The sequence below is a fragment of the Triplophysa rosa genome, linkage group LG21 (genome assembly GCF_024868665.1).
Source record: "Triplophysa rosa linkage group LG21, Trosa_1v2, whole genome shotgun sequence".
NCBI lineage: Eukaryota > Metazoa > Chordata > Actinopteri > Cypriniformes > Nemacheilidae > Triplophysa > Triplophysa rosa.
Window position 1 is genome coordinate 19,310,629 of NC_079910.1, and position 70,032 is coordinate 19,380,660.

General features: G+C 40.0%; 1 protein-coding gene across 9 annotated transcripts; it reads right to left on the bottom strand.

Moving 5' to 3' along the window:
- Positions 1-32,019: 32,019 nt before the first annotated feature.
- On the bottom strand, positions 32,020-59,171 carry cc2d2a (coiled-coil and C2 domain containing 2A). 9 transcript variants are annotated; one of them, XM_057319209.1, is made up of 41 exons: positions 59,093-59,171; positions 58,737-58,885; positions 58,580-58,655; positions 58,075-58,131; positions 56,813-56,893; positions 56,571-56,691; positions 55,813-55,904; positions 55,616-55,690; positions 55,404-55,496; positions 53,748-53,969; positions 53,433-53,592; positions 53,222-53,358; positions 52,696-52,827; positions 48,834-49,043; positions 48,646-48,752; positions 47,681-47,821; positions 47,439-47,595; positions 46,960-47,204; positions 44,257-44,434; positions 44,009-44,162; positions 43,764-43,911; positions 43,535-43,673; positions 43,260-43,463; positions 41,723-41,815; positions 41,525-41,616; positions 40,966-40,980; positions 39,597-39,764; positions 39,347-39,452; positions 39,085-39,194; positions 37,358-37,454; positions 37,160-37,258; positions 36,801-36,977; positions 36,681-36,695; positions 35,808-36,011; positions 34,683-34,772; positions 34,480-34,593; positions 34,242-34,376; positions 34,022-34,144; positions 33,816-33,874; positions 33,536-33,713; positions 32,020-33,441 (listed from the first exon to the last, which is right to left on the bottom strand). In XM_057319209.1, exons 2-41 carry the CDS (start codon positions 58,760-58,762, stop codon positions 33,253-33,255), a joined length of 5,019 nt encoding a protein of 1,672 aa, XP_057175192.1. In that variant the 5' UTR covers positions 58,763-58,885; positions 59,093-59,171; the 3' UTR covers positions 32,020-33,252. The 9 variants fall into 9 exon arrangements, 8 of the variants coding, with proteins under 8 accessions (XP_057175192.1, XP_057175188.1, XP_057175189.1 ...); XM_057319205.1 differs by having other exon boundaries at positions 55,616-55,717; XM_057319206.1 differs by lacking the exon at positions 59,093-59,171 and adding an exon at positions 58,976-59,082 and having other exon boundaries at positions 55,616-55,717.
- Positions 59,172-70,032: the final 10,861 nt, after the last annotated feature.

Consider the following 70,032-nt stretch of genomic DNA (forward strand, 5'->3'; position numbering starts at 1 on the left):
GTGTATAACCTGACCTCGCAAGAAAATCAAGGAGCATGAAAAAGTAACAAGATAAAATCTTTGTGCATGACAAAGACATGGAGTCTGCCTCTTGTGTGTGTTGCATTCATAAAGGAACATTAATCTGATATCAGCCCCACCACCCACTGAACAATAATAGAGTTTATTGTGACAATGCACACCACTGATCTGAGATCAGTCATGTAGACCAATGACTGATCAGTCCACTGGGATCGGTCTTTATTCTCAGACTTTCCCCAGAATCTCCACTTACTGCCACTGAGAGTGATGTCATCCACAGCGAGGAGCAGTGAAGGGTGTGCATGTCAGCAAACTCACAGAGATAAACTAAAGCCACACCCCAAATGAGTTCACGTAGAAACTCAGATTCTCAGCTACGTTTAATAAAATAACAACTTTGCTTTAAATGCTTGTGTTATAAAACAGACACAATTGAGCACAGCATTTTGAAGAAAATATATAGTTTTGTATATTCTCATAGTAAGCATTGATAATTTTGATGTTTTGTCAAATCTGAGATATTATTAAGAAGCTTCAGAGGAAATGTAAGATTGCTCAGCTTGATATCACATGAATTTGTAATTATTTTACATGGTATCTAATGAATGAATCGGTGTTAAGGAATCTTTAACAATAGAAATGTATTTTTCATTTGAGAGAGACCATTCAGCTCTTATTAAAGATCTCTGTTTATATTCATCTTGGACACTGCGCAACCAAGAGAACAAAACAAATCTTTAGATCAGAACTCTGTGCCAAGCCAACTGACTTTTATCCAGGAATGTAGAAATTATTTGGAAAGTGGAATATTTTTGATGGCTCTAAACATACAGTATACTCCCTCTGTCTGCTATTGGCCAGACTAGGGACACTATCAGATTTTAACAATAATGATATTATCGTGGTATGTATGAGGTTAAATAAAGAAATGATGCCATCAGACAAACCCATCTTTTGTTTATTTTGTAATTTTTTTGGTCAATGAATCTCACTCAAAATGCAAGTGTAGAGAGCCAGAGGGAGACTTTGTATTCGTCCCCATTCATTTTATTCAAAGGGGTTAAAAATTATGTACCAAACCAACCAACTTCTGGATAAATCAGATTACACACATTGATATAAATGAAGAAAGTATATAAGAAAGTTCAATTTATGTTTATATTTATCATTTGCTGTCATTTATTATACAGTAAATTTCCCCATGGGTAAAATCAATGTGATGTTTACTCCTTGAACACGACTGTTGTGATTGATCTATTTGACATTTCTAATGGTGCAGAAAGACACACACTGCAGTTTTTACGTCATAGATTTCTGAGAAGTTATACCTGGGATATTCTGTATGTAGAAATATCACAAATGGCTTGGATGGACATGTCCCTTCCCCTTTGTTATAATGATCACTACGCCTGTGCATTTATTGTTCAGAATTGTTTTTGTGGCTCACTGATAATGATTTCCTGATTGTGGGATAAACACTTCCTTATGTGTTTGTGTGTGTATTTGTGGGGATGCTCAAAACTATAGCCAGTTGACTTGCTATCTATTGAGCCTCACTAAAATGTAATCTCATTGACTTTGCATCATGAGCGTGCCATCGAATTCGAGCTCGCTAGCTTTAGGAAAATGTCTACCAAAAAACGTGTGTGAAAGAGAAGGTATTTGGAATACCTTTACTTTGTCTTAAGTTTTATTTTTGGTTAGGGTTTTATTTTTAGCCAGTGGCCATAATTGTAGTGTGTAATGGGAATCAGGGGAATTAGTGTTGAGCACAGTCTAAATATTTTAGCATGTGAAAATCCTTTTCTCAAATATTTATAGTGGTTATGCTGTTTTAACTAACACCAGATGTATAAGAGAGGGCTGCTTGCAAATCATGAAATGTAAGTTTGTTTGGATTAATGACATCATGCAGAGATAAAGTTTTACATTGTAAAGTGTTTAAATGAAGCCACTAAAACAGGGAGAGAGACACTTAAATTACGTTCAGTGCCGATCGTAGATGTCGGGGGGTCCTATGCAAACCTTTGTGAGGGGCCCTTGCCATAGTAGTTAAAATGAGATAAACATAACTGTAAACTATAAGAAACAAAAATAATACATCACTTAACACACTTAAATGAATTAGAACAGAAAAACAAAGAACATTAAACTGACTACAGTAAGTCAGTTAAATTCACGTTTTGATTCACATGTAAAATAATCCTTCACCTAAAGTAACACGTGGTTCTGGAACCATCTAGCTGTCAAAAAAACATTAACGCAAATGCGGTGTGTTGTCAAACCAACTGTATGCCTGTGGACAAATCCTGAATTTGTAAATCTGAAACACACTGAAACCACTATAAGACCTTCATCACACTGAAAAGTAAACATTATAATGCTGTGTTGGTATCAAAACAGTGCTTTGTTTTGACCTGACCATTACGACAACAACATGGACTCAGGCAATGGTGAAAGTTTTGGCCAGTACTGTTTGCTCACCAGCAGCAGCTGGGGATAGTGTTTCAGAAATCCAGGATGGGGTTTGTGGTTGGTTAGTCAGTGGCCTGTATCACGAAACGAGGTGAACAAACACTGAGTTGCAGAGTAGACAAAGTTTTGAGTTGACAAAACCAGACAAACCCAACCTGGTTAAAATCAGGTTCAGCTGTAGCACAACGCTTGGTATAAACTTGGTGTCAACTCCGGTTTGATCCAGAGTTTGTGAGGCGCGTGCACCTGAAATTGTGACACGTGCGGCAAACAGCCAATCACACGGAACATGGAAAGCATCATGAGTGTGATTGACTTGTCGTGAGTATCAGCGCAATTCACTTTTCTGTGGAAGATGACGGGATCATTATGCAAAAATGTCATAAATTGAAACACATTTACAAGGCAGGAATAAACACGGCTGCAGTGAAAGTTTGAGAAGGCAGCTATTGACTAAATCAATACAGAATCAACTGAATTTAAATGATTTATATAGGTTTACAATCATATCAAAAGATAATATGTATGCTTCATTACTTTAAAATGCTTTATATATTGAAGTTTGTTTTTATACAAATATAGTCATATTAATTTAAATGGTAAGTTTAATATGAATAAATTAATATTAATTATCAACTCATATAATAATTATATGACTGTGTTCCAAATTATAATCAATAACTGTAAATATACAATACAAATAAACAGTTAGCATCAAAATATTTTCCCTCTAACATCTTATCACTTTAAAGTTTTCTTTTAATTTGGAGCAAGAGATACGAGGGGGGAGGCTTCATTGCGTCAGATATACGTCACTTTCTCACAGCTGATTGGTCCAGTTTTGGTTTGCGATCTCTAACCTTGAATAAAACCTGCTCCGGAGCAGGTTAGCCGTGTAGCCGTAGTTACCATGGTGATGAAACCCGCTCAAAACCAAGCCACCTTCTTGAGCCCGAAAACTCGGAGTATGCTCAAACTAAACGCGAACTTACCTGGGTAAAAAACGAAACTGGCTTTGTGATACAGGCCACAGATGGTCTGCTGGTAGTTAGCATAACAACACAACAATATTAGCAGAATTGTGAAACAACAGACAACCTGCATAAATGTGAGTCTCATAATCTGTGAGATAACAAGCATCAACATTTCAACTATTAATTTCAATTAATTAATTTCACAATTCAAAGTTTGACATTACATTACTCAGTCAATATTAAATATATCAAGATTACATTTCCACAGAATGTTCTTTACATTATGTAAGATGATTTTGTTAAAAATAAAAAATAAATCACAAAAAAATACTTTAGTTGGGTTTTCACAGGGTCACAAATGTTATTATGTTAGAGGTCCAGTGAGTAATTTTTTGGAGGATGTATTTACAGTGTGGCGAGTCGCCTAACTCCCAATCAGCGTCGCCATGGAAACACAGACAATCATCCCGCACACCTGCCGGTCATCACCAGCTGAACCTCATCGCGACCAGGCATAAAAGGAAGAGCCACAGTCAGACCGGTGAGCAACCACTCCACACGAGATGCTGAGACTGACTCTGCTTTGTTCTGTCTGTTTTCTCGAATCCAGATTACAGTGGTTGACGACCGGCCGCACGAACCTTCACCCGATTCCCCTCAGAACCGGCACGGCACCTTCGGACATCCTCACCTTTCCCACCACACGGACCTAGCACGAGTGGATCCCCGCACGCATGTTTTCTCACTGTTGGTACACGTATGACAATAAAACCCCTTCGGGCCTTTGTTTTACACAGCAATCGCGTTTGTCTCGTGCCTTCCCTGCTACAACAGAAATACAATATATAATACATAAATAAAATAAATAAGTCCTCAGAGGTGTATAAAGACATTACATAATGAAGCGTTATGTTTTTATTACCTTAGAATGAGCTATTTCTATCTACATCCCGGTTGGACCCCTTACATGGAATTCACCATGTTGTTTCTACAGTAGCCCTAAACGGACAAACTGCTCAACAGAGCATGTTTCATAAATCCATCATCTCCTTCGGCAAAGCAGTGAAAACGTGACGACATCTTAGTTCTGTGCAGCCACAGTAGTGCTTCGAGTGAGCCATTGGTTGCTATTTGCAACCTCACCTCTAGATGCCGCTAAACTCTCCACATTGCTCCTTTAAATTAGATGTTTTTCCAACATTTTAATGAGCTCAAATAAACATTTTACATGATAAACATTGACTAGACTTTACAAGTGACATTAGAAAACAACATACAATAATGTACTGTCAGCTGGAAATATACACATATTTTCCACTTGATAAATGTTACAAATACAAAAACTGAACACACACACACACAAATCTCTATATTCTTTATCAGTTTCATTGTGGGATTTTGTGTATGCAGACACTCCTCAGATGATAATAAGGAAACACACACACACACAAGAAATGGAGGAAATGCCACAGAGGGTGTGTAATGCCATCTCTGATGTCTTTTTATACACTGTCTGTTTATTGATAAGGGTGGGTATGGGGGGTGCTGTATAAGTAGAATGGAAGTAAAGTTACTTCTTTAAACATTTGTCATACATCACATAAAACCTAGAAACATTTTACATTTTGAGACTATTTTGAGAATATAAGCCGAGAAAACAATAATATCAGTAACAACATAAATTTATCAGCTTAGGAAGTAGTCCCACCATTGATAATGTTTTAGTTCAAAAACGCACATTTCTGTGTGAAAGATTAAACATAGACTTTATTTCTGCTTTTAAACACTTCACAATGTCTTGCCCCATAGACTTCCTTTAGTGCATTACTGTAGGTGTCAACGTCACACATGCTGTTGGTAGAGATGAACTTGTCTAGAAGCTAAAACATTCCTTTAAGATCTTGTCTGAAACAGGCTTGGAATGTTTTGAAAGCAAAAGACAGTGACCAATGAAAATTACAGGTCGAAACGGCCCCCATAATTCATAACCTACAAAAGCTTTTTTGAGCTTTTAATTGCATTTCACGTGTTAATTCACAAACGCTGCCAAGTCACGAATGACAATAAACACTGACATCACGGTTCAGTGATGTCAACGTCTCTGACATCACTCTCATTTTCTGTCTTTTGTGTACTGCAGGGCATTGAGTAGAGGCACTTTTCTGCACACAAAACCACTGTTTGATCACACCTTTATGTTATAAAACTGTAAAAAAGTCTAAACTGAGCCTACACATTAAGTTAACCCCTTATTTGGGGGAGTTTTAAGAAAGTGTAAAGACTGTCATTACCCTGTCATGTTCTTAATAGACCCTGAAGTCCATCACTCAAACGGAGGGTTTGTAAATGTCCTCTCATACTCGGAATGTGTGCTGTTTTACAGTTGATGACCATTATAGACTTATGAGGATCCATTTGGGATCGAGGGTGGTTATTTTTTATAACCCTAGTCTTTGAAGTTTGAACATAGAGGGTACATACACACCTGAGGGCAGGTTAACAGTGTGTGTGTGTGTGTGTGTGTGTGTGTGCGTGTGTGTGTGTGTGTGTGTGTGCGTGTGCGTGCGTGCGTGCGTGCGTGCGTGCGTGCGTGCGTGCGTGCGTGTGTGTGTGTGTGTGTGTGTGTGTGTGTGTTTGTATATGCAGCTGTAAAAAGAAAATGTTTTAACATCTGTTTGATCTTGAGACAATGCTCTCTTGCTCAGATGAGAGCCTCAATACTAATCCAGCCATATCACCTAATCCACAGTCTCAAACCATCTCCAGTCAGTGAGATAAACCTTAATCCAGTTACCCATCCTGGTTTTAGACACAAACGGCACACCCACAGACAGCTCAAGGACCAGCCGACACATAATACACAATAAAATGAAATCCAATCTGATTATGAAAGCTGCAAGCAGCGATGATCGGGCCCTCGCACAAGTGCCACCGCAACCCTGGTGCCACCACCACCTTTTGGCCTCAGGAAAAGCGAACGGTGGACGGACAATGTGCATATAGGTAGTTACATTATAGAAAGATTATAATTTATTTACATGTACCAGATTTTCTGCTGCCAGTTTGTGGCTCAATACTGTAGGTTAATATTGACATATTTAACACGTCTTTCAGGGCAGAACTCTTATAAAACATGTTAAGTTTGGGGCAGACTTGACAATGGGTCTCATTCATTAAGCATGCGCACGCACAAATTTGTGCGTGAAACCGGCATACGAACGTTTTCACAAACAAATCTTGATTCACTAAAACTTTCGTATTGAAATGTATTCTAAATAGAAGAAAAAGATAGGAACAGCTGAAAGCACTAGCACGCAAAAATCACCAGTTTCTCTGTCTCTCTCTCTGTATGTAAAAGGTATGTTTCATCTTAGGATAATAGTTATATACTTTAAATTATATATACACACACATACGTATATATATATATATATATATATATATATATATATATACTGTATATTTAATTACCCTTAGATGTATATTTCATTTTAAAATGATTTCATCATATACAGTGAGAGAGAAAGAAAAACTGCTTTAGACAATAGCTCGAGCTGCGATGTTTCTCTGAATAACAGCGCTTTTACAGCCGGCTAACGAGAACTCTGTAAACTGGGTGTCTGTTTAAAAGGTGTTTTGATTATTAACAATCTGGTTATTAACTCTTTCCATGCCTGTGATTTTTCAAAAACATTACTAGCCACATTGTGTTTTTGTCAAAGACTTATCCAGATTGGATTTAGAAAAGTGATCCAAACTGATTATTTACAACAGTTTCATTGTTTTCACCTTGTATTTCCAAACCTTTTCAGGAAATGGAAAAACAATGAAATGTGTTGCCAAAATTGACACACTGGTTAATACTGTATTTTTTAAACCCGCAGACAAACATGAAGCTTGACCAATAGTAATTTAAAATGAATGTAAAAATCATGTAAACATTGAAATTCAAGGTTTTCGTCGGATAGTCGGATAGTCTGCTTCTTAATCTTGTCCACCAAAATTGTGCTGATGCTAAGAGGATACACAGCTGGGGGATCTGTTAAACTTTCTCAACACTTGCGTGCATTTCCACTGACTTATAAACTGAACAATGATGGTTTTAATGTACCTACATAATTTACATCATCTGTCCACGAACAAACATAATGCATCACAGTTTTGTTAAGTCTTGTAGTTCTGACAGCACACTGCAACATCTAAAGTTATTTTATTCATTAAATCATTAATTGAGTCATTAAATATATACCAAAAAGATTAACGCACATGCTTTCCTGTGGCTCAGTGGTTAGAGCATGGCACTAGCAATGCCAAGGTCATGGGTTGGATCCCAGGGGATTGCACATATATAGTCAGAAACAGATGTATAATACAATGCAATGTAAGTCGCTTTGGATAAAAGCGTAAAAATGCATTAATGTATACCAGTGGCAAATTTGGCAGCAAATCGTCTTGGTTACGGATGTAACCTCAGTTCCCTGATGGAGGGAACGAGACGTTGTGTCGAGCCGACAGATGGGGTTCGCTCTTGAGAACCTATCAACTTCTGGCTAGTTTAGAAAAGGCCAATGAAATTGGCGAATGAAATTTGCATGCCGGACTCCGCCGCCGGATATATAAAAGGGAGACGGTGTGCTGCATTCATTCACCTTTTGGTCTGAGGAGCCTGAGCATCCCTCGACCGCTGCGGCGGGCAGCCAGCGTTGTGGCAAGAAGGACACAACGTCTCGTTCCCTCCATCAGGGAACTGAGGTTACATCCGTAACCAAGACGTTCCCTTTCTGTCGGTCTCTCGACGTTGTGTCGAGCCGACAGATGGGGTTCCTATGGAAAACGCCACAGCGCTGTGCCGCGTCACAATCTCTAGCGGAGCGACGCTGACTGGCCTGGGCGAGTCAGACGTGAGCGCTAGCGCGAAATTGTATCCGTCCAGTGGAGAGGTAGGGGGTCCCAGAGCTTTTTGGAAAAGGTGGGAAGCCCCTGCCACCGGCCGTCACGGGCGGAGGCCTTGATTCTCTAACAGCGAGAAGCCACCCGGCACCGTAAGGGCCACTGGGTAAGCATTATTCCCGCCTTTGGAAAACGCTACAGAGAGCACCATCCTACCATAGGGAGGAATTAGTGCAGACACTACATGGTCTCACCATCAGGGGAGAACTCATGGGAAAACGTGCGGACTGAAGGAGTTAACCGCAAGGTGGAGGTCCACCTAGGGAGATCATGGGTTGCCGAGGTGGGAACCATTCATGAGGATACATCAGACGGAACCGCCCACGGGGGTGGGGGGGGGGTTACCACGTCTGGAGCACTAGGTTTGGTTAGAGCTATGTGGTAGATAACTCAACTGTTCCCCGGCCTAAGGAGGCAGGGCTGCTCTGCCCAGCCTGCCCCCAGGAGGGTGCTTAGTGATGGATGGAATGCCTGTTCTTTACCCAGTGGGGAAAGAAGGGAGGCGTAATAGCCGCTGATCCCCCTAGAGGAAGGGAGAAGGGCTTTTGCAGGTGTACGCCCTACCGGCTGCCGGTCCTACACGTTGCCCTGCAGGACGCGGGCTGACACCGGTTCCACGCTAGGTATTAGAACCTCGCGAAGGTGTTGGGCGTAGCCCAACCCGCAGCTCTGCAGATGTCTGCCAGAGAGGCGCCTTGAGCCAGTGCCCATGAGGAGTGTGCCTCACTCCTAATGGGCAGGGGCGATCTTGAGATCGGTATGCCGTAGCACCGGCATCCACGATCCAGTGCGTCACCTCTGTTTGGAGACAGCCCTCCCCTTCTGCTGACCTCCAGAACAGACAAGAGCTGCTCAGAGCTTCTGAAGCTCTGCGTGCGGTCCAAGTAGAGGCGCAACGCACGTACTGGACACAACACGGATGGGGTTGGGTCTTCCTCCCCGGTGGGGAGCACCTGCAGGTTCACCACCTGGTCTCTAGGGGGAGTGGTGGAAACTTTGGGCACGTAGCCGGGCCGGGGTCTCAGGATAACGTGAGAATCACCGGGCCAGAGTTCTAGGCAATCTGTGGACACGGAGGGTGCTTGTAGGTCCCCTATCCTCTTGGAGGTAAGCGCCATCAGGAGAGCCGTCTTTATCGTGAGGTGAGAAAGAGCGGCAGCTCCGAGGGGCTCGAAGGGGGGGGGGGCTTTTGAGGCCCTCCACCTAGGTCGCAAGAGGGTACGGAGCGCGGATGAGGCGGTAGCCTTCTCGCGCCCCCTTAGGAACCTAATGACCAGGTTGTGCTGTCCCAGAGGCTCCCCAGCAACTGGGTCGTGATGAGCGGCCGTAGCGGCTACATACACTCCCAGAGTGGAGGGGGGAGAGGTTACTCTCCAGTCTCTCTTGAGGAAGGGACAGCACGTTCCCGATCGAGCAACTCCGTGGGTCTTCTCTTCAAGAAGAGCACCAGGACGAGAAGAGGCGCCACTTATGGGCGTATAGCCGCCTAGTGGCCGATGCCCTAGTCTGAGTGATGTCCCAACTGCCGGGGGTGGGCCACTCAGGGGATCTCCTCGTCCCGTCCAGACATGGAAGTTCCAGGGGTCTGCCTGGTATGCCGTAACGTGCCCCTTCCCCTGGGAAAGGGGGTCCATCGCCAGGGGGATCGGCCAGGGGGGAGTTGTTGTCAAGAGCCTTAGCTCCGAGAACCAAGTCCGGTTGGGCCAATAGGGCGCAACTAGTACCACTTGATGCTCCTCTTCCCTGGCCTTGCACAAGACCTGTGCAATGAGGCCAGAGGTGCACAGTAACGAAGTAAATTTACCTGAGTACTGTACTTAAGTACACTTTTTGAGTATCTGTACTTAACTTGAGTATTATTTTTTCTGAGTACTTGTACTTTAACTTCACTACATTTGAGAGACAAATATCACACTTTTTAATCCACTACATTTATAAAAAGGTCCAAAAGTAGAAAATGGTTTCTATGCAGCGGGTTTTCCTGTGTGCGCAATTTATCTGGCTTGCGATCTGCCAGGACCTTTTACTGTTGCCAAGTATTTCAGTTTTTCTAAGCTCGCGGTTGTCCGGCAAGCTTTGAATGGCCATTTGGCAGATTTTTTACGCAAATCTGGCAACTCTGGGATCTTCCCCGCTGAACTAATGTAAACGTAGGCGCTGCTACACCGTTGATAGCGCTCTAAAAAGACAAATCGAACAATAAAAGACGAAGCAGGCACATGTTAAAGTGTGGTGTAATCATCTGTGGGTTACGATCAGTCAAAGATCGTAGAAACATTGTCATGAAAATGATCGGCATAACGGCTAAATGGTAAATAAGCATCACATACACCTTGAGCTACGCGTGCGTGTTAACTTCTGATCTGCTGCTATATCATTTAAAGTGATTTGGAAAATGAATGATGTTTTTACTGAAGTAACTATAGTCGAAGTATTCCTGTTGAAATAAAAACAATAGAACCCTGCCCAAAATACAACAGAAAATGTAATGGATTTAATGGTTATAATGGGAATTGTACTATGGATACTTGTCGTCTACTTGTATGTGATGGATTCTATTGGTGGGATGGTAAATCCTATTGGAATAAAACCCAAAACAGGACACTACAAACAGGAATTCAATTTAAAAATCTCATTCTAATTAAAAAATCCATTGTTTTTTTCAGCGGGGATGGTATTTGCAGTAAAACCACAGTATCCACATATTTACCATTTTCTATATATAGGAACCATACTCCAATTAATAATCTTTAGTAAAACCACAGCAACTAAAAATACCATAGTTTCATTATACTAGCTATAGTTTATGTAGTTAAATTATGGTAATACAAATGGTAATAAATCCAACAAACACATGGCTTCTACACTTTACTATTTACAAGAACCTTACTACTTACTGGTAAATTGCTGCTAAAACTGGTAAAGGGAATATACAAAATAAAAGAACACTGCTCATAAATACATAAAGGCCTAGGGGGCTAATGAGGATAATTAGGCTAAATGATCATACAGGATTATATCTAAACTAAACATATATGTGCTAAACATATAAAGCTCTTAAAGGAGTTGCTCACTGCAAAATTTGCCCCCAATGACTTTCCATAGTATGAATAAAAATTACTATGTGAAGTCAATGGGGCAAATTTTGAAGTGAACTACTCCTTTAATACAACTGATACTGTGAGCTACTCTGTGTATTCAGTAGGTTGCTTCAGAGGCATAAGGTATACGACAATAAAATAATGCACAACTGACATAAAGGAAATTTACTTTTAATACTTGAGTACTTTTAAAAGCACGGACTTCTGTACTTTTACTAAGTAAGAATCTGTCTTTACAACCTTTACTTGTAGTGGAGTAATATTTGACCAGTAGTATCTGTACTTTCACTCAAGTAAGGAAGTTGTGCACTTCGTCCACCTCTGAATGAGGCTCACTGGGGGGAAGGCATATTTCCGCTTATCCCGCGGCCAGCTGTGCACTAAGGTATCCGTGCCGAGGGGTCCCTCGGTCAGGGAGTACCAAAGCGGGCAATGGGAGGAGTCCGGGGAGGCAACAGGTCCCCCTGTGCCTGGCCGAACTGCTCCCATATGAGCCGGACTGCGCGGGGATGGAGTCGCCACTCTCCGCGAGGCGTCAACTGATGAGAGAGCGCGTCAGCTGTCTGGTTCAGGTCGCCTGGGATATGTGTGACTTGCAGGGAACTGATCACCTGCTGACTCCACAGGAGGAGGCGTCGGGTGAGTTGTGTTAGCTGCTGTGAGCGAATGCCACCCTGTCGATTGATATACGCCACAGCAGTTGTGTTGTCTGACCAGACCAGCACATGCTCGCCCTGCACGAGAGGCTGCAGCCTCTTCAGTGCAAGTAGCACAGCCAACAACTCTAGGCAGTTGATATGCCAACGCAGGCGGGGGCTCGTCCACAGCCCCGACACTGCGTGCCCATTGCACACGACACCCCACCCCTGCAGGGAGGCAACCGTCGTCACACGACGTGCCTTGCTGCCCTAGGGGGATCCTGTCCACCAAAAAGGTCATTGAAGACCAGGGGGTTGGGGTGCGTCAGCAGAGAGGCATGATGACCATACACCTGCTGCCGGTGTGCCACGCTCTCCAGGGAACCTGACTCTGTTGCCAGTGTTGGGGCGGTCGCATGTGCATCAACCCGAGGGGGACCACCCCCACCGAGGATTCCATGTGCCCAGGAGCCTCTGAATTGTTTCAGGGGGACCGCTGACTGCCTGAAGTGCTTCAGGAAGTTCAACACTGACTGACCGCGCTCTGAGTCAGTCACGCTGTCATGGGGACGGAGTCGAGTTCCATACCGAGAAAGAAGATGCTCTGCACAGGGGAGAGCTTGCTCTTTTCTCAGCTGACCTGTGGTCCCAACCGATCTAGGTGCCAGAGCATTAGGTCCCTGTGTGTACACAACAGATCTCGTGAGTGTGCCCAGATGAGCCAGTCATCGAGATAGTTAGTACCCGCACACCTCTCTCCACGAGGGGAGTGAGGGCGGCTCCCCCGATCTTCGTGAAGACTCGTGGAGACAGGGACAGACCGAAAGGGAGGACTCTGTACTGATATGCCCGCCCTCGAAAGCGAGACATGAAAGTAAGCGTCCTTCAGGTCGATTGCCATGAACCAATCTTGGCATCTGCTAGACGCCAGGATGCGCTTCTGCGTGAGCATCCTGAACGGCAGCTTGAGTAGGTGCCTGTTAAGGGTACGCAGATCTAGCAACCCCCCTTTTGGGGACGATGAAGTACGGGCTGCAAAACCCGTTGAACATCTTGGCTAGAGGGACGAGCACGATTGCTTGCCAGATGGGTGGTGACCCTGGCCCAAAGCACAGGAGCATCCTAACCTCTGACTGAGGTTGAAAGGATGTCCTGAACTTGAGCGGGCATCTGGTAAGTTGTATCGCGTAGCCGAGACAGATCGTATCCCTAAGCCACCGTGATGGTTTGGGGGCTCTTGTCAGGCTCCCAGGGACCAAGACAGGGGCTAGGGGTATGATCTGCTTCATCGACCTCCCAGGGGGTGGTTCGATGGCGAGCATTGCGGATCCCTTGCCGTGGGGAGGCCCCCTGGCAATTATGTAGCACAACGCACTGTCGTTTGAGAGTGCTGAGGGCTACTGATTATCCTCGACATTGGGTCTCGCCGTGACGCAACGTCGAGTTGCCGAGCACCGTCGTGTAGAGGGTCCCGGATCGACCACCCAGCGATGGAATGGCTGGTGTCGGGCCCGATGGTATTCTCGATCTCCCTGGGGTCTTCCCATGAGGGCCGCTTCTGCTTTCGGCGCAGCTGCTGATGGGGCGATGGTCTCCTCTTCGATGTCCCTTCCGGGGGGCCGCCTGAGTGGGGGCCACCAGAGCCGGAGGGCGTAGAAGAGGACTATATGCTTGATATCCTCTGTCTGCTTCTTCACTGTCGAGAACTGCGGCTCAACAGTATCACCAAACAGCCCCCCCCCCCTTGCGAGATGGGTGCATCGAGAAGGCGGACCTTCTCGGCGTTACTCATCTGTGCAAGGTTCGGCCAAAGATGTCTCCCATGGACCACACGTGTGGACATCGCCCGACCCAGGGCCCGCGCATTCACCTTCGGTCGCCCATAGAGCGAGGTCGGTGGCGGCGTGGAGTTCCTGCATAAGTGCATGGTCGGTCTTACCCTCGTGGAGCTCTCTCACTGCCTTGGCCTGGCAGGAGCCATAGCGTGGAGAGAGGAGGCAGCTTGGCCCGCAGCAATGTAAGCTCTCGACACCGGAGATGCCAAGATCCTCCATGCTTTGGACGGGAGTCTAGGTCAAGCCCCCCAGGTGGCCGCCGCCTGCGGGCACAAGTGCACCGCGGCGGCATGCTTCACCTGGGGGACATTGACGTATCCGCTAGCTGCCTCACCCTCGAGGGAAGAGAGGGTGACAGAACTTGTTTGACGTGAACTTGCCAGAAAGGGGCGTTCCAGGTCTTACTAAGTTCTTCATGCACTTCCGGTAAACACAGCACTGGGGGCGGGCGCAGCCTGGAGCCACGCTCAAACCTGAGGCACCATGTAACCAGCCGTGAGCGCTGGGAGAGGCAGTCCGGGCACTGCAACCCAATGCTCACGGCGGTCCGGGAATGCATGGCTGACATTTCAACTTTCGCCTCTTCCTGGGCTCGACCCCCCGAGGGAGGGAGCCCGAGGAATCGTCGGAGTCGGATGGCAGTACATCACCCCCCGATGCTGCAAGAGACATCTCATCACCACGCATCGTGTCCGAATACTTGGTTGAGGAACAAGACGGTGGGACCGTCTCCTGGGGAACGGTCAGACGAGCTAGACGAGGTGCAAACGGTCCGTGAGCCAGTGGCTGGCGGATTAACACTCACAGTAATCCTCATATGACCCTCGCTGCGGGCGTAGCAGGGCCGTAGTATGCACCCATGAGAACAGCGGGACATGCCACGCTGGAGAAATTTGCTCTTTTAGAAAAAAACACTCGAACACTCCTGGCACTGCCGAGACGCCCAGGGGAAGTCGCTGCAGGAAGGGACCGTCCGTTGCACCACGTCGTAAGATTCCAGCAGTAATTCGGCGTAGAGTTTGAAGTCTCCAAGTCGATCAGTGTGAAGGCTTCGAAGAACAAAATGTGAATGAATGCAGCACGCTGTCTCCGTTTTATACCCGGATATCCGGGAGCGGAGTCCGGCATGCAAATTTCATTCGCCAATTTCATTCGCCTTTTCTAAATTAGTCAGAAGTTGATAGGTTCTCAAGAGCGAACGCCATCTGTCGGCTCGACACAACGTCGAGAGACCGACAGAAAGGGAACTTGATTTTGTTTAGTCAGAGCCTATTGACTAATGTAATTCAATTTAAGTAATATTTTAGTCTTCTCCATTTTTTAGTTTTTCTCTGGTTTTAGTTGACTAAATAGGTTTAGGTTTTAAACTTAAATGAATTGTACATTATTTGAACATTGTAAAAACTAGTCAAATGAACCGCTGACTGGATATCTGGTGTTTCGTTATGGAGATAGGATTGTTATTTTTATGGCAAACCTACAGTATATTGCCTATAGCATTATATAGAGCGGTTGGACCCGGAAACAGTGGTGCGTGATGTCAGGCTTAAGTGGATTTGAAGCTCCCAGCCTACATGCTGAAATTACAAGTTCTACTTTTTCTTGAAATTACGACATGGCGTGACCACACTCATGACCTTATCTCATGATCATTGCATTATTACCAACCCGGTCTCATGAATTGCGTATAAATAACACGCTGTTGCATTATCATGTAATACGTACGCCAAAGTTAGATTTTGCGTGCATATGATACGCCAATGTTTGCGTGCACCTCGCTGGAGAGCAGCCATTTTGAAACGTACATGAAGAGGAAACACTGAAATAATTAAAATAATACTGTTAGGTTTAGGGTTTGGGTTAGGGTAGAGGTTATAATATGCACGCACGCTAACATTAGGTTTAGGGTTTGGGTTAGGGGACAGGTTAATAAGACAAATTGCCGGTTAATATGCACGCACGCTAAATTGGCGTATCATATGCACGCAAAAATAGGCGTATCATATGCACGCAAAATCTAACTTTGGCGTACGTATTTCACGATAATGCAACACGCGTGTTATTTATACGCAATTCATGAGACTGGGCTTTATTACCTGATGCGCTGTTATCAGCTTTATTCTGCTGCGCTAGCTGTCTATAGTAAAAAATATTTTTATCACTTCTGTAACAAGTGCCTTTTGCTGTCCACCCTTAATATTATTTTCTAGTTACCAACCACTTACATACAATGCTTATTTTTTATAAAACTTGGCCCCAGCATCACAGCATTTATAATTAAGTAAAAAGAAAATGTCGTGGGGTGCAAAAAATGTAATGTACAAGAAATAACACTGCACATTGTAAATTACTGTATAGTCAATGAATCGTTAAATCTTTACATTTAAATTTGTAAGGCAACACGGACACAATGCAGAGGAGTTGGTGAGGCTGTTTGGTGGCCCGAATCCGCCCAGGCCCATATGCACCTGCACACCCTGAACACACAGACGCTATGCCGCTGGTTAGAAACATAAAGATGTTTGAGATCAACTGCTTAAAAGGGACTTTTGCTGCTGTGTCATTTTCTCTGGCATCAGAGGGTGAGAAAGACTTGTCCCTGAATGATGACATCACCCCATTCAACAGCAAGGAGGACTGAAACTGTCACAGAATCTGCTCCTATCATACATCAGGGTTTCCTCTAAAATTCCCCTCTGATCTCACTCCTCTTTTCTGTCATTTCAGTTTATGTTCTGTTTTTCTCATTATCGGATGGGGATTTCTCTCATTCTCTTTATTCATTGGGAGTTTCTGATACAGGTAGTCTGTTATCTCCATCAGTGCAGCTCTTGTCTTGCACACAGCCATTCACTTCCTGTAAGTCACAGAGCTCAACATTTAAACTTTCTCTCTGGCAACACAGACACATCCACACAACTCATTTGGTCACAAACTTCAGAGGTTACAAAGCCAATGCTGTACATTCAATTCTTGCTCTGCTCTTTATACAAAATGTACTATGATAGCACTGTGGTACATGAACATTATCAGATGGAAATTATTATGATTTTTTTAATTTTATGATTTTATAGTTGTATTTACTAAGGGTGCTTCAAATAAATCCATTGTACTACAATTTTTTATAATAATTTTGGCACTTTTCTTTTCACATTCTTACACATTCACAGTAGTTACAGTATCCCTCGCATAATATATCATTACACATACAAAAAATTGTAATATACAATCTCTACATTTGAGAACTTAAAATCTCTCTCTCTCTCTCTCTCTCTCTCTCTCTCTCTCTCTCTCTCTCTCTCTCTCTCTCTCTCTCTTGTTCTCTGTTCTGTGCATCCTCAGCGGGTTTAGTGCAGGTAATCTCTTTTATATATCTGCTATCAGTTACGTGTGACCTTAGGCGAGCAATGAGAAATGTGATCACATTCGACTTTGGTCTGTAGAGTATTTCTCTTTTGTTTATGCTGGCTCAGAGTAAAATTGTGAATGACATTTGATTATATTTGACTTCAAAATGACCTTTCATAATCTCACAAAACTCTATTAGTGAGGATATCTCATACACCTCCATTGTTTTTATACCAGGCTAATGATATTTTTTGTGTTAAACCTCCACCCACGCCTAACCCTCACATAATACTGCTGACACTGGTACATTTAAAGCAAAATAGGATTTGGAAATGTCATAAATATTTTTGCTATGTGCAAATTTGGGCTATACAGTACTTAACACACACAAGTAGGCTAAATCTTTACTCTCACAGACATTTTGGTTGCAATCATAGACAACATTCCAAAAGCAATGCTATCATTTTTTTACATTTTCTTACTATTAGGCTAATTTAATTTAAAGGGACTGTTCAAACAAAAATGAACATGTGTCTTTACAGAGGAAGTCAATGGGAACCCCAAGGTTTTGGGGGTACCAACGCTTTTCAAAATATCTTCTTATGTGCTCCGCAAAAGAAAGAAAATAATGTTTGAAATGACATAAGTATATAATGAAATAATTCTCATTTTCGGGTAAACTGTCCCTTTATAGGGCCAGTGTGTAGTTTTGTGGAGGATCTATTGACAGAAATGTAGTTGAATATACATAATAAAATAACTATGTGTTCAGAGGTGTATAAAGACCTTACATAATAAAGCGTTATTGTCATGATTCTGCAGCATCATGTCATGTTTCTAGTGGTCTAGTGGCAGGATCATGACTGAACCCCATGTTTCATGTGGAGAGGGGTAATTTTGGCCCTTATGGCCTTCTATACAGCCTCTCCGATCTCGTCTCTGTTCCCGCCCTCTCCTCTCCTCGTTATTGCTCGTTTATTGTTTCACGCCCTTCACCTGTTCCCCTCTTGATTTATCCCCTTTATAATGCCCTTGTGTTTTCTGTCCTGTGCTGGTTCATTGTTATGTGTGTGGTGAGTTCCTGTTCTGTGTCTAGTCTAGTCTAGTCTAGTCTAGTTAATGGTAGTCCTTGTTATTGTTATCTTTAGACTGGTTTCAGTGTAGTTAGTCTTAGTCCTGTATTGTGATGTTATGATTATTCCCTTGTTTTATTATGTTACCCCCTCGTGGGTTTTTTTTTGTCTTTTATTAAAATGTCTTGTTAACCTTCTGCGCCTGGGTCCTCTGTATCCCTGTATCTCACCTACCCCCGTTCGTGACAGTTATGTTTTTCTTACCTCAAAATGAGCTATTTCTATCTACATTCAGCGCGGAATGTGGTTGACATGTCACCATGTTGTTTCTACAGTAGCCCTAAACGGACAAACTGTTGTACACGCGTTTTGTAAATACGTTATTTCATTCGGGACAAGCGAAACTTGACGACATCTTAATCCTCTCTAAGCCTCAGTAGTGCTTCGAAAGGGAGGGCTGGAGAGAGTGGTTGGTTGCAATTGGCAACCTCACCGCTAGTTGCCACTAAAAATGACACAATGGTCCTTTAAAGCTTATTATATTGTCTACAAATAAAACCAACAAATACATTTTTCATAAATTTTTTCATGTCTCATTAGTGTTGGTGTTTGTCTTTGGGTTTTACAAATATTTATCCAATAAAAAGTAATGAAAGGAGCTTGTAAACTTTGACAACACACAATTTAAAAATGTTTAATTATTTAAAAAATGCTATGTTTTTTATTTCCTGTAAAGTGGCAATCTTGGGGATAAGAGCTTTCAGTCGAACAAAATACGTATTTGATTTATTTTATTTTTACATATATTTGAGTAATTTTACAATTTTGTCCCCAAACTACAGTCAAGTACCCACACATTTCTATAACACTTCAACTTTTTACTCACTTGACTTATGTATCATTATTTTTCTCTGCTCAGCAGTGTGTGTGTGTGTGTGTGTGTGTGTGTGTCCGCTGCAGCATCCCCTGGTGATAGATCTAGATCTTTTTAAACTCACACACCCGGGGACTGGCTGTCCTGCGGCCCGGCCCAGTTTAGACCCAATCTGCCGGCCTGCAGCGCTAAAGTTAGCACTGTAATTAGCACACAGCCTAATTAGCGAAGAGACATGAAGAGCACACACATGCACTTCAGATACCATCCCACATGCACGCTCACACACCACCTGTTTCCTCATGTTCACAGCACAGATCATCTGAAACAGGGCAAGACATCGCGAGACCCCCAAAAAGCTATCTTATGTGTGAAGGAAAAAAAAATAACTTACATTAATAACATTAAAACATTTCTATCCATAAAAAGATTATACGTCAATGCATGAGCTATAGGAGAAAATATAGTACAAAATTCCAATTCAGTATGTTTATAACAAGGTCCTTTATTAAGCTCTGGTTCTCTGGGCCTATAGAACCAAAAATGTGTGTTGATCAGATTCAGACAACCCACTTATTTAGAGACCACCGATTAACAAACAAGTATCCATAAAAACCAATGTCCTTTAACTTGTCTGTATTGACCTCTCTAATTTGTAATTTTCCACTATTAGTTGTTTGAGGCTGACTCTTCATTTGTGGTATCTCTCGCTCTCTCCTTGTGGAACCGAAATGTCCAAGTTCCCACATGCCCTGTTAAGAATGTCACTCAGTCGAAACATTTCTAAGAGGAAAACAAATTAATCGTAAATGTGTGCGATGGCAATCACGACCACAAGCCAAAGAATGCAGGGTGAAAAGCCTCAAACAATAAGCTTTTTGTTGATCAGCAGTAACTCAGGTGCAATCAGCTTTCATTCACACGTGTAACTGAACTCTTTGTTAGTGCACATACACACCGAGACGAGAGGTATCTCTCAGCATCAGAGTATCAAGTGATTGAATGAAAACATTTCTCTTTGCATCATTGTAAGTTATAAAGAACACAATTCAGGCATCAAGTAACAGAGCACTCTCAAACATGCACAAACACATGCTTCTGATTGGTCAGAGTTCTAGAAGTCAGTCAAGTAATGTTTATCCTATGCCGTAGTATCAGATCCTTGGGTTAATACAAGGTCCACACATAATTTGCTTTTCATTTACTTTTCTCACATTTCCTTCACAGACTGGATGGAAATTGATTTTTTTTTGGTAAATAAATAAATGGGGATGTAGAAAAGTCTGTGGAGATGAAACTTTCAAAAAAGACTTTCTAAAAAAACCTTCATACTGATGTATGACTTGAATGCACTGTAAGTCGCTTTGAATAAATGTGTCTGCTAAATGGGTTTTCAAACCGGGGTCCAGGTCCCCCAGGAGGACTCCAGAAGATTACAAGGGGTCCCAGAACATTTTTAAGCAAAGAAAGATCAAGCAAAAATAAAAAGTCTACGTAACATTATTGTTTAATTTCTAAATGTTTATATGCTTTTTGCAACATGTATAGTTTCCAGAATTGTTTACACATTATCTTTCTAGTGAGTTTTACTCACTGAAGTTCCTTTTTTTCACACTCAAAGTGAAAGTTGCTACATTACAAACTCTGAATTGAAAATGTCTCTTCAGGGTTTTATACATGAAATAAGTGACAAACAGTTTACATTTGGAAACATGTTGTTTTGAGAATGTCACATTTACTATTTATTCAAGTTTAAATGCATCTTTACACATAAAACATTATAGATGGATATGTATTCTAGAAAGGGGGTCACTCACAAAAGGTCCGTCTTATTTGGGGGTGCTTGACATCATAAAGTTTGAAAACTCCTGTGCTAAATGCATAGATGTAAATGTAACTTTCTATGAAAACTGGTTTGGTCATTCTTGCAACAGCCAAGATAAATGTAAAGATAAAAATTGTTTTCTTACAAAATCTCTTTATTAAAGAGATGAAGTTAATATTTTAACTCTATTTATAGTTCTGCATGCATGAAGATCAACCATTTAACTACAACATTACAACAGAAGATTCAATTTAGTTTGCAACCCTGTTATGCCTTATTCATATAAGTTTCAGTCCCTATACTTGCCACGTTATTATGGAAAGTGCAAGTCATAGATTCTGTGCCAGCCTATTTGTAGCTTTTATACTGGATATATATTTACAATCACATGGAAAGGATACAATCCAGTTCAGAACGTTTCTAGACACAAAACGTGTTATAAAACAGAAAAATGTGTAATTGTAATGAAAGCTCTTGCCTTTTCCACACATGGTACTGGTCCTAAATAGATGTTGCAAGAACAGATGGAGCTTCATAAATCACAGGCACAAAGATGAGTGTTGTGGCCTGTAAAGAGAGCAGTGATCTGGGGAGGAGCGGATAGGCGAGTCCCTGGCCTGCTCTACTAAACACCCAGGAGGCCACAGACCTCTAGAAAAACCGCAGATCACACTGACTGCATTGCGCTGATGCTTTTTGCCACCACTGAGTTTAGATCTATGAGATGAATGACTTTTATGCAAAATCATGTGGTAGCGTGAGTCCATGCTACATGTTTGAAAAAGTATCCTGCATAATGTTATAAGTATCATGATCTAAATTCCAATGGTAAACTTGCAAAAACCTAACTTCACAAGATGCAACAATATACTGCACATTACAATTCACATTCCAACATAGTCTCACAGGAATTTGTGACATTGTCATGAACTGTAATCTATTAATTCGTGTTTACTGACACGAATTCCCCCCTTTTTTCGTGTCAGTCAGCACGACTTTCAATCTAATGTATTTTAATATGCAATATCTTTCATATGTATAAATATATATCAAAGCAATCTGATGGGAATTCATACCTATTTTACAAGGTGGCTCATTCGCGTGAATTACTATTTCCTACGATCTCATTGGTATGTTTTGTTATGATTTGACTTTTCCCCAGTGACATTAGGTTAGGTCTAGGGGTGGGGTCAGGGGAACCATTTATCGTTTTTTGCCACCACATGAAACTCGCATTTTTAGCTAAATTAGCCTTTGCAGCTGAGATTTTAGGGTTTGGGGTGAAGTAAGGTGTTGGTTAGCCACATCCTAAAATATGTACAACTTCTTTTGATATCAGGTTATAAATATATAAATGTAAATACACACGCAGTCTGTGTATTGAAAGTCATGCTGAGTAATCATTAATATCCCAAGCTTTAAACTCGGTGTAATTTTCAGTCATCCTATCCTTTGATCAGATCTGAATTGAATGAGCTCACTCCATTAGCCAGAGGGACTTTCCAAACCCGGCACAACCGATCCACTATGCTGCATGTTCTTTATCGCTCGTCATGTTTGCTGTGGTGTAGAGTCCGGTCATGTCCTGCATGACCTGACTGTAAACACTCATAGACGTTCGGCTCTTCGGGGCAAGTTTGTTCCTCCTCGAACCCAGATTTAGGGTCCGAGTTTTAGGCTGGGCTCACACAATGCTGGCTTTCACTATTTCACTTCACGCATGGCCGCAAGATCTCAAGGAACGCCTTGCACAGGATAATCTACAACCTCACACACATCCACACTCGTCTCATAGAAAGACATTTACTAACATTCATGCAAACACAGCACCATTACATTAATTACTAACTGCTCTGCTGCACATTCAGGATAGAGTTTGTACCTGTAGCTCACTGCTGCCCACATTTGGTGGCTATAACTGAATGATTAAACTGCCAGTCTTAAGTCTAAGATATTATTTAAATGTGTCATTTTTAATAGGGATAAGTAATGAAACATCTTTTGACCTAGGCCCGAATGCAACCACCGTGGAAACATTCACCGAGCAACATACGAAAAAACCTTTTTGCACAGGGCTCTGTTTGCATCACCACATATATTTTCTTCAAAAATCTTTGTAAAAATCTTAATGGAATGCAAAAACAACATAAGAAATGTTGTCTTTATGACTACTGACTGTATGTGAATGTAACAGGATAAGTGGTGTGCGTATCTTCGGCATGCGCCGGTGTGAATCTTCTGATGAAATAAGGTCATTCTGATGAAAGTGTTATGAATAGTGTCTGAAAACAGTCAAAACAGTGGCGGGGGGTGTGTTTTTGCAATATTTGACCTAGATTAAGATCCAACCACACCCCAGTTCAACCTCAAACTTACACACTGACAGACGATGACAGACAGAAATCCACAGACCTACATATAAGGGCCCGTTTACACGAGACCGTTATCAACTGTAAACGCAAAAAAATGTATGCGTCTTGGCCGTTCGTTTAGACGGAAACGGCATTTTGGGGGACTGAAGACGCAAACTTTTGAAGACGGGTCTCAAAGTGCAACTTTTTGAAAACGCCGCCTTTTTCGTTTCCATGTAAACTGCAAGACGGAACTTTCTGAAAGCGATGACGTCACGCGCATGCGTATTACGCGTTCGGTCGCGCGAGTATAGACAAAACAATATGGCGGCTTCCCGTACTGTTTGAGCGCTGCTTGACAATGTATTAACGTTTCCCCAGCAAAATGTGGATTTGCTGCACCAATAAGACCAGCGGAGACACACTATTTACATTCGCCAGACTTTAAACACACATACTGTATACGTCGACGTTTAACGGTATTAAAAAGCACTTTTCTCTTATAACTGCATGTGCATGTGCCAAGGCACCTGTTTCTTTACACAACAACATCGCCATCCACTGGCCTGTCGTGGATACTATAGCGTGTTTATCCCTTTTCCTGGATCCGTGTAAATGCAGACAGTTTTGATAATGCTGTCATGTGTATCTGAAACCTTTCAAAGACGCAAAGGAAAAACTTTTCCATTTTTCATCGTGTAAACGTGGCCTAAAGCTTTGCCGATTTCTGTAGAATTTGAATACCCATCACCACCCAGAGTTTTAAAAAATAATGACTTTTGTAAAACGGGTTACCTAAACATTTCTCCATCTTCCACTGGTTGGCCAAATAGATAGTTCAAGCTCACTCTTACATTCATTTCATTACGTATACATAAGTGAACTACAAGTATATTTTAGGGACAGTTTATGTAGTGAGTATATTTATTTTCCTAGTCTACTTGTTAAATAGGTACTACTAATGCCTAAATTATCCCACTTTTTTGTCTTTAAAAGTACAGTGTACTTCTACATATAGCCTACTTTGAGTTGTAAACTTTAAGTTGTACGCTTTGAGTTTACAACTATGTTTTTCATTTGTCTTGCAACCATACAAGTAAACTTATAGGTATAATGTTGACTATAATTACTGTATAGCACTTTTTTGTTTATTGGAGTAAGTTTTTGATATTATTATTAAAGTAAGCTATACTTGTAAGATTTCTTTGTGATCTTTAAGGTCCTGTGTGAAATTTAGCGGCATCTAGTGGTGACATTTCAAAATGCAACCAGGTGCTCACTCCAGCCCTCTCTTTCGAAACACTAAGGTGGCTGACACAGAACTTCATCACGTTTTCGCTTCTTTGCCGAAGAAGATATATATTAACGAAACGTGCTCTGTACAGCAGTTTGTCCGTTTAGGGCAACTGTAAAAACAACATGGTGAATTCCAAGGTGTCCTGTGGTGTATGTAGATAGAAATAGCTCATTCAAAGGTGATAAAAACAAAACGCATCATAACGTAACATCTTTATACACCCCTGAAGACATATATATTTTATTATATTGCATTTTTTTCAATAGATTCTCCTAAACATTGCACCTACATATGTTTCCTATTTATGTATTATTTTTGCACTTCTAGTACCTATTTACGGTTAATATTTTTTATACTTAAAGTCCCCTTTCAAGTAGTACTTAAAATTTAAAATAAATCCAAGTTATCCCTGTCTACAAAGAAAACCAGGTTCAGTACTCTTAAGTGCTATTCAACACATTCAATAAATTTGGGCATGTCAGTGGCTTGCAAAAGTGTTCAACCCCCTTCATTTTATTCACATTTTGTTATGCTGCTGCCTTATCTTATACTACTTTAAATGATTATTTTTTTGCATTAATCTACACTCCATGCACAATAATGACAAAACAAAAAACTGATTTTTGACAGCTTTGCAAATTTATTAAAAATAAATAAATAAAAATAAGTACATAAGTACATAAAAAATAATCATTTAAAGTAGTTCAAGATAAGGCAGCAGCATAACAAAATGTGAATAAAATGAAGGGGGTTGAACACTTTTGCAAGCCACTGTAAGTTTATAAGACAGTGTCAAATTACGTATGTGAAAATTATTATATAGGCTACTGAATTAAGAGTAAACACGATTATAAGCCAAGTATACTTAGACAACTCAATCATGATTTAGTTACATCAATCAAAAGAAGTACAAGTCAGGGACAAACAGACTTCTGTCAGTTTAAGTCAAGTGCACTTAAAGGGACAGTTCACCCAAAAATGAAAATTCTGTCATCATTTACTCACCCTCATATCATTTCAAACCTGTATGACTGTTTTCCTTCCGCACAACACAAAATAAGGTATTTTGAAGAATGTTGTTAACTGGCCCCCATTTACTTGCATTGGTTTACAAAAGAAGTGAATGGGGGCCAGTGCTGTTCGGTTACCAACTTTCTTCAAAATATCTTCTTTTACATGTGTTCTGCGGAAGACAAGGGTGAGTAAATGATAACAGAATTTGCATTTTTGGGTGAACTATCACTACATCAAAAGTAATAGTTTTAAAGAAGCATTCAAATAGCACACTTGAATAAACTTTTTTAATTTTTTTGGAAAGGCAGGGCAAACAAAAGGTATTAATGAAAATGAGGATCGGTTCCTGTGTGCATAGCTGCCAGCGGTTTGTTTGTATCCCCACACCTCGCTGTAATATTAGTGTATTTTATTATTGTTACTTATCATTGTCGTTGCTAACTTATCCTGATATCTCAATAACCCTGCTTTTGTTATTTACTTGAAGATTCTAAACCAAAAGTGATAATTAACTTAACGTCATTAGCATAGCAATAGCGTGTTAGCTTGCTTTCTGTTTACACTGTGGAATATCATCTTGCCTCTGGTTTGTCTTGTGTGCTAACTGTTTCTCTTTTTAAGCGAGTATACTACTATTCACCGAGCAACCTTGGTAAATTGGAATTGCACTTCAAACCCGGTGAGTTATGGCTTCTATTCCTATTATTGTTACTTGCACCTCATGTCATAGTTTTAGCTAAACCTTCTCTGTCAGCTGCGAGGGTTTTATATGCAATAATTGCAGGGAAATAGTTAGGCTGACAGAGAAGATCTTAGAATTAGAGTCTCGCATCCAATCTTTATCTGAGGATAGTAAGAGTGTAAGGACTATAGAAATTATGTTTAATTAACAAACTTCAGGAGGAACCTAAGCATCTTCTCCCAAACATCACAAAATAGAGACTGTGTCTGTCCCCCGGATTAGCAAACATAAAATAATGAGTAAACCTCTTGAAAGTAATTTAATAAACGTTAAACAAAATAAACAAGAACAAAATACAGATAATCAACTATTACGACTCGGATTGCTAAATATTAGATCTCTCTCTAATAAAGCACTTTTTGTTAAAGATATGATAACAGATCATAAAATAGACATGCTCTGTCTGACAGAAACATGGCTAAAACCAGATGATTATATTACTTTAAATGAATCTGTCCCCCAAGATTATTATTATAAACATGAGCCTCGTCTAAAAGGCAGAGGGGGAGGTGTCGCAGCACTTTACAATAACTCTTTTAGCATTTCCCAGAAGTCTAACTCTAAATATAATTCTTTTGAAGTTATGGTACTTCATGTTTCAACACCTAATACTAAAGATAAAACATTTTTAAATTTGATTTTAGCTATTGTATATAGGCCTCCAGGGCACCACACAGATTTTATTAAAGAATTTGGTGGGTTCTTATCAGAACTAGTACTGGCTGCAGATAGAGTCCTTGTCGTGGTGACTTTAACATCCATGTAGATAACGATACAGATGCCTTAGGAATGGCTTTCAAAGACACTCTTAACTCCATGGGCGTTAGTCAACATGTGTCAGGACCCACTCAGCTTCGTAATTATACTTTAGATTTAATACTGTCTTACGGTATAAATGTAGACGACGTTAAAATCCTTCAGCAGAGTGAAGACATTTCGGATCATTATCTTGTATTATGTTTGCTTCACTGGCCTACGGCTGCAAATAAAACTCATTGTTACAAATATGGTAGAACAATAACTTCAACTACCAAAGATGCGTTTCTCGATAATCTGCCCAAATTGTCTCAAATCGCTAGCATGAGAAATAACGTTGAAGATCTTGACACTACCATTGAAAATTTTAATTCCACCTTCTCGGTAACGCTAGACACAGTTGCTCCTCTATGTTTAAAGAATATTAAAAACGTCAGTCCCACACTGTGGTATAATGAACACACTCAGGCTCTAAAGAAAGCTGCCCGAAAAATGGAGCGCAACTTTAAGAAAACTAAATTAGAGGTATTGTCATGGCTCTGCTTCCTTAGTCATGTTTTTCTTGGTCCTGTAGCAGAGCCAAGGCAAAGTCTTAGGTTATATGTGAGAAAGTCATGAGATGTTTGTTTTTTGACATCTCATGTGTTTTCTCAGGTCTTGTCATTGGCCCCGCCCCTCTCGTTTCCTGTATTGTCTCCCTCTTGTGTCTTATGTTCCACACCTGCCCTTGCTCGTTATCCCTAGTTTGTCTTCCCTATTTATACCCTCATGTTCCTTTGTCCTGTGCTGGTGTATTACGGTGTGTATTGATGTCGTGCTTCTGTGCTTGTTTGAGTGTCTGCCCTGCCTTTGCCAAGTCGTGTTTCTGTTCGATCAAGTGGATTTTCCTTACCCTGTGGAGATCTTGTTTCCTCAGTTCTGTCTGTAGCGTGAGTGTTAGTTTTGACCCTGTCCTTATGTTTTTGCCCCCATGTGGGAAGTCTTTGTTTTGAGTTTATATATTCTGGTTGTGCTCCTTGTTTGCTCCCCATCGTGGGTTTTTTGGTTTGTTATTAAAGTCTTGTTTGTTAACCCCGTCATTGCCTGCCTGCATTTGGGTTCTTCCACGCACGACTTCGTGACAGGTATTTCGTACAGCATGGAAGGATGGTATTCGAAAATACAGAAAAGCCCTAAAAACTTCTAGATCCGCCTACTTTTCATCACTAATAGAAGAAAACCAGCACAACCCAAGGTTTTTATTTAACACAGTGGCTAAATTAGCAAAAAATAAATCGTCAGTGACTTCTGATCCTGTATATCAGCATAGCAGTGATGAATTTATGAACTACTTCACATATAAAATCCAAGATATTAGAGAAAAAATTATAACAATGCAATCAGAAGTGAAACCCGCTGAACAAACTAACTACAGCGCCCCTAAGGAGATAATGCAATTATTTTATACCGTAGATCACGATGAGCTGTCTAAAATCATTAGATCATCTAAATCAACAACATGCATGCTAGACCCTATACCTACAAATCTACTGAAAGAGATGCTCCCAGAAATTATAGATCCTATTCTTGGTATTATTAACTCATCTCTGACATTAGGACATGTGCCTAAAGCATATAAGGTGGCTGTTATAAGGCCCCTTGTCAAAAAACCCCAACTCGACCCTAAAGAACTAGGGAACTATAGGCCTATATCGAATCTACCTTTCATATCTAAAGTTCTGGAAAAAGTAGTTTCAACTCAATTATGCTCCTTCCTCCAAAGGAATGACATCAATGAAGAATTCCAGTCTGGATTTAGAGCATGTCACAGTACAGAGACTGCTTTGATCAGAGTTACAAATGATCTGCTATTGGCGTCTGACCAAGGTTGTATCTCGTTATTGGTGCTGCTAGACCTTAGTGCTGCATTCGATACCATTGACCACAGCACACTCCTACATAGACTCGAAAATTACGTGGGCATTAAAGGAATAGCTTTGAAATGGTTTAAATCTTATTTATCAGAACGTTTTCAATTTGTAGCAATAAACAATGAGGTGTCACGCAAATCGCAAGTCCAGTACGGTGTACCACAGGGCTCAGTCTTAGGGCCTCTGCTCTTAGCATTATACATGCTACCTCTAGGAGATATAATAAAGAGACACGGAGTTAGCTTTCACTGTTATGCTGATGATACTCAACTTTATATTTCCTCGAAGCCTCATGAAACACAGCAGTTCCATCGAATAATGGAATGCATAGTCGATATAAAAAACTGCATGAGTAAAAACTTTTTATTACTGAACTCGGACAAAACGGAAGTGTTACTTATTGGACCGAAAACTGCTATAAGTAACAACCAAGAATACTGTTTAACTATTGACGGATGTTCCATAAAACCCTCGTCGTCAGCAAAGAATCTTGGCGTTCTATTCGATAGTAATCTATCATTTGAGAGCTACGTCGCCAACACCTGTAAAATTGCGTTTTTCCATTTTAAGAATATATCTAAACTACGTCATACGCTGTCAATGTCAGATGCAGAGAAGTTAATTCATGCATTCATGACATCGAGACTAGATTACTATAATGCACTGTTAGGTGGTTGCCCTGCAGGCTTATTACAAAAACTCCAACTGGTCCAAAATGCGGCAGCTCGAGTTCTTACACGTACAAAAAAGTATGAACATATTAGCCCGGTTCTGTCAACCTTGCACTGGTTACCTATAAAGCATCGCGTTAACTTTAAAATCTTGCTTATTACCTATAAAGCCCTACATGGTTTAGCTCCTCAGTACTAGAATGAACTCCTTTTGTATTACAGTCCTTCACGTGCATTACGCTCTCAGGCATCCTGTCAGTTGGTAATACCTAGAATTTCAAAATCAAGTGCAGGTGGTAGATCCTTCTCCTATCTAGCGCCTAAACTTTGTAATAGTCTTCCCTGCACTGTCCGGGAGGCAGACACACTCTGTCAGTTTAAATCTAGACTAAAGACGCATCTTTTTAATCTTGCATACACTAGACTTAAATAATATAAATCATCTGAGGGTTTAGGCTGCACTAGTTAGATCAACCGGAACCAAAAACACAACTGATGTACTTGTTGCATCAAAGAGTGCAGAACAGTACTTTACTCTCAGTCAGTCTTGTCTCATTGTTCCAAGGTTACCACAGCGAGCGGGATGCAGTTCATGGCCTGACCTGATGGTAGAGCAGAGAATGGGAAGCCGCGACCTGACAAGAGCTGAGATGATAGAGCTGGATAAAGAAGGACGCAGTCACCTGACACGTCCTCACCACAAAATTTCAAATGCTATAAGATTATTAATGATAATCTTAAACTATAATTTACTTTATTAGTAAGTTTATTTATTTTATTTAGCCTTGTGCAAGCTCTCTGGAGCTTGTGCAGAGGCAGCAGCTTTTGCCAGAGGGGAACTGGAATCCCCTGGTTGGGCCTGGGTTCTCCTGAGTTTTTTTTTCTCGATTAGAGTTTTGGGTTCCTCGCCACCGTTTGCATACTGCTTTGCATCTGCCTGGCCGGGGGGGGGCGCTGCTTTAGAATTTTAAAGTTTTACTTAATTAATATTGCATATAGGAATTTATAGTCTGTTATATTTGACCTGTGCTTCTCTCTCCTTTATCTTAAATGTGTGCTCTCACTGTGCGTGTGTGCATGCATGTCTTTGTGTGTGCGTGTACTTGTCTGTGTACGTGTGTGTGTGTGTGTGTGCGTGCGCATCCGTGTGTGTGTGTGTGTTAGTACATGTGCATATTGTGTGTGTGGAGTGTTTTGTATGTGGGTATGTCTGTCTTCTGTGTTTTCAACTTTTTCTTGTTTTTGCAGGTACATCTTTAATTGTTTTGCTTATAGTCAATATGTCTTATGTACAGCTTCTTTGTAACAATGAAAATTGTAAAAAGCGCTATATAAATAAAGTTGAGATGAGTTGAGAGTTGAGTTAATATCACAGATAAGACTCTTTTTAACATATTTGACCATGTTTGATCTCTTTACATAATTCTTTTGTACAATCACAACAGAAATTGCCCAAAGGAAAAGTCCACAGATTCTATATGGACCTGCATATGACTATTTGGTCATGATGTATACTCAGGTCAACACAGAAACACTTCACCCACGGGCTGTTTTTAACCACGGTTTCACTCTCCTCTCTCTGACACTGATGTCTAGATTCCTCTGGACTCGTTTGTCTGGTGTGTTTCTAAATAAGAAGACAATTCTGCACAGTGCTGCAGATGTCTGAATATCTTTGAAGTCTGCTGTCTGTATAAGGCCTGATCTAATACAGCTGTGATCAGATCGGTCAGATCGTAGCAGACATCGCCTGCAGACAAGGCCTTCATAATTTCAACAGTGGACAGATTAGATCCACATGATAAAGAGGAGCCATCTAGTGCTGAGTACTTGCATTACACTAATTCACAATGTAATGCTAAGACAACCATCACCAGTATTACTGTATATTGCTCATAGGGACGCTTAAAGATTTGAGTAATGCTCTTAAGATATTTTGTCAATAAAAGCTGCTTCAACAGGAAAACAACTGCTTGGCAACATCATATAAACCAAACTCAACCAATCTGGCTACCCACAATGTAGCAATGCAGTGCTTGAGCAGATGACAGCTTTCTTCAGAAAAAGTACATTTAGTTTAGTTTTTTTTTTTTTTTAGGAAATGTAAATCTGAAATACATAATAAAATCAGCATTATACCACAATACATGGGCATATTGTGTGAATTTTTTTATTTTATGTATTTAAATTAATATACTTCAATTAAATAGCATGTACTTCAATAGACCGATTTACAATTTCTAACAATCGAACATATTTATTTCAGTTAGGTTTCATCAATGTACATTGCATAGAGCAGTGGTTCTACAAGGCCCCCTTTGATTGCATAAAATCTATGATCAATTTCTATATTTCATAAAATGCCACAAAATCTGTGACCCCCTGGATCCATCTCGGGGGCCCCCAGTTTGAGAACTACTGGCATAGAGAAAAACATGCAATAATAGCATGTATTTCAATACACTATACCGTCTTTATTTTATTTATTCATTTATATATTTTATTTTTATAATGTATAATGTGTTGTGATGTATGTAAAGCTGCTTTGAAACAGTGAACATTGTGAAAAGCGCTACATAAATCAAATTTCATTGAATATTTATTGTATGTATATATTTGGTTACTTATTATTTCTTATTAAGAATTAACTACTAATTCTTCTCAAATATCCTCCTTTGTGTTTAGCAGAACAAAGAAATGTGTACAGATTTGGAACAGTTTACGGGTGGGGAAATGATGACAGAATTTTCATTTTTGAGTGAACTGTCCCTTTAAGGATGTTTGACCATTCCACTAGAGTAGACCAAAGTCAAAGGACAGCTGTCTAAAATCAACATATTGATATCAACAATGAAATAACACCTGCAAGACCCGACAAGTCCAACACAAGACCCAAAGCAAACAAGAGTTTACAGCTGCTGACAGATGTCTGATAGATTTGTTTCTGCCTGTCTGAGCCAGACAAACATATCAGTAAGACAGAGTGATAACATCTCTGTCTCTGTTGTGTGTTCAAGTCTCTCAGGACTGAGAGTCACTACTGTAATTCACATGCAAAACATATTTTATTGTCTAGCAATATTATTGTGAAAAACCGTTTGGTTTTAAGCTTAAACAATAACAGGTTTTCATTTATTTGTATGTATGGATCTACTTAAAAATAAAAGGAATTTCACAAAGCTACATTTACAAACATCAGTCATAATTCCTTTTCTTGCTCTCAATTTAGCACAATTAAAAAAAGACAACAAAATATCTAAAATATTCAAATTTATACAATCATAGAAAAGTACCATTAAAATGCACAAAAATGTATTTTAAATAAAAACCATTAAAAAAATAATACATTAAATGTACATAAAAAATGCTCAAACATTTTGAATTCATACATTTTGATCTAGTGTGCACAGACCAGAGAGGCGATGTACACCCAAACCGCCAGCACATTACTGGGGTACGGATGTACATAGACCGCCAGGGCAAACTCTGCATTTGGGGCTTCCACCTTATGGACCCCTGTACTGTGAACGGCTTCAATAATTGGCCGAATCTCTGAGAAAGGCAGATGCAGTGGAAACCCAGATATCTGAAATGGAACCAAAAAATAAACAGATGATGTTAAGATGCATGTCAGGTTGTTCACGTGGAGCGTAATTGGGATTTCTGTTTGGAGCACTTACCCTGTATTCTCCTAGAAGGCTTTGCAGCTCAAGACGATGTTCCTCAGCCACTTCCTGTCCTCCGCTCAGCTCCAGTTTAGGCAAAAACTGCCGCAGCGTAGAGATGCAATACCGGTTCCAGCGCGTGGGGTGACGCGGACGCCATTCCATGATCTTCTCCCTCAAAATCTTCTCTATCCTGCAGTACATCAGCCGAGACATGAATGTCTGTGAAGATCAATGTAAGCAGAGGCATATAAATCTTTACGTGACCTACTGGAAAGCACAAAAATATGCTAACCTGTCCTGTAACTCGACAGCAGCTGCCCTGTCTGTCCGTCTGTACACCAGAGACTCCGGCTGAAAACGCAACATTTAAAACGGAATTTGGCCCAAATGGAAAAAGCACTGTAGACAAGCCTTTATTTCAGAAAGTGAAGTTCAGTACCAGTGTGAAGGGTAATTCTGTACAATAAAAGAGCTGTCATTGGTTCGAGTAGTTCTCACCTGCACACTGGAAAGGCCGGGATCGGGGAACGCTCGTGAGAAAAATGGTTTCCAGAGTTTTGGCCTAGACACGTCAAAACTCATTCTTACTGGTGCAGCATATGGCTGCATATTAAACCAAACCTTTTTAGAGAGAAATAAATATACAACATCACATAATCATACAAAAAAAGGACTTTCTTCAGTCATGAATCTCAAGAGGCAGAGTGTGTTTACTAACATTATCTGTGTTGATGAGGCAGCCGATGGTCTGTAGGGGGCAGAATATGTCATATTGTCCATAGTGTTGACCAGTACTGGGATTCCAGATTAGATAGCGGCTCTGTTCATACGTCAACACATACACTGTAGGGCCCTAAACAACAGACACAAAACCAGGCACATATAAACCAACACACAAAACAAACACTAACGGAAAGAATAAAGCAGCTTTGCTTGTTTAAACACTGGTCACTCACCTCAGGAATGGCTGTGCCTATGATAAGCCACGCCTTCTTCCCCATAAACAGGAAGTAGTTGCAGAGTAATACAGCGTGCTCCTCCTCATCTCCTGCCAGCAGCGTCAGAAATTGCTGAAAACACCAAAAACAAAATATGAATCCAAATAAAATCTCACGGATCCATAGAAAGCAAAGGCCGGGAGAAAAGAATGTGTACTCGCATCGCATGTGCTCCATAAATCACAGACTCTGGCAAAAGACACGCTGTCTGGAAGAGAGGGGATGAGTGACACATAACGCGCGACTAACTCCTGAGGAGGGGGAGAGAGAGAGAGAGAGAGAGAGAGAGAGAGAGAGAGAGAGAGAGAGAGAGAGAGAGAGAGAGAGAGAGAGAGAGAGAGAGGAGAGAGAGAGAGAGAGAGAGAGAGAGAGAGAGAGAGAGAGAGAGAGAGAGATGAGCAGAATAACAACAATCAATAAGAGATCATGTGGATTTATTATTATTTATTATGTGGATTTATTATTTCTGTATTTCAAATCTTAAACAGCCCAATTCGTACGGCAACATTTTACTACTGTATTTGCACAAAGATTCCTTAAAAAATCCTACTTTTATCGAATTCTTACGTGAAGTTGAACATTTCATTAAATCACTTAAAATTATTAATAATATAAAAATAGCATGTAATTTTTTTCCTTTTTTCTTTTATTTATTTGTTCTTTTTTATGGTTATGTGTGTTTATGGTTTCTTTTTACTTTGTTTGAATGGGTTTGTAAAATTTTACAAAATAACAATGTCTTGTATATGTTCAAGTTACTTAACAGATGTCATGTTGTGCATTGTTCTTATAATAAAAAAAGAACTCAACCTGCATGTTGGTTCATTTAACACTTGTCCACACAAAAAGCAAAATATTTTGATATATATATATATATATATAGAGGAAATCTATTGTTTAATACAAAGCTATGTGCACCAGGATTTTAAACCAATGAGATTTTAGTGTGGGTTGGGCTACATGACAACTACAGAAACCAAACTACAGACAAATAAAATGGTCACTTCTGACTTTCTGAGCTGACTTCGACAGAAACTCTTATGTCATGTCATGCTCCACCTGTACTTAATTCTCACTGGTCCAAAATCCTTCCATTATTCTACTTTTAGCGTGAACTATTGCTTGATGCATCACTTTGTTGGGATACTTTCCTGGTGTATTTCCTTTTTATTTAAACTAAGCCGTTTGGTTTAGGTTGGTTTGAATAGAAACACTCTCTGTTACATGCATTGTTGTATACTGGGAATTTCCTGCCATGAGATTAAAAATTGAGCGTGTGGATGTACCATAGTATCCTGAGGGCTGTTTGGAAAAGCATCCAGCAGCTTCTGCGGAGGGTTCAGAGGTCGAATGAATCGCGTGACGAAGACGGTTTTGCCGTTCATGTCGATGACGGTGGTGAGACAGGGTCGGTCGGAGAAACAACGACCGGCCTCTTTTTCAAAGACCTCACAAGCCGTCAGCAAGCGCTCCAACTCCTGACTGTCAAACTAATGGAGACGGTCAGAGGTTAAAGGTCATTCAACAAAACATTTGCACTGAGCTGTAGATAATAATAAGATCGAGAATACGTATTTTATTTGTAGTAACACACTGCTCTATTCAGAACGCCACAAACACTTAAAGTAAAGTTCCAGGTTCAATACAAGTTGAGCTCTATGTAGATCACATGCTGTCGATTATTAAACAAAATTACATCAGTTTGCAAAAAACAAAGGTTTGGAGATTTACATTTGTTTCTATGCGAATGATCTATGGTCTGGATTATGTTTTTGTTAAATTTACATTTTTTTCTATTGAGAGAAATACTGGGATTGATACTTCGCTGCCATCCTTCTAAAACCTTTTTAGGTTTCAAAAACCTAAAATATCTCCTTATTTTGTGATTTTTATTTTTTGCTTTAAATCATTATTATTTGTCACCCTTTATTTGTGTCGCTGGGTTTTGGAAATATAGTACCAATGAAAACTATTAAAAAGTGCTTGGCAACTTTAAGAACACAGTGTTTAATCATTTGAAAGGTCCAGTATTTTTTTTTATTTTCTGAAAAAGAGCGAATTTGGACATCCGAGGTTAGAATGACAGTGACGAATAGTTACTTCTGCTGAACTCTATTCAACCTGGAACACGACATTCACATCCACTGCCATTCTGTTACCTTTACTTCCTTCATCTATTACAAGCAGCAAAAAAGGATATGAAAAAAAGAATATTTTAACAAAACTTAATCATGTAAAATGTAGTTAAAAAAAATGAAAACATGATTTGGCTCATGCACCTTCTCTCTGATGGTTTCTCCAGGCACCAGCTGGGGTTCAATGGTGATGAAGAGGCTGAGGAAGGTTCCATCACTCAGACTGCGGATAGCATCATAACCACCATCACTGCCCAAACTCCTCTCCTTACTGTATCCAAGCAGAACTGGAGGTGTGGACACCTTAAACGTTCCATCAATCTAAACACACAACATCATAACCAATCAGATTTATTTCCACCATCGACCAGACAATAAGGTTTAATTATCCAATCAGTTGTATAGAGCACACATTTGTTCTCGATTAATAATTTGAGGATTAGTTGCATTAAAAAAGACAAAAATCCAATCTGAAGGTTTGTGTGAAAACTAAAGTCTCTTGCCCGAGATTGCAGGTAGATGGTGCTAAAGGGAATCTTGATAGAACCGAGCCAGTGTCTCTCTATCCGAGTGTGAATAGTGTTTCCTCTCTCTCTCTCATCCTGAAAACAGAAACAGTATATTACATTGCATTGGAGCGGAATTACTCTAAATGAAACACTGTGGAGAATTAAGAAGTTGAACATCTAAATGTTCCTCACCTCCACTACATCATAGAGAAGTTCATCGAAGAGGTTAATGAAGACCTCATCTTTGAACGACTGCAGACTGGTGGAGCAGTAGTCTCCATTTGGAGCACTGAGATGAAAGTTTAACATTGTAAACAGTGTAAAAACAATATAAAATAAAATAAAAACGTATTGAAGCATCCAATTAAATTCATTTGAAGACAAACATTTGTTGGGTAAGTACACTGTACTATAAGTGTACAAACTGTGAAATAAAGCACAACAAAACAAGATGCCCAAAACAGCAGAAGAATTGAGAGTAATGCCGATTGCAAATACATCTCAGGCAAATCTGACAGAAATTATTTTTAAGCAGCACCATGGAAACCTCAAATTCCAGCCAACACTGGATTAGCCCTGTCCCCATGTAATGTGTTTATTTTTAGGGGTCAAGACCCATAGGGTCATAGAACCGCATGCCATAGAGCAGTGGTTCTCAAACTTTTCAGATCAAGTACCACCTTTAATAAAATAAGTTGTTCCAAGTACCACCTAATGACCGCCATAGAAAATCATATGAATAAACACTTAAATTAATAGTAGAGCTGTGAATCTTTATCATTACACCTCGTCCTCCGATTCTAATGTATTATTAATAATATAAATACTTTTTATTTACTAGCTGTTTTCAAACTAAAGAACATGTTTTTCAAGTTAGTCAGCAGTAATAGTGGACACAAAACACTTTCTGTAGTGCACATAAGTAATCAGGGCTCTGTAAATGACTTTTATGGGGAATTTATTAACTTTGTGGGGACTTGCAGAAAGTTTAAACTTATATTAAAGACAAACAATGTGGAAAGAATATTTAACACAGAAGATAAATAAATATACGTTTACTTAAACATCAAGAGAACAGCTGTATATAACAAACAGAGACTTACACTTTACTGCAGCGGCTCGTCAAAACTAAATCACAACGTGCGCTTCATTGATTTAATATCGAGTATTATGCAGACGCGTGTTGAATTAGCGCTTTACAACATTAACAACAGCTTTAAACAGCGGTTCAAGTGCAGAAATACATAAGAAGCTTAATTTACACGCAGCTCATCGGAAGAGAGAGAGAGTGAGATCACCAGCGCCTGTCTGCTCCCGCTCTGTATTTGAGCTGCCTGTCACGTGCCTGAGTTACATCGACCAATGATAAATAAACAATAATTCATACAACTATATTGCACATAGACTGAGATGTATTCCGTATTTATCGATCATGTATTAAACACTTGAAACTGTATTTAAAACACGTAAGGTAAATTAAAATATTTAGTATTTAGTTTTTAATTTTCTGTCGTGTCACGTACCACCAGTGTCTCTTCAAGTACCACCAGTAGTACGCGTACCACAGTTTGAGAACCACTGCCATAGAGCATGCCTAAGGGTCATATGGCTATATCTTCGCAATACTTATTGACACAAAACTTTGAACACAACATCAGTAGAACATGTTGTTCACCTCATATTAATTTGACGACAGCGCCACCTAGTGGTCGAAAGCCATAGGCAATTATGTTGTGTTTCTAGTGCTTTTACAAATGATTTTGCATTTGATTTGCATTTGATCAGACATGAACATGTGTTTCCTCTTGTGCCTTTGTAGGGCTTGACCCCGTAATTTCTGCTTACAGCTATATTTTCCCTTGTGTTTATTTTGAGTGTTTAGACATGATAACTGGTTTTCTGAGATGATCTACACTTACCTAAATGGCAATACAATCTCTTCATTCCAGCAGGGGTTTGGACCCTCAGCAGTAGATGTCTGGAGAACTGAACGCTGGAAAGACACCTCCACAAAAGGCCTGATCAGAGGCTACACAACACACACATACACACGGCTCTCAATCATTTCAGCTTTTTTTACATGATATTTTTGCATTTGCTTTTTTATTTTTTTTGCTACTGCCTCTTGTCATTATTATTATTGACTTTTCTTCTGTTTTTCACTGTACGAAGGTGTGTTACCTGTCCGAGGGGCCAATCACTGCCCTGTACAGGTGTCTGGGATGACACAGGTGCTGTAAATTGCTCTGTGAAGGGTCGTGCTGACCTTGCAGACACTGGGGGTTTACTGACAACACAAAGATAAAAATGGAGAGCAGTACAGACAATAGGTTAAGTATAAGTTTAGACCGGCTCTAATCAATCTAAACAATAACCAGTGGTGACAGCCTAAGCCTTAGGGTAAGAAATGAATGTCTAGATGTGTTGGAACCTGGTATAAGGTCTGCGGATGGGGATGTCGTATCCTCTGATGATGTTCACCAGGAGTTTGATGTCTCCATCTGAGAGGTTCTGAGCGGTCACCTTCTTCCTCTCTTTCCTGAGAGGCTTCAGGGGCCGCTTGGGTTCAGCCAGTTTAAACAGGTTCAAGCCCAAAACCCTAAAAAAAGATTGAGATGAGAGTCAGTGTGAATGTACCCACAATGCATTGGAGGATTGATGAGGGATATTTTGCGATTTGACATTGAGACAGGACTGTTTTAGCTATATCAACAATTAATTTGCTTAACTTCTGTCAATGTCTAACTTGAACAAACAACACAAACACACACTGACAAAAACGTATAACTAAAAACGAAATAATAAACACGTAACTTCGTTGTAAACATTTAATTTCTGTTGTTCTATTTGTTATTTAACTTTTGTGTATTAGTTTGGTTACTTAAAGGTACAGTGCACCCAAACATAACTGAAGAACGCTGTTAACCAAACAACACTGGCTTCCACTGTATGAACACAAAACCACTGAAACATCCCAAAATATCTTCTTTTGTGTTCCACAGAAGAAAGATTCATTTACAGATTTTGAAAAACATGAGGGAGAAGAAATGATGACAGCATTTACAATTTTGGTTGAACTATCCCTTTAAGGAAAAAAATACACATTTTTTAATCGTAAGTGAACTTTCCAAATAATTAAAATCTGCCTCAGGCATTAACATGACCGTAAATAATTTGTAATAATTGGCTTCTTAAGATTTGATGACCTCTTTAGAAAATTTAGCTGTATAAGTCTTTACAAATTTCTGCCACTTATGTTAAATATAAATTTTCAATAACTCACTCTTTAATTTTAAAAATTACATGTTAAAGCTGCAACCTGTGACTTTTGCATCTATATTGCCATCTATGTTTTGAAAGATAAAACTGAAAATTACATACAATTCCAGCAAAAAAGGTAAGGTTTTTAATATAGATTTTTAATGTACTTGTTCAATAACTGATTTTTGTTTGTTTTACCCAAAAACATATTGCTGCTTTGACTTTTTCTTTAAATTTCTTACAATAAACAGTGTCTATACATAATGAAATTACTGTTGCTTTACACATACAATATGACACAGTTACTCACCTTACAACAGATCAACACACAAACACACGCACGCACACGCACACACACACACACACACACACACACACACACACACACACACACACACACACACACACGGGGACAAGTCTAACATATTAACTCTACAAAGAATGACATCTCACGAACACACAGATCAGAGGGCAGATACACAAGGAAAATAAAGGTTTACGCAGGACTTAAAAGAACAAAAAAAGTACTGAAAACATACCCAGAACCTGCACCACTGAATATACAAAAATAAGAGAAACAAAAAGAGAAATAAAAGATGAGAACTGTCAAGGGCAATTCCATGCAAAAGTCAAACATAACCATGAAAAAATAAAGATTTTAAGGGTTTCACCATATTGATAGCTCAGTCGTCAATATTTGGTGGTTTAAATACCCATGTGAGGTCTCTCTTAAAGTTTTTAAAGCATTTTTTTAAAGAATGATTTTCTATAGTTTCTTCAAGGTTGTGCCGCTTTCAGAATTGTCACATCCATAACGGTCCATATTCCTCATAAATGGTCACATGAAAATATAAGAACTATTTGTTGGGTATTACTGCTTCTGGTTTGTGCATTTTAATTCACAGAAATCCTTCAAAGTATGTTGTCTTTCAAAAACGGAAGCCCTTTTTTGTCACATGCATAACACATTGCTCTCATCATAAGTAGGCATGTGGGAGAGTCAGCTAAGGAATTTAAGATGATTAAAAGCTTCAGTATGACTTTAGTATTAAAAGATTGCAGAAGTATATGAGATGATTTAGGAAGAGAGCCGTTTACCCGATACTGGGGACCTCATCCTCTGAAACCACATCAGACAGGATAAAATGATGCTTCGCTATAAGGAATCGATTAATGACGGACTCTCGCACCTAAGACAGAGATTGAGGAAGAAAGACAGAGAGTTCATTAAAAAGAACTCACATGAAGACGAGATGAGAGAAGAAAAGGTGAAACAGAATAATGTGTGTCACTCACTCTCTGAAGATATCTGGCAACGAGAGCTCGATGTGCATCGATGTGATCCTTTGTATCAATGATCTCTCCTTCCTTTATCCTCCTCTCATATTCCTGCAACACAAATACTCGTATTATAATTGACTATTAAAATGACCTGAGAACTATAAAAATAATAATAGAAAGGAAAAATAGTGTTGGAATCACTTTCAGAGCGTTTTTTACAGCTCTAGAAGGGCTTAAAAGTTCCTACTTTTAAAATTGACCTTAAAGTCCCCGGGAACCGGCAATCGTTTTTACTTCCGTATTCTGACACATTTCCAAGTATGATCTCGGAAAAGGGAAATTCAAAGGGGAAAATTTGGGGGCAAGGCTTGCGTTTTTCTCTGCGAATTAATTGGATGTTTAAGAACAGCTGTTGCATTGATTTTGAAATGAAACCGGCAGCAGAATGACAGTCGAAGGGGAGGAGTTAACGGATGCTCCGGCCAAGCCGTTTTTTACGTCATTTCAGATGGATAGTCATTTCAGGGCAGAAGTGCATTTTCAGATTTTAACTGAAGATTATGAGGGAACATGCATTTTAAAAAGAGAATGACCCCCATTGATAAGCTATTTACTATAAACGCTGCAATATTTCATGAAAAAATAAGAATTGTCATTTTTTATTTCACTGGGACTTTAACAACCTTTTTCTTAACATTTCGCAAATTAAAAAAAGTTAAGCACAGATGATGAATTCTCATGACTACAAATACTAATCATAGTCATAATAATGCAACTTCAAGAAAACAGAATTTTTCAATCTCTGAAAAAAAAAATAGGGGCCACACGTTCTCAAACTGGGGGCCCCCGAGATGGATCCAGGGGGGCACAGATTTTGTGGCATTTTATGAAATATAGTAATTTATCATAGATTTTATGCAATCAAACATAAAAAATAAGACCACCAACCAAAAGAATTGATGTTCCAGCATTGTATAACTGAATATCTGTTTGGTTTAGTAAAAATGTTAAGTTTAAGATTATCAGTCTTTATTTGGGGGGGGGCACAAAGTGATGCACACAACAAACAAACAACAAAAAAGTTTGAGAACCACTGGTCTATTCTCATAAATTTGGCAACAGTGTCTGTTTTCTTCAATTTTTCCATCTGCATGAATGTCATTCTTTCTGATTAATGTTCTTGCATTCGGCCAAATAAATCAAATAAAGATAAACTCAATTCCCCTCTGTCAGTTAGATCACAGAAAAATTCACTTGTCTGAGATAAGAACAGGGCTGGAAAAAGGGGAACACCGGGGGATGGAGTCCAGGGACTGAGTTTTAAGAGGGGACTCCTAAAATGACTCTAAACGTAGAGAATTTTCATCTTTTATCCACAAAACAGCCTCCAACGGTATGCAAATTTCATTTATTAAGAATCCAAAATATCCCCCCAACTAGAGTCCCCTAAGAGAATCTCGGCCCTTTCCAGCACTGGAAATAAGTTAAAAAGTATTGTGAACTTCATTAGTTCAGGTATCATTTTTCTGTAAATCGCTTTGGGTGATCTCACCTGGAACACTTTCTCAGAAATCTCACGCTCCACGGAGGGGACGCATTTAAAGTGCCTGAACTCGGGCACCTCCTGACTCCTCAGCATCAGCAGACGGAAGCGACGGGAACGCTGGAGCTCCTCATCCGACAGGAAATTAAACTCTTCCTGAAGCTGCTCCAGACGGAAGTACTCAGGAACTGCCATCTCCCCGCCACTCACCACCTTAAAAGACAGAACGAGAGTTACACCAGCAGAGAGGTCAAGTACAGTGCGGAGCATTTTGGGAAAGGTACCGAGAGCAGCTGCATAATGGAGGCGTTGTTGGGGTCATTGGGGTCAAGGCGAGACTCGGCCGCCCACTTTCCCAATTTCTTCATGTCGTTCAAACTAGATGCCCCGATACATGCGATAGCGTCCATCTGCATGAGACCACTAATGGAGAGAAAGACATGTTGAATCGATTGAATGGATGAAGTGAACATTGAATGGATGAAGTGTGGAATCTCTGCATGGCTCTCTGACCTGTACACGCCCCCTACAGGATGATTGGATGGGGGAGCGAGAGGGACGTCGTTCATGCCAACGGCCCAAGAGACGCAGCAGGAGAGCTTCCCTGAGGTCAGCAGGGTTTGCATGTTAGTGCCGTCAGCTTCGAAAGAAAACGGCACACCTACCGCGGACAAGATCAGATTTGGCCAAAATGAGTCTGAGAATGCTGAACGAATTTGATGTGATGATTAGATGTGTGTGCACATGTATGTGTTTACCACTTCCAACACCCTCATGGTTAAATGTGACTCTCTGGTTGCTGCTAAACTCCATCTCCTCAGATGGCGCGCTGCCGGTCAGGACAGAAGATTCTGGAACTGGGACACACACCTCGGCCAGCTGGGAGGAAGATGAGCCGACACTCTCGAATATCTGGAGGGAAAAAAAAATCACACATGGAAATGACTACATGATGTTTATAGTTACACACATCTTACTTGCGGTTAAGTGTAAATAAAACTCATACCTGCAGTTTGATGCTTTCTGGCCAGTTTACTATCTTTAGGTTAAAGATTTGACCAAAGTGAACCCTAAAATCCATATTGAGGGTTCGACTGTCCGTTCTGGAAACTTCTTTATCGTTGTAGAGGACTTTGATGAAGAGGGAACGCTTGGCCACGTCCTCTCTACGAGCAAACTCAGCACTACAAGAACAACGAAATACTGGAGCGTTACTTTGCCTTATGCACTCTGGGGTGAAAGGATTGTTTTGAAGTTTATAAAAGTCTCCATTGTTTTATGTTACATTTATATAGCTAATGGCAGTGTTAATTAAATAAACCACACCGTAAGTATTTTATAATTGGGGTACCTTTTAACAACCTGCATGCACAGAAGTTTTATTTTTTTAGGAGTTTCTTTTGATCACTAGTGATTAGGGATGTAACAATATCATCGATATCGCATTATCGCAAAATTATAAAAAAATAGCAAAATTGTCTCAATATTATCGTGGTCACATGACTGTGTGAAACAATAGGTCTTCTGGGCGTAACATAGAGAATGTTAGAAGTAAGGGATAATGTACAGGCAGCCAGTTGTTATCGCGAAATAAGCCCCTTCAGTGTGATACAAGACCCTCCGAGATCGCAGAAATAAGCCCCGACAGTGTGGTCTTGTATCACACTGAAGGAGCTCATTTCGCGATAACAGCCGGCGGCTTGTACATTATCCTGCTTATTACACAGCTACTTGCCACATGAGAAAAAACTGGACGTGAAATGTGAATTAGAAATTTTTATTAGCTCATTTTTACCAAATGCAGACCTTCTGCGAGGAAAAGCCGTTTACTTTCGGTTTTAAAGTAAGAAACGTCCGTTCAAATGTCACGAACAGGCAATTTAGTTTAATCATTTGTAAATATAATGACATATTTATATTTCATTTGTCAAAAAAAACCTGTCAAAATGATTTGCTGCATCTGGGTTACCGTGTGTTATTAGTTTTTAGCGGTTGTTATCTGGGAATAACGAACCTGAAAATGTTGCGACTGGCCAATCAGAATCAAGCATTCCAACCAGCCATATAATAAAAAATAATAGATGTGTCCATCTGAAGCAATATTTTATTTTATAAAAGGGATTTTTAGGTCATTTGACCCATCTCATACCTCTAAGCAACAGTTATGATTAGTGGATAAAGAAAAGAGGATGCGCTTATGGCACGTTTCCAAGTCATCATTTTAAATATTGCAATAAATATCGGACCCTGGACTTTATATCGAGGTTTTACCGTACAGTGAGATTTTGATTTTGTTACATCCCTACTAGTAATGCATGCCTTTGGAAGCACTACTTTTTAACAAAATACATATACATATATTTAAAGCAGCTCTAGATAACTTTTGCTTATGGTTCCCCCATGTGGTTGATAAGCACAATTGATCTGCTATCAGTGTCGTAAATACTGTCGCTATATAAGCTTTCCCGTGGGCAGCGCAATGCAGTTGAATTTGTTGATTTAGTAGAAATTGCTGTTACATCATGTCACTTAATAAACTGTACTAAAGCACTATTTTGGCTCCCGCGGGGTATACTACTGGGCTATACTAATAGCTCAAACTAGATTCTGAGGTAGCAGCTGGTTGTTAGTCGTTAGCGCATAGCGTGCTAGCTACATAGCAGCTAATGTTAGCTACATTTGCAGTCACCCAAAACACAACGCATGGACGTGAATGTGTTTAGTAACCAACGAAAATAATTTTCTCTAGTTATATATTCGGAAACACACTTGCGACCAGGCGTTGTGCTTTGTGTAAAATGTGCAATCACTAACTTACACTCAACTCACTATGGGAATAGTGCCTAGCATAGTAACTTTAGATACCGATAACATTAGTCTACGTGCATGAACTTAGGAATCAGCAACTTTTGACCAAAACATTTATTGTAGTTTGGTAGTCATCGTTTACAAGCAAAACACTAAATTCGTTACGAGGCATGATCATGCTATGTAAGCTATTGAGACCCGGCAACATTATCTCTAGTCTACCTTACGGTTATAAATTGTGAACCAGTAACGTTAGTGCGCCAATAAACAACCTGAGCACAGCCAAATTTCTAATACGTTCAAAAGTACAGGACAGTAAGAAAAAATGTATATATAAGACTTTCAAATCCAGTAGCAGGATGGCTAGGTCTCCATCCGCTGCAACCCGTTGCCTCTTGCAGCTCGCGCCACCGAGTGTAAGTCCGCCAGATAATATTGATTCGTGTTCAGGCTTGTGTCCGATCACTCTCTCTCTTTTCCTCATTGTTTTTTTTTTGCTGGCTCTGCCATGGTGATGGTTTGCAGACTTGCGTTGAACTAGATCGTTTCATCTTATTGTTAGCTGTTGGCTAACTTCACACAGGCTACGAGTAAAATGTGACGTATGCCGTAAAGCAGGTGATGGGCGGGGCTTGTCAACCTACCCGCACACCAAAGTTACAAGTGTGATTTCAGCCAATAGCGGGCTGCTTAGGTAGCAGAGGCAGTAAAATCCGTCCAGTTAAGAGTTGTTTTACCACTAAAATAATTTTAGAGAGATTATTTTAAGGTCGAAAAACTCTCTAGTGTTGCTTTAACTTAATGCAATGAAACCAGTTTCTTCTGTTCTACATGATCCCTATTTAGTCACCATGTGAAGGTACGAGCTATGTTTTCGTGTGTGTGTTGTGTGTTTATTCACCGTGGACACTGTTCATTGGGGGTGACGGGCCCTGACACCGTGAGTTCTGGGATCAGAACCGGTTCTCCGGGTTTCCTGCGAATCCTGGTGGCTTTCTCCCGTACCTGTTCTTCAACAGCGGTCATGTCCGGTTTCTCTGGAGAGTCGTGCTTCTCGGGCTCCTCACCCAGCTCTTCCTCACTCTCTTCATCCTCATCTTCATCCTCCTGCTGTCGTTTCTTTTTCTGTTTTTTCTTGAGGGCTTTCTGAAAAAAAAACACATTTACTACTACTGAAAAAAGTATAACACGTTCATTTAAAGCTGAATCAATTTGAAACATATTCAGAGTTTACTAAATGCTTTATTGCTGAGTATAATCACAGAACGGCAACTCTTAGCGCTGTAATCTCTGTCAGTGTAAATGCAAGATACAGCATGAGCTGTAAGGTAACACTGATCTAGAAACAGCCATCTCAGACAGTGTTTATATCTGGGGTACCTGTTTTCTCCTCCAGGATTTCCAATCTTCGTGTCGTCTCCTGTACTCGCTCATCTTCCTCTGATAGTCTTCCTCAGCTTCCGCCCGCAGTTCTGAAACTTCCATCACAATCTCATTGTTGAACTCCAGCTCGTCCTGATCCATGTCAACCATCTCCCTGTCAAAGTTTAAGGTTGATATACTCACGAAATGAGACACACACACACACACACACATAGAAATGCATACACCAGCAGCCCTACCTCCTGATAAAGAGTTTGTAAGGTGTGTTGGTAAATCTCTGAAAGTCTCTGAGGGTTTTGAGCTCCTTCCACACTCTGATGATGTTTTTAAGGAGAGCCCTGTCCTTCTCTTGCTCCACATCACGCAGATGGCGAGTGTGTCTGTATGTGGTAAATCAACGGTCACATTAAATGAAAAACAAAACCTCTAAAAGCCTTTAAAAAGGCAGTAACATATATTTAGGGCAAAACTACTAATTTGGTGCCCTTTGTCTTCCGTAGAATACAAAAGAAGATATTCCATTTAACTGGACCCCATTCACCCGCACTGGTTTTGTGTCCATACAATAGAAGTGAATGGGGTCCAGTGCTGTTTGGTTACCAACTTTCTTCAAAATATCTTCTTTTGTGTTCTGCGGAAGAAAGAAAGTCATACAGCTTTGAAATTAAAAGAGGGTGAATAAATAATGACAGAATTTTCATTTTTGGATGAACTATCACTTAAACTACAACTATTAAAACATCTCGGTTAATATAAAACAAATAAAACATAGGCCTAAATATTATAATAAAAACTTCAACTAAATGAACATGAGAAATATTTGCTTAGCAATAAAGTAAAATAAGTTTCAGTTGAGGCACTAAAATGATTGACTGAAATAAAAACGAAGCTAAAACACATTTAAACACATTTATATAGCAATATAAAAAAAGACAAAATCGCATAACAAAAATTATTATAAAAACTGAAAATAAAGAAATGAAAGATCATTCAAAGTAATAATGTAACTACAATAAAATAAAAACAAAAATAACACCAACATAACTTTTAAAATACTCTGCTAACACCTTAATAGCATATTATTCATCAGTATTGTGTGTATTATTTGTATCTTGTGTTCATTAATTGTGTATAGTGTTTATAATGTGTACTGTTATTTGTACACTACTTATGCTGTTGGTGATGTGACAATAAACTGCTTTACCTCACTTCCTGTTTGTACTCGGCTATCCTGTGCTGGGTCACCTGACTCAGAGCCTCTCCCCTGTGCAGCTCCAGCATGTTACGAATCGTGTTCCTCAAGCCATTCAGCTAAAGATATAACACACGCACATTCAGAATGAGTCTCAGAAAGCTGAGAACAGGAAGCTTGGTTTTGACATCAATTGTAACCTTATCGGTCAGAAGATGTGTGAGCTTCTTTTGCTTTCCAGTCAGGTGTTGATCATACAGCTGGGCAAGACGGGCTCCCAGCACATGCTCACGGCTGAAAAGAGGGTGATGGGAGAAAATGAGACCAGATACATCCACGTCCAGCTGGTAGTCCGTTTGGGGATCACCCATTGCCGCAATGTAGCGATTCGCATGCTTAGACTTCAAAGCCTGGAAGAGAGTAGATCAAAATGTCATTTACTGTGTTCACATTTAATATTATATTGTACAGTATTCACTATTATCATATGATTTAATATTTCTTGTATATACTTGTTATAAGCTTTGCAATCTTTCCAACTCTGTTACCAAAAATATTATACATAATATTACTGAAACAAAATGGTACATAACACATAACAGGACTGTAGATTTAGCTAGCAAGGGGCTAGCACCAAAGGCTTTTTTTGGTTACTTATTCATTCTCAGTAATTAAAGATAATTTTTCTTGCAATAGAAAACAGGGTTGAATGGTTCAGTTGAGGAATGCACTCAACACTGGCACTGTAATGACGATTGTGTATCCGAACTCAGTTCATTTTCTCACTGGTCATTGGCCAAACGCTCCTGAAGTCGACCCGATGTTCCTCATTTTCATGTTGGTTTCTTTTTACTTGCTCTCTTTTGTCAAAATCGGTAATAACCAGAAAAGCAGCATCAATCAGTTCCATTCGTCTCTGAGTGCTAGAATAACTCACAGTGTTAGCTTATTTGATTATTGGGTTTATGTGAAAGCAGCAGTTACGTTTTAAGTCTGTCTTACTGAATTCAACACACATGGCTGCATGGATGCTGTTTTGTTTTCAGTTATGCGTGACACGCCCATGTTCTCTGCTTAGCCTGTGACATCACCACACATCTGGAAGAGATCTCTGTTCTCACACCTCTCATCAGCTTCATATTGCCTGGCAAAAGACTGTGAGCCGGAAATGGCCACGGAGAATTTGTACACATTGCAGGATTGCATTTTAGAACTGGACAGTGTGGAGTGGAACGTCCTGGTGCGTTTTACGACATGAAGATTGAGAATTACATGGTTCCCACAGCTTTTGACACTTAGACTTTACCAGGCACTTGTCATTACAGCATAAGGACTTTTCAAAACAACAAAAACAGGCAAAATAAGAACATATTTTATCACTTCGATATTCAACAGCCGGGAAATCAAAAGTTTCATGAGAAGGTTTAGGGCCAGACTAGCGCTGAAAAGGTTTTTTTAAACTTTGGTAACGTACAAACGTTTGCCAGAGTTCGGATTTTGTTGTATCTGATTCAGTGCACTTTCAAATCTGTTTTTACATTCAATATGAAAGTGACTTGTGTTCATCTGTCCTACCTCTAATAACTTCAATCTGATTGTCTCTCAATTTGGAGATTTAGATGTTCATGCAGGTACTGTGTGGTTGCTAGGGCATTATGTTGTTGTTAAGCTGCGTTCAGAACGCCAGTGTCTGTGTCGCCAGTCTCTTGCAATGAGGTCGTTAGAAGGCGTTCCTAGCTCTGGTTGTCCTAGAAACATTTATAAACAAACTCTGCAGTAACAGACGAGAGACGGCTGACGTGAGCTGCGCTGCTGTACTCCTATTGGTAGTCGCTCCCAAAAGTCGCTCATCATTTGCATAAAGTTGAGCAAATCTCAACTTTATCGAGTCGCCAGACACGCCCACTTCCTGTTGCCAATGTTCACTGTCGCTTTGTCACTGGGTGTCGCTGGCGGTCAGAACCGGGCTTTAGGCTTCTTGGTGTGGTTTCTACAGTATTAAGTGGTTGTTTACGCCAAAAGTACCCCAGTCTCCATGATTTTCTGGTCTGTCATGTGTTACATTTCTCGTCAAGAAAACCACAATAACCCAAAGGTTTAAGTACAAAATATTGAATGTTTATTCAATATAAGCTGCTCCATAAAGAGAAAGAACCAAAATATACACGAATAGATAACACAAACACAACATAATGGAATGGAATGGACCAGAACAAAACGTAAACCGAAAAGAATATGCAAAAGAAAAGGTCCAGGCCAGCTCGCCAAGAGAACCCTTCACAGGGATCCGGTGCCTCTCAAATACACCACTCCAGATCAGCATCAGGTGCATCCAATTTACCTGTAAAAGAGAACAACCACAGAACCAAAACAAGAAAACGAATAACCCATAACCAATGTGACCCTCCATCAATGTCCTGTATGTCTAAGGGATTTTTCAACCTGTTTTATTGTTTTCATAAATCTGATCAAAACCAATCTGCGATCCAACATGTTTTTTGCATCTGATCATCTAAATCTGAACACATTGGGTCATCTGACCTAAATATGGATTTAAGTGAAAAAAAAATATTCTGACTCAAGTTTCATATTCCTTTAACCGACACGCTGCAATTAATATTCCCTGCAATTAACGGATATCCGTTTTAGCAACGGAGAACTTTAATCTATGCCTACACTTATATGCAAATCTACTTTAAATCTGGTCATGTCTTTTTATTTATGTAATTGTGGATGTGCCACAATTGGAATGTGAGCTATAACAGCAGAGAGTTCAAATTGCATATTTATGTTTATATATGAAATGTATCTGTACCTAAAGAACAATGTTACATCCGGACTTATGTTTAATCTTGAGCAGTATGGGGAGTGTGGAAATATTTTTCAGTTAAAAGTATGATTTAATTATCAATATAATCAATAAGTGTTTTCTTTCATTAAATCATTAAGCTGTGTGCTTTTATCATGTGCTAGCTATTTTACTCAGTGAAAAGTTACTGTGGCAAGCGGAGTGAGACAGGATAAGTGGGGGTTGGAACCATAAATTTAACTAAGTCAACACACACACACACACAAAGAGTCACACAGAAAAGAAATGTTATGAATCAATCCACTGCATTTGTTTTAAGTATAATCATGAGTTGTGATGTGTTTTAATGAATCATAGGATTAAGAAACAACGCTACATAATTAAAAGCATTAGATGATTGAGTGTTTTCTTTTTACTAAAAGAATGTTAAGAATGTTGGTATGTTGTCCGGCCACAAGAAACTGTCTCTAGGGAACACTCCCCAAAAAGAAACTGTCTCTAGGGAACATTCCCCAAAACTAGCGACTGACCACAGGATGTAAAACATGTGTTGTGAGAGATGTTGTTTTACAGGAACTAACAAAGAAGGATGGAGTCAGATAAACTGGTTCAAGGTGATTGGTTGCTAAGGAGCAATACTCCACAGAGAAAAAGGAGGAGTCAGAAGATGAGAACGACGTCAAATACTGAATAAATATGTGTGTTTTTTGAATAATCTGGGTTGTTGGCTTTTGAGAGAGTGTGGAGAGTGACTGACAACCCAAAGCTTTGTTACCCTTTTTACATCTGATAATAAAACTTCTGTTTAATTTTGGAGAACGTCTCCGTGCAAATTTTTGAGCATGCAGGACTGATAATTAAGTCCAACAGGAGACAAATCTATGATGAAACTGAATTACTCAACAGATCCGTGCGCACCCATTAAACAACAGCATGAGATCTTTTGGTTTTGCAATCCACTGAGAGCATGATGTAGAATAATTTAGGCAGCATTGCTCTGTCTACAGGGTTGTGGACATTCTGATCAGTCTCTATTATATGTAATCAGATGCAAAAAATCTAATGTGTGCCAAAACTTCACATCTCTGCAGTGTACTGTAAATTCAGCCAACACTGTTTCCCAGCGGACTAATAAAAACCTGCACTCTCTCTCAGCCAATCAGATTAAATATTGTCATTTTAAAAAGCTCTCAACTTTTTAACATTTGGGTAACTGTGAGATTCTCCCTGGTCTGAAAAAAGAACATCCTCACCTTTCTGTAAACAGTGTGCAGAGCTGGATCCAGCTCATCCTCCAGGTGGAAGAGAGGCGGTCTGGAGGAAGACTCTTTGATCGGATCAGGCAGAGCCATAATACGGCCATCATCTCCAAACCACTCCCTGCCCTACAGCAGACATCACAACATTTATATTTAGAAGAAAATAAAGTCTTGGACCACTTTTACTAGTTTTTGACAACATTTTTCTTGTGTTATACTTGTATTGTGTTGCTTTCCTGTAGCTCAGTGGTTAGAGCGTGGCGTTAGCAACACCAAGGTCATGGGTACGATCCCAGGGATTGCACATACTTAGAAACTAATGTATAGTATAATGCAATGTAAATCGCATTGGATAAAAGCGTCTTAAATGTATACAAAAAATGGGACATTGTCAATATCTTGCATTCCCTAAATCTGGCATGGACACAAGTTTATGTTATGCCTGCACAAGTCTCCAAAGTCTGGTTTATTTCCTAAACAGCCCTTATATCAGTGGAAGTGATAGTAATGATATTATTACCTCAGCCTGCTTCAGGATGCGGTTCTCCAGAATGTTCCGATTGGTCAGGGACACAGATGGCCTCTCCCCCACATATAGCCCCTCCTCCTCCAGGTAGCGAGGACGCACATTCTCAGGCAACTTACCAGACGCAGGAACTGTCACACAAAAACGCATTATACAAGTAATTTCCTGTTTTATAGGAAAGTCTTTAGGGACTGGCTGGCTGTACCTGTTCTCATGCTGGGTACAAAAACAGTCTCTCTCTCCCTCTGCAGCCGCCTGCTGTACCCCAAATACTCCGCCCTCCTGACTTCCAAGAAATCATGTTCTGATTGGCCGATGACAAACAAGTCCTCCTCCACGTCGCTGACCAGTGGAGCATCTTCATCCTAAAAAATGAGGCAATGCTTGATGACTCATATTGCATTTCCGTCAATGAATATTACATTTCTCGTTTATTAGTATTGATATTGCAAACTCAAATGTTCTGGTTGTCTTTGCTGTTCCTGTATTCTTTGGTTCTGCTTAAAAACAAACCAATCACCCTGGTTTCCAGCTGCTGTCCTTCATACTCTCTCTCTGTTTCAACCTCTTCCTTCTCCTCCTCCTCTTCTTCTTCTTCGTTCTCAGATTCAGCCTCTCCTTCCTCCTCTGCTTCTCTTCTCCTGGATTGTCTTTGCTTACGGCTTTTATCCTGAGGCTCCGGATCAAAGTTGAAGGTGAAGAAGTTGTACGCCTCTTCAGCAGTTGGTAAACCATCCTCAGCCTGCTCAGTTTCCAAAAAATATATACTCAAAACGTGTCCTAAACAAATGAACTGTCCTGGAAAATGGGAGCACATTTCTCTTAAACTCTATGGACCCGGCCGCGGGTCCAAAATTACGTCATAAAAGTATTCCCTTAATGTTTCATGTATTTCTGTAACTCTAAATATCATATGTGTTATCATTTGAAAGCTTAGAGTCTCTAGTTTCTGGAGAAGGGCACCATTTTGGCATTTATCGTACATAAAATAACTTATTTAGGCTGAAATTCATGATATCCCCATGTCATAGCCCCTTAAAAATCATGTTTATGATCATGAACATTTTTCATAACGCTCAAATACGTCTAACATGTTCAAGTTATATATCAAATGAAAGCTCTTATTCTCCAGAATATAGATCTTCAGTTGGATTTATTGATATTTTACCACAGATCGAATGCAAGTCGAATGAATTATGATGTATGAAATTGATATTTGTAAACAAACAACATCCATCGAATATCTAAGCTAATAACTGCATCCCACCATTACACTTAGCCACAAATGCTACATAATCTTTTTCGTTAGATTACTTTCTACAAAATAATTCCATTCCTACCTCTTTTCATGGTTTTAAAAGTTAAATATCCGCTTCCAATGTCTCCCATCAACGTGCTGCGTCAGCAACGTGACATAAAAGCTTGGATTGTTAAAAATTCAGTAGAATATCTGAACCTCTGTCTATCCACATGAGATACATATTAAACAGAAGCTCAGACTCTGACCTCTATGTAGACCCCTCATTTGTCCGAGAGGCTGAGATATGGCAATGCGCAACAGGGGAGGCGGAACAAAACACCACGAGCAAACTCAACACCAAGTTTCGCTTGTTACATGCACTTTCAGATGTGTGTTACATGCAATTTTGAGAGGTTTACTGTGAAATTACACAAAAAAATTCCATTTTTTAATCCACTGTATATGGTTATGGGGTCTGTTTAAAATCGGGTATCCCAAATTCAGGCGGAAATGACCAAAAATGGACACTTGAGTTGCTTTAGAATAATAATTGAATACCACATGATAGAGAAAAAAAACATTTTTCCTCTATTTGTTGAGACCTGTTGGAATCAACAACAATTGTTTGCAGGTTCCTACACTTTCAAAAACAGACTTTAGAAAAACAAAAAAAAGCACCTTTATTTTTGTCTTTTTCATAGGACTGACAACACATACAATAATGTTTAACACGTTCAGCAGTGTTTTATGAAATTTGGAGGGGTTTCCATGAGTATGACACCAAAATTTAGTATTTACACCACTGTATGTGGATATGGTGGGCATTTAAAATTGTGTATGCCAAATTCAGGCGGAAATCCCTAAAATGGCCCAGAGAATACGAGATGATGGAAGGGGTACTTTGAGGGTCCTTGTAGAAGAAATGGAGAGCTTTACCCTTTTGTCTCGGGCTGCACTTCTGGCTGCGCCACGAAACTTTAACCTGGCAGCAAAAGACGAGTCTTCATCAACCCGCAGATCTTGATCAATCTAAAAGAAGACACAAACTGTTCTGTGATCACCTGATATTTGCTGCAATACATACACAATGCTGATAAAGAACATTTGGGGATTTTGTCCAGTTTTAATTGATCTCTGCCGTTGCTTACATCTCTGTCGAATCTAGTGAGGGTTTCTCGGTCTCGCAGACTCTGCAGGCGGCTGACAGGCTCAATAATGGATTCCTGCTCCAGAAGACTAGCAGTTTTAGACTAAAGTGAAGACACAAGACTAAAAAATGATCATACTGAAATGAAAAAGTTTTCTACTTTCTCCCTTTGATGCTGCATTACTGAATGAACCTTACCTTGGCTGCCCTCAGCTTCTCAGCCACACGTTGTTTCATGGAGGTCTCTGATTGGCTGGAGCCTGGTCTTATCACTGGACGAGGAGGAAGATCTAGAGAGAGAGAATGACGTATGACGTAATCTTATTACAGTTCTCATCGATGCATAATCCTGCCCTAGACACATTGAGTTCATTTTATTTACTGGAGTGACGTTCCATGTTCAGTTCTACAACTGAATCTTGGCTTGTCTCTCTCCAACGCAAACTAGGGGCTTCCTGGAGTTAGACAGAAGAAGTCTAACATACAATGGTCCAGAGTGCAAAAACAGCAGCTAAAAAAGCAAAGGTTCTGAGCTTTCTCTATGTCAACAGATTACTAGAAACTCTTATGGTCATTTTTCTCAAAGTTACTGAGTGCAGCTGTAACACGTCAGAGGAGTACTGGCCCACCCGGCTGAGCCTGGCGTCTCCCGATGTTTTTCTACATTTGTTTATCATTGGAGTTTGGGTTCCTCACCACTGGGCCGTATTCGCTGTCTTACCGGGAGACTGCTAATATTAGATTAGTTTAAGATTCTGTAAACTCCATTAACATTGCTTACTAGAATGGCCCTACTCTTTCTGTAACATGTACTGTATTATATTTTACCCTTGTTTTATCCTTTATCTTTTGTTTTTCTTCCTGTAAGACTGCTTTAACATTGTATTAAGCGTGAGATAATTAAAATTGAATGGAACTGAATGAAATGTTTTCTGGTGTTTGAAAACATCCCTCACCTCTAGGTGACCGCACTGGTGAACTATCATCACGCTGTAGACCCTCTCCTCTCTCCTCCTGCACTGCTGTCTCTTCATTCTCTTCATCTGGAGGAGACTCCAGCACCATTTCCTTAAACAGCTGAACACAGAAGCCATGACACACAAAAAAAAAATGTCATGCAAAAAGAATCATTATTCAGTATGCAAATATCATTTTCGTTTTATTTTGAATCAGTCTTTGCCATCTTTGCAGTGCTAACCTTCTTTTTTCTCTTCATGTGCTTTGCCTTTAATGAACGTCTGAGTGTCTCGCCAGGATCCTCTTCTTCAACTGCCATCTCCTAATATGATGTTACGCAATACATTGATAAAATACACGCTCAGATGTTTTTTCATCCATAACGGACAGCATATACTGTCTGTCCTATTTTGAACTGTTGTATTTGGAGAGTGAAGTTTTGTCATCTGGGGCATTTACATCTGCAGAAACTTTCCAAAAAAGGGGAAAAACACAGCTGGTATCGGGTGTAACTTGTCCCCGATGAAAGAGTCAAGTTGGATGACAACACGGTACGTCTCTCATTGGTTAGTATCTTTGAATTGGTTTGAAGGACAAAGATTATCAAATATTCAAGAGAAAAGATACAGCTCGAAGAGCGTATTATACATAAATCAAACACCCAAACTAAAGTTAAAATAATCTAGATACAGCAGGTTCTGAAGCACAAAAGAAAAGCAGTCAAGGAATACTAGTTGACCCAAAAATGAACATTTCGCCATCATTTATCCACCTCGTGTTGTTTTGACCATGAATTATTTTCATTTTAAGTCATTTTTCACTGAAATCCTGTGTATTTTATATAAAACGGTGACAGTGACAGCTCTCTTGCAAATGCTGTAACCAATTTGCCAAATTTGACTATAATTACATTTGAGATTATAAATGCAATCCCCTTCTCAAATCAATTTTATGGAATACAACACAGCCTATGCTTTATATAGACATTTTAACAAAGCTTTTTTTAACTTTACAGTCCAAACCACCCTTTACTTTTTAATGTATGGAAAAGAGCAGCACTGACATTCAGATTTTGAGTTTTACGAAAATTAAATTAACCCAACGTACATACTGAGAATAAATAAATGTGAATGTGAACAAAGAATTGAAATGACACGAGCATGAAAACATGACAGCACTTTCATTTTTAGTGTAACATCTAGGAACATCACAGAAAGAGAGTCACAACCCTGTTGAAAAAACCAGCATATGCTGGTTTGGTACGTTTTGATGTTGGTTTGCTGGTTTGTGCTGGTTTAAGCTGGTCATGTGCTGGTTTAAACTGGTCATGTGCTGGTCCTTAGCTGGTTTAAACTGGTCAAACCAGCATCAAAACATACCTAACCCAGCATATTCTGTTTTTTTTTCAAAAGGGAAAAGCAACATTTAAGGAAAGACTAATGCAGCAAGAATAGATTTAGTATCAGGGTTACATGAAACTAAACGAGTGAGTACAGAACCAACCTCCACCGTAGTGTGATCATTCTCCTTAGACAAACCCCAGTCTGACGAAACCAAAGCCTACAGCACATCAGCACAGCCTTCATATACAAGCCTTTACAGATGTCAGTGTGCAGATGTGTATATTGTTGTGCCTGTGTATCATTATACCACAGTTCATCTTGTATAACAAATATTTCATATATCTAGTAGGGCTGCACAATACTGTGTGATAACTTGCTAATATGTGATATGAAAATGCAATTTAAATGATGACAATGTTTATATATGTTTTAAATTCTTTCAAGAAAGCACCACTAACGCATGAACGAAAACAACCATGCTTTTCTTTTGCAGTACACTTTTTGAAGTATTAAAATTATTGAGGTATCGCAAATAATTGCATTATGCAAATGTGTCTTATGAAAGGAATTCCTTATGGTTGTAGCATACAATGCTAACTATTCTACTGTACTGTATTATGCTGTATAATACTTCACTGTACAGCGTAATGAGAGTGTGTTCATACTTGTTTATCGTCTCTGACTCTTCCAAAAGACTCCTTTAGTGCTCTCCCCTTCTTGTTAATCTTTTCCCGTACATCGCTGAACAAAAAACACCCTCAGAAATCAATAGCATGTTCTATTTCAGCAGTGTTTGATCCTTACAGCAAACGGTAAACTTACCTGGGCGATGACATCTTGGTGGCCATGGATTGTGATGCGTTCACTTCACAGTTAAGCTTTAAGCTTATATGGACTCAACGCAAACCTCGGCATCAGACTGACAGAGAGAAAGACCGAGTAAAAGAAGCACTAAATCCGTAACGTTGTATCTGCAAGCAAGTTACATTGTGAAAGCAATTATCAGCTGTAATCCACCAAAATGAGGGACATAAACGTCAAACTGAGCAAATGAGACAAACCGATGAGAATGTAAATACATATCCAGACATCAAAACGTATAAAAAGTGCTAATCTAATAAAGAAGCATGCATTAAATCTCAAGATAACTATCTTGAGTTCAATAACAGCAGATTTACCGCCATGCTGTGTCCTGCTGCCTGGTAACGGAGGTAAATAATGTGCAACCGAACTGAACACATCCGTTAGGTCACCCCCACCCGGCGTCAGAGCGACTTTTTATTCGTCCACAAGCACGTCAATCACTCCAAATGGGCAGCGCTACAGAACCCGTTCTGTTGTATTATGAAGCGCATATTAAAATGCATGATTAGACATGAACGTCTAGAAAATATCGTATAATACAATAAAATTTTGCATTGTTGCAAAGATGCTTTTTAGAAAGAAAAAATATTGTAGAACAGATAAACTAAGACAAATGGAAGCAGATTTGGAAGAGCCATATCCAATTTACAGCATTCCATCAGTATGTGTGTTTCTGGGTGTCGATCCCACAACCTCTAAGATGGTTACGAAATGCTAATCAGTTGAACACAAAATTACATTCCTGACGCCGTGACCCGGAATCGAAACCACTAATATTAGATCACCAGGGATTTAACCTTGTGCCATACCGTCCTTACTAACTCACTCACTACTTAGGGAAGAGTGGAGTAATATGAGCCATTTTTTTACTTATGTGGTCCTCAAGATGAAACAAAATAAGGCATAAGTGCAATAAAAGTATTTAATCTAATTTCAGGACGTTTCCTATCAATCTAAATTATTAGAACACACCTATGACATATGGTTTAAAAAATATGGCTTCTAATAAAAAGTGCTCCTGTGGCTCACTTCGCCCCATAGCTGCCACTTTGGGAAAAAATAGTTAGATTACAAATTCAGGCTACTATTTAGCCAAATTATTTGCATGGTTTTATATGTTGGTAAATCAACAACATCATAAATATTTTTAGACTTGGATACATTTGCTTTGATGTACCAGCCATTACAGCTGATATGCAAACATTTTAATTTGACAAGCCAAAAACAGTTTTTAAAGAAATTTTAAGCTGTCCAATTCTCCCATGTGCTTCACATTCTGGCAGAAATAAGAGGTGATTCCAAAATGTATGGTCAAATGACAACAAAAGTGTTCAGTCGCTGAGATACAGTGGGTGGATCAATTTACCCACTGGCTCATCTTACCCTACTCTCCCCTACTCACTAGTTAGTGTATGAATGCATATTTAAATATTAGCTTAACCTTATTTAAGTCCTTACTTCTGACTGCAGTTACTTTTGTGTTTTCATCAATCTTTATAGGCAACTAATGCAATACATTTTCTAATTCTGCATTGTATGCTGTTATTGCTGTTAATGCTTTAGATGGGATTAATCAGGTGTCAGATAAGGTGTTTAAAGTTTTCTAAGCTTTGGCTTCCACATAATTAAACCCAAATGTAAAATACTGTATCACTGTTTACAATACTTATTGATGACAGTAATAGGCAGTAGGCCTACATTATACTTAGTGTAAAGAAAACTTTGTGTTGTTCCATCTTCTGATAAAATATAATAAACAAATAATTATCTGTACTTAAATCTGACATTTGAGAATATGAAAATATGTATTTTCTCTATATTATAGACGGTTTCAAAGTGACAACATAAACAAACGTGTGCCTGTATATTATTTTGGATAACAAGCAAAAGAAACCGAGAAGAACCTACTTGGCTATAAACTTCTCTCTCCAATATTTTGAATTTAGACTGCGATGCGATGTACCATACGATTTCTTTAAATGCGACCAAACTACAGGACCCATTCAACAAACTGTTTCTTTCATACCTGTATAAATTACTTTGTTCTGATGAACACAGAGAAAGATATTTGGAAGAATGTTAGCAATTTTCACTTCTGGGACATCATTGACTACCATAATAGGAAAAATGTAATGGTTGTTAAAGGTGCCCCAGTGTTCAACAGGGAATTTTTTTTTACTATTTTTTTCTGCTGGCTATACTATACTTTTAACTTGCTAGCTAATGTAAATTACTTGTTAATTATTTTGCTTGTTATCAGAAATAATCTACAAGGACTCCATTCTTTGCAGGTGTGTCATGGTTCTGCCCCACCTTGTCTTGCTTTTCTTGACCTAGTGGCAGAACCATGATAGAACCTCTTGTTTTATGTGGAGAGAGTCATTTTGACCCTGTCGGTCTTCGATACTCTCTCCGGTCCTTGTCTGTGTTCCCGGCCTTTTGTATCTCTCGTTACTGGTTGTTTATTAGTTCATGCCCCACACCTGTTCCCCTTTGATTTGTCCCTTTATTTAATGCCCCTGTGTTCTCTGTCTTGTGTTGGTTCATTGTACTCTGTCGTGTTTCGTGTGGGTGAGTTCTTGTCCTGTTAAGTGTAGCTTAGTCCTGTGTAATATGTTGTTAATGTTATTTTTAGTCTTGTTTAGTGTAGTTAGTCTTTGTTCTTATTATACCCTTGTTTTCCCCCTCGTGGGTTTTTGTTTTGTGTGTTTTATTATTTATTAAAAAGCCTTGTTTAACCCCTTACCCGCTGTCTGCGTCTGGGTCCTCTCTCCTTGTCTCACCTTACCCGAGAACCGTGACAGAATGAACCAACCAATCTGGACCCAGCAGACAGAGGGATCTCAGCGGGAGGAGTCGATGCCGCCGGACTCCCTTCCAGGGTTGAATCTGCCGGACTCCCTTCGAGAGTAGAGGCCGCTGGGCTCCAGTCCAGAGTCGGGACCGCCGGACTCCCTTCCAGGGTCGAGACTGCCGGAACCCCGTCCAGGATCGAGACCGCCAGGCTCCCTTCCAGGGTTGAGGTCGTCAGATTCCCCTCCAGGGTTGAGGCCGCCGGTGTCCTGTTCCCGCCGCAGATCCCTGCCGGCCTCCCAGCTGGTGCCCAGGCCTGTCGAGTCGACTCTGTTTGTGTGTGTTTGTCCTTGTTTGCTGCCCAGCTGCCAGAGAGCGCTGCCCAGCCATTGGAGATGCTGCCCAGCTGCCAGAGAGCGCTGCCCAGCCGCCGACATCCTGTCCTGTCATGTCGACATCCAGGCCTGCCCAGCCGGTGATAGCCGGCCTCCCAGTCGGCCATCCAGCCGGCACCATGTCCTGTCCAGCCGGCCATCCAGCCGGTGCCACGTGTTGTCCAGCCGGCCATCCAGCCGGCACCATGTCCTGTCCAGCCGGCCATCCAGCCGGCACCATGTCCAGTCCAGTCGGCCATCAAGCCGGGGCCATGTCCTGTCCAGCCGGCCGTCGAGCCGGCGCCATGTGCTGTCCAGCCGGCCATCCAGCCGGCGCCATGTCCTATCCAGCCGGCGCCATGTACTGTCCAGCCGGCCATCCAGCCGGCCCATGTACTGTCCAGCCGGCCTTCCAGCCGGCCCATGTACTGTCCAGCCGGCCATCCAGCCGGTGCCATGTACTGTCCAGCTAGCCATCCAGCCGGTGCCATGTGCTGTCTAGCCGGCCTTCCAGCCGGCGCCATGTCTTTTATTAGGACTTTTTATTTCTCTATGTATCACGTTTTTGGTCCTGTTTTGTATAGTTATGTTTTTGTCACAGTCTGTGTAGTCTTGTTTGTTCCTTGAGGAGCATCAGGATGCTGCTCCTTAAGGAGGGGCTTCTGTCATGGTTCTGCCCCACCTTGTCTTGCTTTTCTTGACCTAGTGGCAGAACCATGATAGAACCTCTTGTTTTATGTGGAGAGGGTCATTTTGACCCTGTCGGTCTTCGGTACTCTCTCCGGTCCTTGTCTGTGTTCCCGCCCTTTTGTATCTCTCGTTACTGGTTGTTTATTAGTTCATGCCCCACACCTGTTCCCCTTTGATTTGTCCCTTTATTTAATGCCCCTGTGTTCTCTGTCTTGTGTTGGTTCATTGTACTCTGTCGTGTTTCGTGTGGGTGAGTTCTTGTCCTGTTAAGTGTAGCTTAGTCCTGTGTAATATGTTGTTAATGTTATTTTTAGTCTTGTTTAGTGTAGTTAGTCTTTGTTCTTATTATACCCTTGTTTTCCCCCTCGTGGGTTTTTGTTTTGTGTGTTTTATTATTTATTAAAAAGCCTTGTTTAACCCCTTACCCGCTGTCTGCGTCTGGGTCCTCTCTCCTTGTCTCACCTTACCCGAGAACCGTGACACAGTGTGTACCGGAAGTTGAGTTCGGCCACAAAAGCGTGCATGCACGGTGACATTGTTTATGTCGTTGCTTGTTTATTGTCTATTTACACTGAGTACAAATAGCCGCCTTGTTGGCAGAGACTATTTACACTAGCTCCACCCACCAATATGTGATTGGAATAGAGAAAGTGTAAGATTGACGCAATTTAAACAGTGACTCAGTGGCATAAAGTGTAAAGTCTGTATACGCGGCATGGGAGACGGGTTCTAATCCGCTGAAAACCTTCTTATTACACAGATCATAAAGGCATTTGTTTTCAATAAAATTATTTAAGACTTAAAATTCAGAAAAGTGTGTTATTAACCACCCAGCCAAATTGAATGGAGAAAAAAACTTCCAAGTAAATAAAATAAGTTATCAAAATCTTGGAAAAATAAGCAGGATCTCTGCTCTCAAACGCTGGGGGGTGTCCGCTGTTGACGTTGAAGCCACGCCCACTCGCATCGCTCAACCTGAGTCCCCAGCCCAGTAGGCTATACATATGTGAATTATGTGAATACGTTTTATGGGAGGATTTGAATTCAGACACGCGGAGTCAATGTGACATATTCATCAATAGATAATTCACGAGCAGGTTAAAGGTATGCGTATTTGGCGTGCTGCCTGGGGAGAGGGCTCGAGCCCGGCAGTTTCTTCCGAACTCGGAGTAACATTACTCAACTCAACTCAACTCAACTTTATTTATATAGCGCTTTTACAATTTTCATTGTTACAAAGCAGCTGTACAGGAGACACATTGACTACAAGCAAAACAATCAAAGTTGTACCTGCAAAAACAAGAAAAGGTTGAAAACACAGAAGACAGACACACCCACACACAAAACACTCCACACACACAACACGCACCAACACACACAGACACAGAGACACACACACACACACACACACACACACACACACACACACACACCACCACACACACAAAACAAGACGCACGACACACACACACACACGCTCAGTGAGAGCACACATTTAGGATAAAGGAGAGAGAAGCACAGGTCAAATATAACAGACTAATAAATTCCTATATGCAATATTAATTAAGTAAAACTTTAAGATTCTAAAGCAGCCCCCCCGGTCAGGCAGATAGTGCAAAAACAGTATGCAAACGGTGGCGAGGAACCCAAAACTCTAATCGAGAAAAAAAACCTCAGGAGAACCCAGGCCCAACCAGGGGATTCCAGTTCCCCTCTGGCAAAAGCTGCTGCCTCTGCACAAGCTCCAGAGAACTTGCACAACAAGGCTAAATAAAATAAATAAACTTAATAATAAAATAAATTATAGTTTAAGATTATCATTAATAATCTAATAGCATTTGAAGTTTTGTGGTGAAGACATGTCAAGAGACCGCGTCCTTCTTTATCCAGCTCTATCATCTCAGCTCTTGTCAGGTCCCCACTTCCCATTCTCCGCTCTACCATCAGGTCAGGCCATGAACTGCATCCTGCTCGCTGTGGTAACCTTGGAACAATGAGACAAGACTGGCTGAGAGTAGAGTACTGTTCTGTACTCTTTGATGCAACAAGTACATCAGTTGTGTTTTTGGTTCCGGTTGATCTAACTAATGCAGCCTAAACCCTCTGAAGATTTATATTATGGAAGAGTAGTGTATGCAAGATTAAAAAGATGCGTCTTTAGTCTAGATTTAAACTGACAGAGTGTGTCTGCCTCCCGGACAGTGCAGGGAAGACTATTCCAAAGTTTAGGCGCTAGATAGGAAAAGGATCTACCACCTGACTAAGGATTACCAACTGACAGGACGCCTGAGAGCGTACTCTCCCCCTGGCCCGCACCAAGAGCGCGTTGTTGTTACAAATAGCAGCCGGCAATGTTCAAAGACAGCATTTGTGCACGGAGGAAGTTTAGAGAGACAGGCTTCATAGACAGCGTAATTCTATTTGAATTATAAACAGACAGCGTCTTTGCTATAACTAATTACATATTTAACAACTACAATACTAATTTCTCGATAGAAATGCAATCAAAAGTTATTGAAAATGAAAATGAAACTTACATTTATACAAAACTATGCTCCAACGGGCGTTTCCGGCCGCTATTTTATTTTTTCGCGCCAGAGCTTTCTCGACCAATCACGTTCCGCGCATGTTGTTATGGAAACGACAGGTCTCTGTCATTGGTTAGCTGTGAAAAATGTGCTTGACAAGGGCGTTTGAACTTTTGAGGTTGTTAAACCTCAAAAGACGCTCTGAGCTGCAGAAAAAGACGCTGGCGTTTTAAAAAGCACTGAGGACTTCTTTTGAAAACACGGTTTAATCCATAGGATTATAATTTAAAACAGATGCTAGCAGCTTCAAAAAAAGTCAAGTGTGAACATGGGCATGGCCAGAGATGGGCAGTATTTTAATTACATGTATTTGAAATACGTATTTAATTACTTTTGAATATTTTGTCATTTGTATTTTCCTTAACAAAAAAAGTCAAATGTAATGTGTAATTAAATACTTTGTGAGACTGTATTTTGTATTTTAAAATACTTCAATACTTTTTAAATTATGTCATTTTATTCTTGCCTACAATAACTTCACCAGGCAATGGTGGCACCACTGTTCCGAAAGTGGTGGGGCAAATTTTGATACTGAAATATGTAATAGAATTTGAGCTATCAGTAATAATTTGAGCTAAACAGCTTGTGGCACAGCAAATGCAAGCAGAACACAAATATAAAAAAATAATTAATTAATTTTATTAAACAGTAAAGAACCCTGTTCTAGACTTTGGTGATCTTTCATTCCATTAAACAATACTTCACATCCCATTTCCCTTTACTGCCATAGTAGGGAAAATAAATACTATGGGAGTCAATGGGAATGAGATCTGACATTCTTCCAAATATCTTTAGAAATCTTTATAATCTCTAGAAATTTATACAGGTTTGGATCAATCTGAGGGTGAGTAAATGATGACAGAATTTTCATTATTGGGTGAAGTATCCCTTTAAGTTGCTGAAAAAATTTAAGATGATAATATTTTAAGGCATATTTAAGTATACCTTTAATACCTTTAAAAATGTCGAAGTTATTGATGTGCTGTAGAAAAAACAGATAGACATTCATTGCTAGATTTAAAGTGATTCTACATGCATACCGGACTGTTTCCAGGGAAATCAGTTTAATCATCTTTTTGTCTGAGAAAAGATGTAGATGTACACAGTCATTTGTCTATAAAACATACTGTGCAGTTTTCTTTTAACGCTATACACTCTAAAAGCAGTTGTATTAAAAACAAGACATTTTGTGTTCATTTAAGGACAAAACGTTAATATTGTTCCTGTAAATGCTAGCAAAAATGAACGGATGATCATAGTGCATCTGGATGAGCGTCAAAGTGGTCAGACCTGTCTGTTATTAAGTGCATTTGACTTATTCCGAGGCTGTGCACGCAGACCGATTGGCGTATGACATTAATGTGTTGCAAGAGTGTTTCAAAAGCAACCTTTTCCAATCACTTTCGAGGTACTTTGATTTATGCAAAGAAAGTAAAGAAACCGCTTTTGTGCTCAAAGTGCTTAAACGTAAAGTATCTAAAATCTACTATCAGATATCACTCACTGAAAATCATAGGACAAAAGGTTAGCGCAAATAGCTAGAATTTGGGTTGAGGTTTGGTGTGGGTTTAGGTTTTATTTATAAAATTGTTGTCCTTAGGTCAACAAAATATGTTGTCCTGACTCTGAGGACATCAACCACTTGGCAAAATCAGGTCGAGCGTTGTCTAGATCGCAGTAATTTCCGACGATTCTCTGGGGAGGGGCTCTCTTGAGCGCTTGCCAGGCTGTGCATGCACAGTAGATGAAGCGATCTTGAAAAAGATGGTTTTTAATACAATTTAAGCTTAGCAAACCCAAGTTATGGTACAGTTCATGTCAGGTTTAATTATTGATAGGACATATGCTGTTTAATTGTGATTTTTGCCAGCGATTTAAAAAATATCTGCCTTCCCCCATTAAAGTAGATAGGACTGTGGACTTGCTATTAACTGCCTAGAGGCGTTGAAAACATTGCCGCCAAGTGGCACGACTTCCGTAAACGGACTTTGGTCGCGGGAGAATGAGATAAATCAATAATGATAATAATATTAAAATGACGTGAAGGCCTACATATTTATGTAAGTGTGTTGCTAAAATCTGCTGTTCTGCTGTTTAGAAAACTTTTCTTTCTTCTGTGAATCTAACTCCACTGTTACTATCGCACTTTAAATGATTTCTTGTAAACAAATGTTGAATTTTTGTATTTTCAAATTACAAATTACTTGTATTTTAATTAAATACATTTTCACAGCAGTATTTTGTATTTTATTTAAATACATTTTATGAGTAAGTATTTGTAATTTGTAACTAAATACTTTTTGATGTATTTGTGCAAATCTCTGGGCATGGCCTAAAACAGCTTTGTCTTTGTCTGATAGTGAACTAGCCGGGTGGATTATCTGCTCGCACTCGTCTCGAAATTTGTTCACTAAAGCACGTCGCAATCACGTGCAGTGATCCTCCTTCCGTTCGCGTTATTCTCCTCCATCCATTCGCGTCTGCGTTACTCTCAACTCAACTCAACTTTATTTATATAGCGCTTTTACAATTTTCATTGTTACAAAGCAGCTGTACATGAGACATATTGACTATAAGCAAAATAATTAAAGTTGTACCTGCAAAAACAAGAAAAGGTTGAAAACACAGAAGACAGACATACCCACATACAAAACACTCCACACACACAATATGCACACGTACTAACACACATAGACATAGAGACACACACACACACACGGATGCGCACGCACACACGCACACACACACACACACACACACACACACACGTACGTACACAGACAAGTACGCACACACACACACACACACACACACGCTCAGTGAGAGCACACATTTAGGATAAAGGAGAGAGAAGCACAGGTCAAATATAACAGACTATAAATTCCTATATGCAATATTAATTAAGTAAAACTTTAAAATTCTAAAGCAGCCCCCCCGGTCAGGCAGATAGTGCAAAAACAGTATGCAAACGGTGGCGAGGAACCCAAAACTCTAATCGAGAAAAAAAACCTCAGGAGAACCCAGGCCCAACCAGGGGATTCCAGTTCCCCTCTGGCAAAAGCTGCTGCCTCTGCACAAGCTCCAGAGAGCTTGCACAACAAGGCTAAATAAAATAAATAAACTTAATAATAAAATAAATTATAGTTTAAGATTATCATTAATAATCTAATAGCATTTGAAATAGGCGCTTGACTAGGGCGCCATCTAGTGAGGTGCGCCAAATATGCGGCGAGAAAAATATATATAATTAAAATTATAATGTCTATTTATTTTTTCAACAGTTTTTGCCATCCCTCTATCTACAACAATACTTTGACATAAAAATAAATTAAACTTAAGTAAAAGAAATACAATTCTGATGTGACCTTTAGCTGTCAATTAGCGTTTATTTATTAAAGTTTATTTTTTGTATATTTATTATTGAACAGGTTTATTCTTTTGCACATATTGTTATATTGTTTGTATTATCATTGTTTAAATAAATGTGCAAATCTTTGGACATGAGTTCTTTTCTCGTGGGGAAGGGGCGCCATCAGTCAAGCTCGCCTAGGACACCAAATGGTCTAGGACCGCCCCTGAATGTGTCCTGTAGTTTGGTCGCATTTAAAGAAACCGCATGGGACATTGAAATCTAGGGGTTGAGCTTGGTATCGCAGTCTAAATTCAAAATATCGGGGTGACAAGTTTAGCCAAGTTATGCCAGATTCACATTTCGCGTCTAAAACCGCGCAGAAAACGCGAGCTGCACTGCATTCTCCTTTTTTCCCAAAGTGCCTGGACTTTGCGCTCTCCTGGCGTCTGTCATCGCTAAGCAACCATGGGCCAAGATAGCCATTGAGAAGAGGAGGCATAAACAAAGGATATATGGATTATATGCACTGAAAATTCCTTGCAATATCTCTGCTACTAGATTTAGTTATGCTGTGATCATCTCTTCATTGAGCTTGTCTACATTGGCTGGTTGGTTCTTGTCACATGACCTGCGGTGGGCTTGCGGCTTTCTGAAAAATTGAGATTTTTTCATCTCGATGCAGTGCCGACGCGCCTAAAAAAAGAGCGCGTCGCACCGCATGGGAGTCGCGACCGCGTCGCCCCCTATTTCCGCGCGCCTGACGCGCGTCTACATTTAAAATAATGAATATGCTCGCGGAAAAGACGCGAAATGTGAATCGGGCCTAAGGCCATGAACACACTTGACGTCTTTTTTGACAAGAAATAGTTGACAAGAGCGCTTTTTTAGTTAAAATAAAAGCTGGCAGCTTTTGTGCAGCTCAGCATACGGGATTCATATAGGCAGAGTAACGGAAGTCTATTTGAATTATAAATTTTGCAAAAACCAACCACATATTTTAAAACTACATTACTAATTTCTCGCTAGAAATGCAATCAAAAGTTATTAAAGGTGAAAAATAAACTTTAATTCATATAAAAATATGTTCAAAGCAGTGCTTAGGCTTTTTTTTTTTTTTTTAGAGAAGGATCCTGCTCGACCAATAACCTTCCTCGCATGTTGTTATGGAAACGACAGGTCTCGTGTTGTGGAAAAATATCAGTCTTGTAGTTCAAAAAATCTCTCAGACAAAGAAGGTCCGGGTGTCAAGGGGTTAACTTTATTTGCTCGAGTCAAACAAAGTGAGATGTTCCAAGTCATCTAAAAACCAAGTGTTTTCAGTCTACAGTTATAGTAAAATGTCTGAAAGGTGGTCCTTTCTAAAACCAATCAAGTAGATTCCCGTTATCTCGTATTTCTATTAACCAATTGTTGATTTTCTGCCACCAATATATCCCAGGCAACAAGGTGCGTATTTA

Excerpts from the sequence above, each read along its gene's own strand:
- cc2d2a (XM_057319205.1), bottom strand. The coding sequence starts at position 58,762 with ATGGCCACCAAGATGTCATCGCCCAG. Across the intron at positions 55,905-56,570 it reads ACCAGTGCGGTCACCTAGAG|ATCTTCCTCCTCGTCCAGTG; the intron begins GTGAGGGATGTT and ends CTCTCTCTCTAG. Across the intron at positions 53,593-53,747 it reads GACAGCAGCTGGAAACCAGG|GATGAAGATGCTCCACTGGT; the intron begins GTGATTGGTTTG and ends CTCATTTTTTAG.